This window comes from Panulirus ornatus, chromosome 32, assembly GCF_036320965.1.
Source record: "Panulirus ornatus isolate Po-2019 chromosome 32, ASM3632096v1, whole genome shotgun sequence".
NCBI classification, from domain to species: Eukaryota; Metazoa; Arthropoda; class Malacostraca; order Decapoda; family Palinuridae; genus Panulirus; species Panulirus ornatus.
The window spans coordinates 920911-981858 of NC_092255.1; the positions used below are offsets into that span (position 1 = coordinate 920911).

The window sequence follows — 60948 nt, forward strand, 5'->3', positions numbered from 1 at the left end:
TGAAACGTAATATTTGAATGTTCTCTGTGTTTTCTTCACCCCTTACAATATCCTCCACTACAAACATATAACATTAAGGACAGGTGAAATAGGGACAGTTACGAATATCTTACTTCATGCAGGACTTTGTGACAGAAAACAGATCATCCTATGTTTGTACTCCATTTGTGGCGGAGGTACATTTCCAAAGCGCCAGATCCTTCTGAGTTTGTACTCTATTTATAGTGTAGGAATCCGCTTAAGGATCAGATCCTCTTGAGTTTATACATTATTCACAGTGTAGTAACCCACTTAAAAAGCCAGGAATCCTGAGTTGACACTCCATTTGTGGCAGAGGAAACATGTGTTGAAGCATAGTTATAGTCCATCTGTGGTGCAGGAAGCCGGTCAGATGTTCGCACAGGTTCTTCACTTAAGGAGTGCAACAGTACAGATGACCTAAACCTTCGAGATAAACCAATTTCGTTGATAATTAATGTGACGTGTATTTAACGTGTATGGTAAATATCATGGTGTGATAGCCATCTGCCAGTTGACAGCCATTAGATACAAATTACAAGTGTACTGTGACTTTTGTAACACATTGGTCGTGTGCTACATGTACATTTTGTTTTAGTAGACGTCAAACTTTCCTGGATTCCACATGCAATTGGTTTCCCCGAGCGCAAGAAGTCACATCGGACGTGGCTGTATCATCGCTAAAAGTGTCGGCTATGACCTTACAACCCTAATGGAGCCCACCTCACCCTGCCTTGCGTGGAGGGCAACCTCAGATCTACAGCAGGAGCCTCATAAAAAGAGGATGCTTAACTCACCAATCATTCATCAGTTTTATATCATAAGTACAAAAATCATGATTACACATAAAAAATCATCATCAAGTATAAAGATCATAATGGGATATAAAGTCATAATCAAGTATAAAGTTTGCTCTTCACTGTGGTGTGGCATTGACCTCCTCTGACTACCAGTCATCAATAGACTTAACTTGAATCATTTTCATTTATTCTGATTCACAGAGCGAGTCATGACAGTCATCGACCTAGTCATCGTGAGGAAATGTAACAGAAACATGAGACTGGTACAGATACATTTGTACAGACATTCGTCTAGCGTTCACGTATGTGAGAGTATACACGAACGTACGCAGCGAAGGTCATAGACCAAAGCAAGTTAACAATGGATATTCTCACCCAGCTTTCTCACCACCCCTCACAACTCCTACAATATAATACAGTAATTGTTATTTTCTCAGACTGACCTGAGGTACAAACAACAGTACTTAGCGATCCCTGGTGCTTCACAAAGATCATCAGACAACATTATAGTATCACCACAGATCACTGTCTGGGTCACACAGATCACTGTCTGGGTCACACAGATCACTGTCTGGGTCACACAGATCACTGTCTGGGTCACATGGATCACTGTCTGGGTCACACAGATCACTGTCTGGGTCACATGGATCACTGTCTGGGTCACACAGATCACTGTCTGGGTCACACAGATCACTGTCTGGGTCACAGGATCACTGTCTGGGTCACACGGATCACTGTCTGGGATACATCATCGTAACGGGTCACTGCATCCACAACTAATCCTCCAATTTCACGTAAATGAGCCAATCAACGAGAGTATTGCGGCTGGCCTCAACATTGTCCAGTAATGCTGCACCTGGGACGTAATGTTTGTTTGGTGCGTCTCCCATGTAGATCAAAGCTTGATCTGAAGACTCAAGTTCCGGGGTTTAGAAATGAGTTTGAGGACCTTCTTAACTTTCACCTGAGAGAGAGAGAGAGAGAGAGAGAGAGAGAGAGAGAGAGAGAGAGAGAGAGAGAGAGAGAGAGAGAGAGAGAGATTCCTGTGCTGCCTCGAAGCAACCCTTACTTCATATTCAGCAGTTTCCAACACAATATTGAGAGACTCGCGTGGTCTGCAGTGCGGTAAATGGGTATTCAACAACACATCAACAAGCTGGTTGGTATGGTGATTAAAAAAGCTAATAGCTGCTCTGCTTTCAGGGTGGTGGAGGTGTAAACATGAACGTGCGTGTGCTGTATTGTTTTCCACTTGATCTTACTTTATAATCATTTGTTTACTTGAATATCGTGCTTGGCAAATACAAAGGAATGTAAACAACAACAGACCATAAGGCCTCCTCCATGTACGAGGTTAATTGTGATGGAATCTCTCTCTCTCTCTCTCTCTCTCTCTCTCTCTCTCTCTCTCTCTCTCTCTCTCTCTCTCTCTCTCTCTCTCTCTCTCTCTCTCTCTCTCATCTTGGAGAGCCACTTCAGCCCCAAACGCACCTCGCATTCATGACGTCACGGTTTATTTACCATGTCCATCAAGAGCCAAAGGTCTCTGGGGGCAAACAACCCTGGATTCTAGCTGTTGTCTCAGCGGTCCTGGATCCTGACTGTTGCCCCCAGAGGTCCTGGTTCCTGGCTGTTGCCCTAGCATGAGATACTCTTATGGAGTAGAACAAGAATAAAACTCGTTTTCTTTTCGCACATCCTTAAGGACTGTCAGAGTGAATCATCTGTATATACTGGTGGCTGTGCTCAGTGTTGCCATGAAAACTCTGGTACGAACATCTTAATGTCTTCTACTGAATTCCATTTGTTTTCTCTTGGTTTCATCGGGAACTGCAGTTTTACCCAGAGATACGATGCCTTCTGGACGGTCGTTAGAATAATAATGATGATGATGATTATGTCATACTGATACTACATCATATAGTTTGTCCAAAATAATTTCAGTCATAGACATTTATTATCGTTGTTACGATCATTTTTACAATCATTAGTAGTAATAATAACTGTAGTAGTAGTAGTAGTGGTAGTAGTAGTAGTAGTAGTAGTAGTAGTAGTAGTAGTAGTAGTAGTAGTAGTATTAGTAGTAGTAGTAGTAATAGTAGTAGTAGTAGTAGTAGTAGTAGTAGTAGTAGTAGTAGTAGTAGTAGTAGTAATAGTATGATATTACTATTATGTGTAGTATTTGGTTTATAAATTTCAGATTGAATTATTCATCACAAGGAAGCAGGCACAGACCTATGAGGGTACTAAGTCCCATAAGGTTGTCAGTGCAGCCACCAGGCAATCAGCATAATCAGTATGCAAACTAATGGTTTAATGATGCCTACCGTACCCATCCTTATAGTGTTCATAAGACCACAACAGGATGACCTCTCTCATTTCCCAAGGACCTTGACTCCCTCATAAAGGGATTATTTCACGTCGTCTCTAACAGTTTATAAAAAGAAATATTTACACATCTTTTTCTTACCATATTCCTACACTGTGTCTGTGTGTGTGTGTGTGTGTGTGTGTGTGTGTGTGTGTGTGTGTGTGTGTGTGTGTGTGTGTATGTGATTTCCATCAACAGCAATGCACATCACCTGTTGCCACAAATCTTCACTTATGCAAACACGACAAGCAAAGCGCTTACACCAGGAGTTATCACAGTCTCAAGGCCTGAACAGCTTCCAGACCTTTGTGAGTGTCTGGTTCAGTGTGTCAGGTGAAGTCAGCAATGATGGTTAAGGTACGATGTCTTCATCACAGATCACTCATGACATGATGGATCTGTACTCCAGCCTTCAATCAACTGATTTCCAAGACACAGGCATCAGGTGTCCCTTAAGGAGGCTATGTAAATAGAGGTGACTCAGGGTACGCGGCAGTCTTGTGGAGCTCTCTTCCTCTCCTCAGTCACGCTGGAGGTATTAGAGTGAGAGGCTCTCTCTCTCTCTCTCTCTCTCTCTCTCTCTCTCTCTCTCTCTCTCTCTCTCTCTCTCTCTCTCTCTCTCTCTCTCTCTCTCTCTCTCTCTCTCTCTCTCTCTCTCTCTCTCTCTCTCTCTCTCTCTCTCTCTCTCTCTCTCTCTCTCTCTCTCCGGTATCACTCACGGAGGTTTCCCACCTTGTGTCTCACCGGTAGGGCCACTTCAGCTATGAGAGGAGGACCTACAAATGCGACATGACGGAGCCCTCCGCCCAGGTGTACTTCTACTCTCTACAGTCGCTGGTGCCGTGTGGCCTCATGCTGACCGGCTGCTGCAGCATCATCCTCCAGGTCCGGCGCCACACCAGCAGGCTCCTGGATGCAGGAATGTGAGTTGATAACATATTAGCATATTCTTCTCTCTCCTGTGTGAGGAAGGCACGTGTTGGAGCTCTGACGGGAGTCACATAGAGTCTGTGTAACTCTCTCTAGCTCACGTCACACGTCCGACGTGCTCCTTCCTCACACATCATCTGTAGTTTGGTTTTCTTCTCCCTTCCCCCTCCCTCCCGATAGCTTCATTGTGATAATGATTCCCTTTGTCTTTGAATAAGATCTTGTATCAAGTTATGTATGAGGCCGAGTTATAGAGGCGTCTGGATGTGATCTGTGAACTGTACACCTGGTGGAGGCCACTTGGGTCCCCAGTAGCAGCAGGTTATGTATACAACTTTATATTTACTCGTATCCCACATCTGTCTTGTTACATGGAGTGTTATGTTTACACAAACAAATCTAACAAATGAAGTACTGGTAGGTGTCAGTGTTTGTGTCATCAAGAGAGTTCATCGTCTGCAGATACCATCATCTCATGTTTCTTATCAGTAACTTATCAACTATTGCCCAGTCAATGTTATTCATATGATTATCATGATTTTCTACACAGTTTATGAGCTAATCTACTGGTATTGCCTATACAGCTCAGAGAGCTTAGCTACTTTTAACATGTTGCATGGTTACTGTTAACATATTAGAGCTGCTTGGATAGCAACCTGCAGGGTTTCTTGCATATGTTGCAGTTGACCAAACGTTCCTCCTTGCAGGCCGGAGGGTCTGGTGTCGGTGAGGTGCAGGAGCATGGTAAGGTCCACAGCCCTCCTGTTGGCCCTTCTGTTGCTCTTCCTCGCCTCCGTCATTCCCGTCTGCGTCTATAACATCGAGACTCTCGTCAAAGATGAGGTAGACGTCCCTGTTAACATCGCCATCTACATGATCTACTGGATCCAGTACGGCCTCAATTTCCTCGTTTACGCAGCGATCAACCACAAGTATAGAACGGCATACCACCGGCTCCTTAGTTTCCTGTGGGCCAAGATGTTGGCCTGCTTCAGGAGGAGACGCAGAAATCTTCCCTACAAGCCCCAGATCTGTCACCTGATGCTCACCCTCTCCCACCTTCAGACCGTCACCTCGGTTGCCCTTCCTACTTACAGCACCCCAGGGTATGAGGCCTCCCAGTGTCCCCTCCTCCTGCTCCTCCTGCGAGGTCGTCCCTGCCGTCGTAACCCTCACCATACGATCTCCAAGGGTGGTCAGCGGCCCTGCTACACCTCCACCTGGAGCGAAGCGTCACTATCATCCTGGGATTCAGTGGAGTTAGTAGGGGCAGCGGTCGGCTGCCATCTTGGTACCAGTATGGCCTCTTGAGGCAGACATGGATCGGGAAAGTATAGCCATATCTTAGAGAGAGAGAGAGAGAGAGAGAGAGAGAGAGAGAGAGAGAGAGAGAGAGAGAGAGAGAGAGAGAGAGAGAGAGAGAGAGAGAGAGAGAGAGAGAGAGAGAGAGAGAGAGAGAGAGAAACATACGTATTTCCAGTGAGAAGAAGAGGAAAGATGGACTCAGCGGGGTTGTGCTCTGGATCATAAGTCACGTCAGGTGTCGGGTGAGGCAGGATGGGAAGGGGCCTTTCAGACCCCAGATACTTGAGACTGTTTTAAGAACTTGAAAGTCTATCGTATGGAGAAGATGCGAAGATGTAGGTAAAGGTGTAGGAGGAAGATCTCTCCTTTTTTCTATTACACCTCTCATGAACTCGTGCGAAATATAACTACAGCAGGCACTTACTGTGTCCACTTACACTCTGAACCGTGGAACTGGAGACAGTAACTGCCTCCCTCATTGGCACCACCACAGACATACACCCACTAACTGTCTCCCTCACTGGCACCACCACAAACTGGCACCCACTAACTGTCTCCCTCACTGGCACCACCACAAACTGGCACCCACTAACTGTCTCCCTTAATGACCCTATCACAGACTGTACTCCAAGAGGCTACTGCAGTTCCCTTGGGAGTATATGGTCCTCATACAAGTGAGGAACATTGCACCGCTTCTGACTGCCTCCTGGTAGTTAGAATCAACCAACAACCATGATACTCGAGTGTGGTCTGTGGTTTCTGTATGTTGTATGAGTCGTTGTCTTCCACTGTCACATACGGTAGTTATATATAGTTTGTGTTCTACGAGCTGTTCACTATATGTCGTCTCTGTTTAAAATAAAAGTGTGAACTTTGACCTCGTGTTTATCACTATATTTACCTCCATGACTCAACCTATGTAGTTGTTGCTTTCAACTACCGTGCAGTTTCCCATCAATAAGAGGCAAATATTCTGGTTCAACATCTCTGGTCAATATTAGATAAAAGATAGGAATGAAAAATGCATTGTACTATGACTGATTGATTTGCGCCGGTAACCTCGGCAAATTCATTGTGCACCCCATGCTCATCCTGTGAGCGGTAGAGCAAAACATTACAGGGTTCACCAAGGGTCTTAGTCAGACCCTCGCCAGTGGGTTGATATTACATAAGATGTTACAATTCATAACAAGTATTTCAGTACACACATTACATAATTTCATACGATAAGTTTTACCAACTAGATGCAGAAAGTGAGTACAAACTTAAAATTTCAGTTATCTTGTTATTAACAATAAGGTGTTGTGACATTTCTTGCAGGTTTTGTTTACATCTACCCTTAAAAGGCTCTATTTTTTTCACATTCTAAGACATTATTCTAGTTTGTGTCCAAATCTTTGACCACAAACTTTACAAGTCACATGATTAACATCTCCAGATAGGCCAAAGCGCCAATAGTACCTATAGCGTAGCCTTAGTGTGGCATTTACAACATCATGTAATCTGCCCCGTGGGCCACCATCTGTGGTGGACCCAAACAGACACACAGCCACCGGCGTAATGTGTTGAAGAAGACCACACCGTCATCACTCAACTGGTACCATGTCATGCACAAACAGTCGTTAAACCGTATGACCTTTGACCAGAGCTATATTTCTGTTCACAATGACTCACGTCCAGACGAGTGACTGACAATTCAGATGAGCAATATCCAAGTGTCTGTAAGTTGGATACGTTCGTTTGCTTGTAATAGATGGTTATGTAAACTACCTGATCAGGTCATTTGCTCACGTCTCATGTCAGAGGTTATCACTGGCGTCTGATCAGTAACGCGGGATCACCTGATCCATCCTGCTTGATGCCCAAAGCACCGATCAAGGTCAAGGTCAAAGAGTCAGCGAGTTGCCAGAACTTGTTTAATACGCGAGTGTAATCTATCAAGAGGTAAGGGAGAGTATCATAATATATGTCCTTATCAGCTGTCCTGCGTTGGCGAGGTCAAGAGGTCCAGGAAAAATTTCGTGGAAGGTATTTTTAGGTGGGACGTGCGGGCCGGGAGCCACACACGATATTGAGCCAAGGCAAGAGTTCCCTGCAGTGCGTTTACCCTCGGATCATCACTACCACCTTCATCATGTTCCTCCTTCATACGCAAATTTCCAACAGCTAAATACCATCATCAGTTCTGTTTGTTTCTCCTTTGCCTGTGCTACCATTTCCTAACTATAACTGACTGGTCCTTGATGGTAACTATCTGGTACCTGGTTGTAACAACCTGGTCCCCGGTTGTAGGTACCTCTTCCTGGTTGTAACTGCTTGTCCCTGGTTGTAACTGCCTGCTCCCTGGTTATGATTCCTCGTTAAATCAGTAAAATTTCGAAAATGATTATTCAAACTTCAAAGGGTCTTTGATGCGGCGCTTAATGATAGCCAAAGCTCCCTCTGCTGATGTCAGGGACTAATTGATGTCAAAGGGTTCTGTCGACCAATCTGCTTGACGTCACAGGTCTCTCTCTCTCTCTCTCTCTCTCTCTCTCTCTCTCTCTCTCTCTCTCTCTCTCTCTCTCTCTCTCTCTCTCTCTCTCTCTCTCTCTCTCTCCACTAATCCCCTGGCCACATCAGCGGGGGATGTGAGGACCGTGTGAGTGAGAATCATTACTGCCATTAACACAAGGGACAGACCGACCCCCCTCCTGTATCACACTCGTTTCTTACCCCGCCACAAATGTTGAGAGGAAACACCACTTGAAACACACCAGCTAACTGGAAACACTCGCGACGCCATACACCACTTAAACAGGAAAACAGAACAATTAGTGATACGTGAATACGGGGAGAGACTACAGGCTGGGTGTGAATACACCCCAGTGAGGCAACACTAGTGTATTACACCCGAGTGAAGCAACACTAGTGTATTACTCCCAAGTGAGGCAACACTACTGCATTACCTTCTAATGAGGCAACACTGGTGTATCATATACAAGGAAGCTCAGAGCTCCGTATGTCTTGTGGTTGAGCACTTAGAACATCATGTTGGACTCACAGCTGACCACCGAGAAACGACCCCACCCCTGCCCCATTCCAGCCCCACCCTTGCCCCGCCCCGTCCCCAACTTAGTGTCTGACCTTAACTACTGCACCGTCAGCATGGGGCTGCCTCATGCACCTGGCCACGCAGGCTGAGCGATCAATGTTGAGGACGGCACGTGCCTTACCTTCCCCTGGTCATGTTGAGGAGAAAGAAAATAATCATCATAAAATTCTCTCTCTCTCTCTCTCTCTCTCTCTCTCTCTCTCTCTCTCTCTCTCTCTCTCTCTCTCTCTCTCTCTCTCTCTCTCTCTCTCTCTCTCTCTCTCTCTCTCTCTCTCTCTCTCTCTCTCTCTCGTGCATGTCTACAAAAGTTCATGTATGTGTGTATGTGTATGAGTCCGCCTTTCCATGTGTATGTATGTGTGTGTATATTTACCATACGTGTTACTGAGGGAAAGTTTTACACTGGTGTTGCCCCGTCTCGTAACCTTATATACACAAATATACACACGTACACACCCCAGCTTACGCCGGGTACACAGTCGTAGACCAAAACTATAGGGAAGAATGAAGAGCTGGGTTTGCTGTGGGCCAACTGCCTGCCCTATCGGGAGCTCGACCCTGGGCCTAATCTAACAACATCACACTCCAATCTAATTCACTTTCACCATATTCTTACCTGCTTGTAATGATACAGTCCTCGTAATCATACTTACCTGCTTGTAATGATACAGTCCTCGTAATCATACTTACCTGCTTGTAATGATACAGTCCTCGTAATCATACTTACCTGCTTGTAATGATACAGTCCTCGTAATCATACTTACCTGCTTGTAATGATACAGTCCTCGTAATCATACTTACCTGCTTGTAATGATACAGTCCTCGTAATCATACTTACCTGCTTGTAATGATACAGTCCTCGTAATCATACTTACCTGCTTGTAATGATACAGTCCTCGTAATCATACTTACCTGCTTGTGATAATACAGTCCTCGTAATCATACTTACCTGCTTGTAATGATACAGTCCTCGTAATCATACTTACCTGCTTGTAATGATACAGTCCTCGTAATCATACTTACCTGCTTGTAATGATACAGTCCTCGTAATCATACTTACCTGCTTGTAATGATACAGTCCTCGTAATCATACTTACCTGCTTGTAATGATACAGTCCTCGTAATCATACTTACCTGCTTGTAATGATACAGTCCTCGTAATCATACTTACCTGCTTGTAATGATACAGTCCTCGTAATCATACTTACCTGCTTGTAATGATACAGTCCTCGTAATCATACTTACCTGCTTGTAATGATACAGTCCTCGTAATCATACTTACCTGCTTGTGATAATACACCCTTACGATTATTTTAATGTATCTGTAACTATACAATCCTTTTAATTATAGACACCTGCTTGCAATCATACTTTGTTAACAGTCATTTGTGTTAGGTTGTAAAACATTTACAGCAAGGAGGTGATGTAAGACTTTGATACATTTACAAATAGTAGATAACTGTGTTTGTACATAAACAAGAGAAGGTATCAGAAAGTAAACACTCTGACATACCAGGAACACGAGTGTCACACACTCACTCCAGGCTACCTCAAGGAGAGATAGAGATAGAAATAGCATCTTTCTATCTCGCAATGATCTTCTAACATGACTCTGTATATTTCTTAAGATATCTTTATGTTGGTCGACGGATAAGATAAGAGTCTCTCTTGTGGTTAGATATATGTGCCGTCTCGCGACACATGAGAGAGGCTTATCATCTGTATCATGTGTGACAGACATAAAGGGCACCACGTAACATTTGTACCATGTGTGACAGACGTAAAGGGTACCATGTACCATCTGTACCATGTGTGACTGACGGAAGGGGTACCATGTGCCATCTGCACCGTGTATGAGAGATGGGGTACCATCTGTACTATGTGTGTGAGGTGGGGGTACCATCTATATACAGTAAGATAAATTCATATAGATGGCCAGTCCCCCAGCTGAAGGGTCACCAACATACGTTTGTTTCTTGATCCTCTGCCAGAGTGAAAACCAAATCTATGACGAGTATCTATAACGAGTATCTATGACGAGTATCTATGATGAGTATCTATAACGAGTGTCTACTCGCTATATATGACAACTTCATGGTTCTCCAGCACACCCATACATGGCAGTCACCTTCGAATGACAGAACTGGAATCTGTTAAATGACCTTAAAGCCAATTACTATGTGATGCTATCAAGAAAAGCGATCGTTGGGAGTTGGTTTTACCAGCCTCCTTCCTAGCTCAAGTTGTGGACGTGTGGTATGGTTCGTTCTCCACACTCTGATCCACGAGGTCTGACACCCTGGAGCAAACATTGTGACAGCTGCTGACCAGAGTGGCCCGGGTGGCCAGCCTCCAGCTGTGCAACCCAGTGACGCAGTAACCTTCCTGTGACTGACCTAGTACCAGTGACGCAGTAACCTTCCTGTGACTGACCTAGTACCAGTGACGCAGTAACCTTCCTGTGGCTGACCTAGTACCAGTGATGCAGTAACCTTCCTGTGACTGACTTAGTACCAGTGACGCAGTAACCTTCCTGTGACTGACCTAGTACCAGTGACGCAGTAACCTTCCTGTGGCTGACCTAGTACCAGTAACGCAGTAACCTTCCTGTGGCTGACCTAGTACCAGTAACTCAGTAACCTTCATGTGGCTGACCTAGTACCAGTAACGCAGTAACCTTCCTGTGGCTGACCTAGTACCAGTGACGCAGTAACCTTCCTGTGGCTGACCTAGTACCAGTGACGCAGTAACCTTCCTGTGGCTGACCTAGTACCAGTAACGCAGTAACCTTCATGTGGCTGACCTAGTACCAGTGACGCAGTAACCTTCATGTGACTGACCTAGTACCAGTGACGCAGTAACCTTCCTGTGACTGACCTAGTACCAGTAACGCAGTAACCTTCCTGTGACTGACCTAGTACCAGTGACGCAGTAACCTTCCTGTGACTGACCTAGTACCAGTGACGCAGTAACCTTCATGTGACTGACCTAGTACCAGTGACGCAGTAACCTTCATGTGACTGACCTAGTACCAGTGACGCAGTAACCTTCCTGTGGCTGACCTAGTACCAGTAACGCAGTAACCTTCCTGTGGCTGACCTAGTACCAGTGACGCAGTAACCTTCCTGTGGCTGACCTAGTACCAGTGACGCAGTAACCTTCATGTGGCTGACCTAGTACCAGTGACGCAGTAACCTTCATGTGACTGATCCCCCCTCGCAACACAGTGCAGGAGGACCTCCTGACCCCACTCACGATAGAGTTAATCAGGAGAGTTACCGTCTACATTAATGAGTTACTTTGATTAAAGCGGAATCACTGAGCGTGGCTCTATCCTGTTATGTCTGAGACATTCCCAGAAATATATACTAGAAACACAAGGACTGAGTCTGAGATGGAACTATGGTGAAGCGGACGCTCTGTTTCCTCAGTCTCAAAAATGTTGTTGATAATGACTCTTGAGAAGTTTGTTGCTGAAGGTTGAACTGTGTAGAGTGGGAGCAACAACCGGTGCGATGCCTTTCCTGGTGTTGGTGAGAACGTGATGAGCATTGATCGCATTGATCCTGAGGAGAGTCAATTCATCACTGTTTGATTAAAGATCATCAATACAGTGACCCCACCGAGCTGAAGTTATTGATTGTTTCCGGGCAATGAGGTATCTGTCTCAGGATTTATAAAATCCAAGTTGTAAACGGTTTTCTCAAGACACTTCTACACGAGACCAGGAGTTACTTTACAGAGGGAAGATGCAAGGTTTTATATCCCACCATCAGGGCTGGTCTCCGTAGGGAAATGCAAGACCTACCGCAAGTGCTGGTCTGAGTAGGGAGTTACAAGCCCTTGGAACCTATCATAAAGTCTTTATAAGAGAGTTCGGTCGATGGCGGGAATCAGCCACCTGATAAGAAGAAAAGGGCTATTATCTATGAATCCTTTTACCCCTTTGACCCGTGAGATAATGCGTCCTTCCTGCCAGTTAGGCAGCTCCTGTCTCCTCCCGGAACTCTCTGCCAGTGTGACAAGTCCTGACGAAGGTGACGCACTTCTCTTGTTATAAGGACATCACATTGACGTGTCTCTGTCGTAGGACTCACAACCTTCGCCCCTCCATCAACAACACGAGACGATTTCGTAATGGTAGACCACAGCAGACGCGTAGTGCATCACCACAGCAGACGCGTAGTGCATCACCACAGCAGACGTGTAGTGCATCACCACAGCAGACGCGTAGTGCATCACCACAGCAGACGCGTAGTGCATCACCACAGCAGACGCGTAGTGCATCGCCACAGCAGACGCGTAGTGCATCACCACAGCAGACGCGTAGTGCATCACCACAGCAGACGTGTAGTGCATCACCACAGCAGACGCGTAGTGCATCACCACAGCAGACGCGTAGTGCATCACCACAGCAGACGTGTAGTGCATCACCACAGCAGACGCGTAGTGCATCACCACAGCAGACGCGTAGTGCATCACACAGCAGACGCGTAGTGCATCTCCACAGCAGACGCGTAGTGCATCACCACAGCAGACGCGTAGTGCATCACCACAGCAGACGTGTAGTGCATCACACAGCAGACGCGTAGTGCATCACCACAGCAGACGTGTAGTGCATCACCACAGCAGACGCGTAGTGCATCACCACAGCAGACGTGTAGTGCATCACCACAGCAGACGCGTAGTGCATCGCCACAGCAGGGCGCGTAGTGCATCACCACAGCAGACGCGTAGTGCATCACCACCAGCAGTCTGTAGTGCATCACCACAGCAGACGTGTAGTGCATCACCACAGCAGGACGCGTAGTGCATCACCACAGCAGACGCGTAGTGCATCACCTACAGCAGACGCGTAGTGCATCAAACACAGCAGACGCGTAGTGCATCACCACAGCAGACGCGTAGTGCATCACCACAGCAGACGCCTGTAGTGCATCACCACAGCAGACGCGTAGTGCATCACACAGGACAGCAGACGCGTAGTGCATCACACAGCAGGGGTAGGGCATCACAGCAGACGGTAGTGCATCACACAGCAGCGAGACGCGTAGTGCATCACCCACAGCAGACGCGTAGTGCATCACCACAGCAGGACGCGAAGTGCATCACCTCAGCAGCGCGTAGTGCATCACCACTAGCAGACGTGTAGTGCATCACCACAGCAGAACGCGTAGTGCATCACCACAGCAGACGTGTAGTGCATCACCACAGCAGACGCGTAGTGCATCACCACAGCAGACGTTAGTGCATCACCACAGCAGACGTGTAGTGCATCACCAAGCAGACGTGTAGTGCATCACCACAGCAGACGTGTAGTGCATCACCACAGCAGACGCGTAGTGCATCACCACAGCAGACGTGTAGTGCATCACCACAGCAGACGCGTAGTGCATCACCACAGCAGACGTGTAGTGCATCACCACAGCAGACGTGTAGTGCATCACCACAGCAGACGCGTAGTGCATCACCACAGCAGACGCGTAGTGCATCACCACAGCAGACGGTAGTGCATCACCACAGCAGACGTGTAGTGCATCACCACAGCAGACGTGTAGTGCATCACCACAGCCAGACGTGTAGTGCATCACCACAGCAGACGTGTAGTGCATCACCTCAGCAGACGCGTAGTGCATCACCAAAGCAGACGCGGTAGTGCATCACCACAGCAGACGCGTAGTGCATCACCACAGCAGACGTGTAGTGCATCACCACAGCAGACGTGTAGTGCATCACCACAGCAGACGTGTAGTGCATCACCACAGCAGACGTGTAGTGCATCACCACAGCAGACGCGTAGTGCATCACCACAGCAGACGTGTAGTGCATCACCACAGCAGACGCGTAGTGCATCACCACAGCAGACGTGTAGTGCATCACCACAGCAGACGCGTAGTGCAGTATGGTCTCTGGCATCCGCTTCATTGCCTCAAGTACATTAGTCTGTTGACGTCATTCATTCACGTCATGGTTTCTGTTCTGGAAGGCGGCTGTTGTTATGATAAGTGTTAAGTACACATCCTGTGTCTGCTGCCGCCAGATAACGAGATGCGAAAGATTCATTTTGGTGGATGTAGTGAATCTTTGTTCCCCACCAGTTCATTGACGCCTGATTTCCTGTCGAGAAAAAAGATATGTAACAGAGCAGGTTATTGCTCTCTATACGTCACGCTCGATTCCATGTAACTGTTACTTTTTCAATTTTGATACCCCTAGATACACACACACACACACACACACACACACACACACACACACACACACACACATACAGTCACCAGGGGTTACACAGTGGCCAGGTAAGGCGGCCCACTACACACCCTGACTTACCTGTACAAGGAGTTCTGGCCTGAGCTAGCCAGACTTCCTGTACTTCCTCGTCAGTGCTTCTCTCCGGTATTTTTGACCTGCTCAACCATGACGTCAAGTCATCAAAAAATTCAACGCTGACCTGCAGAACAGTCTCATGCCACGGCCTGCAGACCTTCTTCAGTGGTCATCATGCCACGGCCTGCAGACTTCCTCATTGGTCATCATGCCACGGCCTGCAGACCTCCTCAGTGGTCATCATGCCACGGCCTGCAGACTTCCTCATTGGTCATCATGCCACGGCCTGCAGACCTCCTCAGTGGTCATCATGCCACGGCCTGAAGACTTCCTCATTGGTCATCATGCCACGGCCTGCAGACCTCCTCAGTGGTCATCATGCCACGGCCTGCTGACTTCCTCAGTGGTCATCATGCCACGGCCTGCAGACTTCCTCAGTGGTCATCATGCCACGGCCTGCAGACTTCCTCATTGGTCATCATGCCACGGCCTGCAGACCTCCTCAGTGGTCATCATGCCACGGCCTGCTGACTTCCTCATTGGTCATCATGCCACGGCCTGCAGACTTCCTCATTGGTCATCATGCCACGGCCTGCAGACCTTCCTCAGTGGTCATCATGCCACGGCCTGCAGACTTCCTCAGTGGTCATCATGTCACGGCCTGCAGACCTCCTCAGTGGTGATGAGCTGAAGGATGGGTTAAGGAAGAAGACGAGGTTGGCAGGGAGGGATACTGTGGCGCTGGTGTAGGCAGGTGCAGGAGGCGAAGCTGGCGCTCCGCGGGAGAGTCGTGAGGCTGCCTGCCTGGTCTTGGCGATCTCCTGCAGGAGGAGCAGGCGTTACCGAGGTCATGAGCTAAGCGATGGTTGCTGTAGCTCAGCTGCTCCTCGACACAGGGGTTGATGATGTCCTACGTGAGTTTTGCCGCAGATCAAGTCTACAGACGAGGAGGCACCGAGGAATCCCTGCAGGTGAGTGGCGAGCCAGGAGTCACATGCTGGACGCGACCAGATGCTGGCTGGACACGTGACGCTGTCCAAGAATCAGCTGACTTCTTGATTGCTTGCTTGCAAGACTTGTTTGCTTCCGGGTCTGTATTGGAAAAGATGCTTTAGCCACGCCTGTAGTGTTGATTGGGCGAGTGTGGCTGCCAAGCCTCTTAAGATGAAGGACCAAAGTACCTGCTGCAGGGACTGATGACCATGTGAGGTTACACGAGGTCATCATCGTCAGTTCCTCGCGAGATAATGTCAGTCAGGCAGGCACTGCCGAGCTGGGAGGGGGGCGCTCTTCACTACCTGGGAGTCTGACTTCATAATCTAAAGTTCGAGAATCCTCGTCTTACGACATGCGACACTACATCATTACTACTATGTATTATTATTAGACATTAACATTACCGCTGTTATCATCATTATCATCAGGTAAGTACCCTACACACTAGCCTCCCCCAGGTGGCACCAGACTCATCTTAACATGAAGTGTTGGCCACTGTCTGAGGAGGTTATCTTCGCGTGCTCTCGTCCGCCGACATTATCCCGCCGCCTTTAAAGATATCCGAAGGAAAATGTTTCGTTGAGAAAGATAAAACCTACTGACCTCTGGTAATGTGTAAGTTTTGGATGAGAGGAAGTTACTGTGTTGCTTGTGAGGTGAGGTGGAAGTCGCCATGCCCTCCCACACTGTCATCAAGCTCACACGTCAGACCAAGACTCCAGCAATCAGAGCTTGTATTGTGCCTATCATAGTGCTATACCCTCATCTAACTGTGTTATCATTTATCGTAAATCAAATAAGTTTTCCTGCGGTTGTTGATAACTACAATAGAATATGTAAACCAAACCTAGGTTCATGGTATGAAACCTATGACATGGAGGCCTCGTTTCAATATGTAATTGTATATGTAACTATATGTAGCTGTATATGTAATCATCTGAACCGAAACTTGATGTTTACATATATATTAACATGATATATGGTTGTATATATAAATACATGAACTGATGTATTTGGTATATACATATCTGCTAACATGATGTTTGGCTATATATATAACCATGTGAACTGAAAATTGTTATACATATATCAAAGTGGCGTGAATGGGTTATGTCTTATATTGTTTTCATTTACAAAACTATTGTTCCGACGGAACGAACCTAACGAATCCTGGCTCTGTGTGATGACACACACGACCTCACGTGACTCGTGTCACCCACCACCATCTGAATCACTATGTCAACCAGCAAGATATAATGTGGCATTAAACTGTGGACTACATGTAATCATACGCCTCTGTGGACCATCAGTTAGATCAGTAAGGGTTATGATTTATGAACGGTTCTGATGAGTCATTTCATAATGCCTATAGTTAAACCTGGCCATCATTAGGAACCATTACCTTCATTCTTCACAAGAGACAGTAATTCCCTCATCAACTTTTATAAAAAGAAGTTGTAAAAGACACGCGATTGTTAATTCAATGTTTGACGTTCACTTGATTTCATTAACTAGAAGCCAACAGAAGATGAAGCTAATGAGAACACATCCTTCCCATTACTGCTGCTGCTGCTGCTGCTGCTGCTGCCACACACACCCCCTGGGCTGTGACGGGAGTCCCCATGGAAATCTGGAACTCAACCAACCTGTGAAGCAATCGTTGGCCACATAGGTTAAAGGTCATGCTATTATACCCAAGGGTCGAACCATCATGTTCTGTGGTCATACCATAACGTCGTGTTCAAGGGTCCCACCGTCGTGCTCAAGGGTCGTACCGTCGTGCTCAAGGGTCGTACCGTCGTACTCAAGGGTCGTACCGTCGTGCTCAAGGGTCGTACCGTCGTACTCAAGGGTCGTATCGTCGTGCTCAAGGGTCGTACCGTCGTGCTCAAGGGTCGTACCGTCGTGTTCAAGTGTGGTGTCACCATGTTGAGGGGTCCAGGCTTCAGCAGGATTGCCGTTCATTGAGGAAATGAAGACTGATTCAGGAGTGAAGGTGCGAGGCGAGCAGCAACACTGTGGCGCAGAGGGGAACACAGAGGTAAGAAGAGACACCAAGAGACAGAAAGGGAGGGGAATGAGACAGATGGGGAGAGAGAGAGAGAGAGAGAGAGAGAGAGAGAGTAATATAGATATATAGATGACAGCAAAACACACAAACATGGGTATCTGACCATGATGGAATATGTATAATGATATTTTTTCGACGTCTCACTTCGGCCATACTAAGGTTAAGTTTGGTGCAGCATGTGGGAGGAGGCCTCATACCTTACCTATCCTTCTCTCATCTTCCTTTACCCTGTGCAAAGCCAGCAACTCTCCAACAAACCTCTTCCTCTTAGTCTTAAAATCCCACAATCTCATCCGTCAACACTCCACACAACCCTCCGATAACCCCTCCCAAGGTCTTCACCTCCTACAACCGGTCCCTCCGGTCATCACGACCAAGAATATTATGCAAATCTTTATCTTGAGTCACTTGGATTATGTAATACCAACACGTACACACACGTGTCTGTACATCCGTGTACATACTGGTGCCAGTCTCAGGATATCAGTCATATCTAGTCCTACATTTACTTTCGTTGTCATATGAAAAAAGTTAAACAAAATGGTAAATGATAAAGCAATCAAATAATATGACAGTATAGGTTCAGACACTAACGAATAAAAAAACAAAGAAACACAATTATAGGAATCTTTGAAATATCTTTTTTTTCATTGTAAGTTAATATATGATATTTCTCTTCATCCTCAGCATAAGCTGCTGTATTTCCCTGCAATGTATTGGTTATTTCCTTTGAGTATTCTTAGTTCACTGTTATGTGGTACTTTATATTCAGATCAAACCTTCCGCATGAAAACGTAAATCGTCATATTTCTTTATATCAGCCTTTCATCATCTGTATAGATAACAGGAGCAGCAGCAGCAGATATGCTCCTGTATTCGTCTCTTTCTGAGGTGTCGACCTGTCTCTATCGATTTGTTATGTCTCGTCTCTCTAATAAAAGCGATTACCTTCCATTATAGCCAGTGGCTGGCGCCGGCATGTGAGTATCTGCTACGTGTCTATGTTGCCTGACGAGGCTATGGCGACAACATCCGGCTACGGTAAGAAAGTTTATGTCAACATATACGCCAGACCTACACTACCCAGCGCACGGTACCAGACATCACTAGCCAGACCTACACTACCCAGCGCACGGTACCAGACATCACTAGCCAGACCTACACTACCCAGCGCACGGTACCAGACATCACTAGCCAGACCTACACTACCCAGCGCACGGTACCAGACATCACTAGCCAGACCTACACTACCCAGCGCACGGTACCAGACATCACTAGCCAGACCTACACTACCCAGCGCACGGTACCAGACATCACTAGCCAGACCTACACTACCCAGGGCACGGTACCAGACATCACTAGCCAGACCTACACTACCCAGCGCACGGTACCAGACATCACTAGCCAGACCTACACTACCCAGCGCACGGTACCAGACATCACTAGCCAGACCTACACTACCCAGCGCACAGGACCAGACATCACTAGCCAGACCTACACTACCCAGCGCACGGGACCAGACATCACTAGCCAGACCTACACTACCCAGCGCACGAGACCAGACATCACTAGCCAGACTTACACTACCCAGCGCACGAGACCAGACATCACTAGCCAGACCTACACTACCCACGCACGAGACCAGACATCACTAGCCAAACCTACACTACCCAGCGCACGGTACCAGACATCACAAGCCAGACTTTCATCTCTCGCATGCCTCTTCGGGTCGTCATCTTCATCTTTGCTCCTTTGTATTTGCTTTTTCTTCTCTTGATTAACTTCTTGTTTTTTATAAATTGATTTCTAGTTCTCTTCCATTCTTCCTCTGTTTTTTAACGTTCATAATTTCTCGACTTTTAATTTTCTTTATCCATCTGTTTGCCGTACCTATTCATTCTCTGTTATCTCATTTATCATTCATTTCTCTTCTGGTTCACTATCCACTTTAATTCTATCTCTTATTCAAACTCTCAAGCGTGTTTACCTCCATTCATGGGACGGCAGGCGGCTGGCAATATGTTTCCTCACCTTCCATCAGTACACAGATATTACCAGAGAAATGCGGCATCATGAACCTTCTTATCAAATGTTGTGTGTTCTCAATGTCAACATCCTCTCGTCTTTCCTATTTCATTTCAGTAACATTTTCGACCGAATCTTTCTGTCTCATCATTTACTCTTAATCTGAAAATTTACTCATAATGAGTTGATGGAGAAGCCTAGTGTTTTCACTCACCATCGCTCACAATGTCTTGTTTCGATTTTTTTCTTTTTTCTCGTCTTCCTGTGAAGAAGAATGTTGAATGCAGAGGATAACAGGGAAGATGAGAGATGGTATGGAAGAGAAAAGAAGAAGGATATGGAAGGTAAGGGAAAGATGGGAAAGGCTAGGGAAGGCAAAAGGAAGGAAGGGAAGGGCGAGGGAAGGCAAAAGGAAGGAAGGGAAGGGCGAGGGAAGGCAAAAGGAAGGAAGAGGAAGGTAAAAGAAGACTGGAAAGGCTAGAGAAGGATGGGAATAGCTGGAAAAGACTGGGAAAGGAAGCGAACGGCTGAGGAATCTTGGGAAAGGCATGAGAAGGATGGAAACACCTAAGAAAAGCAGAGTGGGAATCCACCGCAAAATCATCCGACCTGTCGATAAAGAAAAAAGATCAATGACTAAAACTACGAGCAAAGAGGATGCTGAATCAGAAAACGGTCTGTAATTCCTGTGCAGAAAAATAAAAGATTATTAGATCAAAGTGAGCGGCCACATCGCATATCACTGGCGGGGATATGTATAATGAACGGTGGTATAGTGAAGGGAGAGCCACCATCAGACACCAGCGTTAATCTGCTAGTTTGATCGGGATTGGTCAACAGCTTCAGGTGTTGACCAATCGTGACGAAGTCACCAAACTGTGATGTGATCAGCTGTGATGAAGGTAAACATTTTGGCTGGCCACTAGGGATAGTGCTGTAAGAGAGAGAAGAGAGAGAGAGAGAGAGAGAGAGAGAGAGAGAGAGAGAGAGAGAGAGAGAGAGAGAGAGAGAGAGAGAGAGAGAGAGAGAGAGAGAGAGAGAGAGAGAGAGAGAGAGAGAGAGAGAGAGAGAGAGAGAGAGAGTACTTACCTACGTGTTTACAAATATCTGCAACAATATTCTGTCATTAGGCAGGACTAGGGCTATGGCTAGGGATGACACGTACCGTTACCGCGCGAAAATTAAGGTTTGAGAATAGGCAGCGACCTGGGCCAGGGAGGGGAATTTGACACCCACTGCACCCCACCATCACTAATGCTCCCTACGTTCAGGCGGGTAGTACAATCCTGATCGGTGGTTGCCTACCATTTACTGCATAAAGACAGCGAGAGAGAAGAAGAAGAAGAAGAAGAAGAAGAAGAAGAAGAAGAAGAAGAAGAAGAAGAAGAAGAAGAAGAAGAAGAAGAAAGAAGAAGAAGAAGAAGAGGAAGAAGAAGAAGAAGAAGAAGAAGAAGAAAGAAGAAGAAGAAGAAGAAGAAAGAAGAAGAAGAAGAAGAGGAAGAAGAAGAAGAAGAAGAAGAAGAAGAAAGAAGAAGAAGAAGAAGAAGAGGAAGAAGAAGAAGAAGAAAAAGAAGAAGAAGAAGAAGAAGAAGAAGAAGAAGAAGAAGAAGAAGAAGAAGAAGAAGAAGAAGAAGAAGAAGAAGAAGAAGAAGAAGAAGAAGACAGTCACTTCTTCGCTACGCTAATCATGACTCTTCCCTTTATAAATCAGTACCTCTCTCTCCCCGTCTTGAGAGCATTTTGCATGCATACATCTTTTGTTTTATCTACTTCTTATAAATGTGTATGTGAGCCGCTAAACCAGATCCAGCAAACACTTGCCTCACGTGCAGTGTGTGCGTCTCTGAGTGTGTATGTGTGTGTGTCTGTGTGTGTAAAGAGGGACAGACCAGATACCCGAGATGCTGTGTTACGCCGCGTCAGGAACCGGTAGAATATTACAGTTTATAGTCAAGTTATCAATGAAATTCATTGATGTTCTAATCTGTTCATAAAGATTAATACTAAGATGTTTGTCATTAAGGAAAATATGGAAGTAACACAAAGACGCGAGTTCCATGTACGGTCAAGATGTGGTCGGTCACAACAAACACTGATTAGCGTTACGTCAGCGGCGGGGGGGGGGGGGGGGGGGGGGGGGGGGGGTGGGATCCACACGCTAGCCGGGTTGACGTAAGTTGGATCAGGACGTCGCCACAGCGTCGGGCCTCACTACTGTAAGTAAGTAACAATACTGAGAGTTCAGTGAACGTACATCTGCCCCTGTGGCGCTGCTACAGTGACTACCATCTTCCACTCTGTACCCACCCGTCTAGAAGGTCGTTAACAACAACAACAACAACAACAACAACAACAACAACAACATACACCCATAACAGGAAAATAGCTGACGTCTACGTCCCTCTTGCATACGTCCCTCTCATGGACGCCCCTCTAGTAGACGTCCGTCTCGTAGACGTCAGCTCTTGTAGACGTCCATGTCGTGTCTTCCCTGCCGTTATTATCATTATAATCGTTACTGCCTCAAGCAGGACCCAACACAAGGGTTTCCCCAGCAGACACGTCGCTCACGAGAAATACAACGAACTTCAGATATCAGAGGAACACATAGCCAGGGATTCAGCAGTAATGCATGACCAGAGATCCAGTAGTATCACATAGGGAACCGGTATTATTGACTGGTGCAGTTCTCTTGCTGTACACACATGGAATAGCCTGATCCTTGACTACACCATCCACAGTAACTCAAGCACCCTAACCAAACACATGTCCAGCACTCGCAGGGAAAACTACCAAAGCATTCCACATAATGATGTTGTATTCTCAGAGAAGCTACACATTCTGCATCACCTGGCCTACTGCATACTTAGTCTCTCTCTCTCTCTCTCTCTCTCTCTCTCTCTCTCTCTCTCTCTCTCTCTCTCTCTCTCTCTCTCTCTCTCTCTCTCTCTCTCTCTCTCTCTCTCTCTCTCTCTCTCTCTCTCTCTCTCTCTCTCTCTCTCTCTCTCTCTCTCTCTCTCTCTCATACCAGATAAAGACGGCAGCCTTCCGGAGGACAGACCCGACACTTGAAGAGGTTTCACCATGATAACAACTGATACCACTACACAAAGAATTAACTTAACCTTTTACAAGAAAAAACATCATGTTCTTGTATTCTTCTGAGTTATAGAAAGTCGTCCTCACAATCATTAGAGATTCTGATACCGTATTTCATCTTTTTCTTTATCTTAGATTATGAATGATATATAAACTGTGTCAGAATAAGAGAGGAAAGATAAAATTATTGCCTACGCCCTTCCTCTACTCTCTTGTAGGAGAGGGAGGCACAGTCCTCTTAACCTGGAGTTAAAGTCTCGAGATGACCCAGGTTGTCTCTGTTGATACGTCGACCCCAGAGGTAATATCCTGATTTTCATCTCAGTATATAAGCTCGACACTTGCCAGGAAGTTGTTCATTTATCAATTTTGTCACCAAAAGTAGCTTGAACATCATGCTCGTCATGCACAAAAGGATTACAGAGGCAACAAAATATCTTTGTCAGACACCTTGGCAAGATAATGATACATATTTCATCATTAACTTGGATCATTATATAAGGCTAAAATCTTTCCATATGGTTAAGTCACCCACTAGGTTTAATGTTCTCACAGTTTGAGACAGTGTTCAAGCGTGTGTCCATCTATCTGACTGCACACTTTACAGGTCATATGCTTAACATATCCACACAATCTACAGCACCACGGAACCTCTGGCCTGGCAATAATCTAACACTGGTAATTTCTTGCATTCGACTGATCTTGTTTGTCTCCTGCATACACATAGTTTACTTGATAATCTTTCGTCACACGGAATCTGAATAGAATTGTTGATATCATCCAAAAAGTTCTCTGACATAATCAGTAATAATATATTGGATAGTTTGTGTCCTAACCTAAGGACAGAGCAGAGTATATGTGGAATATTCGTTCCATACATTGTGTAGTGTGCATGATAGACAAAAACATTTGCGTTTCCCATGACGTACATCATAGAAAACAAAAACTCGTAAGTCTTAGAGAAACTGTAAGTATTTTTCAGTTTTACTACAGTAACTATTGTATGTTAGTGATCATGCATTAACCGTAGCATTATAAGTTAACATTGTATCAACCATTAAGAATGCAGAAAAAAAATGAAAAAATATTAGATTAGTAAATAGATATTCCTACTACTCTAAATGTTATTGATTAAGCGGAAATGATATAAGGATGTACTGTACACTGACAAAGCACAAACAATCATCTTTCTCAGAAGAATTTCTCTTCAAATTTGATTTATCTCTTTATGCAGCGAAGACTAGGACAACGAAATACAGTGGTGATCATTTGTTTCATAGAATAAGACGTAAGCTGAGCAGAGAATGATAGGAAGTATGTTATGATGGCTGCGTCCCTCTTTCCGCTGAGAACAAGCCAGCAATCAGGCAAGTCAGGAAGCAGTAAGTGTGTTGAAGGTGATCATTGCAGGATCTTATTCGGTAACTTTAAAAGCCCCGAGACCATCTTTAACGCCAATATCATCTGTTTTTATTCTCATCATTCATGGCATCTTGCATGAGGTCATGAAATTCCTCAGTTTTCCATGGATAATCTATTCTGCGAAGGGGACGAAGTCTTATGACAGATCGACGTTATGAAATAAAGAATGTAATGTTCTGTCATGAGCAGGTAGGTCATGTGTGACCTTTCCTCCGTATATGTGTAATGTACCCAAGTTATGGTCCAGAAACAACCATTCTTCCACTCGCTTAGTCTCTCTGCCTGACCCAATCACTCTGCCAGTCATCCAGTCACTGTCTGACCCAACCACTCCGCCAGTCCAGTCATCCAATCACTCTGCCTGACCCAACCACTCCGCCAGTCATCCAGTCACTTTGCCAGTCATCCAGTCACTCTGCCCGACACTGCACCATTTGATCAGTCATCCAGTTTGTCTGCCACACACTCTCTGAGTATTGTGCTAAGCTCCACAATGGAATGCTCCAGGAAGCTGTTCTTTCTCTAGTCCTCATCAATATCTTCCAACTTGATCTTCAGTCACCTCCTCCAGAGAACCATAATCCAGTCACTAGCAATGACATATATCTAACCTGCTCGTATGAGTGGTTAATATGAGTTGTCATCTTGGTTACCGAGTTATTGTAGCTGGAATCCGGTTAGTTTGTCAGTTATTTATCTCATGTACAGTCAAAAGTTCCGTCTACCAACCAGTCGACTCCCTTTACCGACCATATCACGTACCCGGTCGACCAGTTCCTCACATCAACCAATTACTTCATCTGTTATAGCAGTTACTCTCCCAGTTACATCCCTTACGTGTAAGTGGTGTGTGTGTGTGTGTGTGTGTGTGTGTGTGTAGGCGCGCAGGGAAGGCAGACCGGGAGCGTACGCAATGCCCGCCACACACAGGGGTTCCTTGCGCCGGCACTGTTGACTCACCGTTAAGGTAACGGTAAACAGAGACAACTTGTGCCTAATGACGTTTGTTTACCTGGTATGCCACCAGGTGGGAGAGGGCCAGCTGTTGCCTCTCTCACCTCTCCATCTGCCAGCTGGCGCCACACAGGAGTGCCTATCCCTCCTCTTGTTCTCACCTGTGTCAGGAAAATCACTGTCCGTGTTTGCTATCTCTGTCATCGCCTCTCTGTGTTTGTCTTTGTTTCGTTAGTCAATTCTTTTTGTCTGACTCTCTACATATATAGATTTGTATTGCTATTTATATATCTACCTGTCGACCTGTCTATCTAGCTATCTGTCTATGGTTTCGATGCATAATATATGGAGGTTAGAGGCTTAATGAGAACAGATAAAGCCGTTCTTCGTCTGTTTCTGACGCTACTTCGCTGTGTGGAAAATCGCGAACAATTATGGAAAAAGAATGGATGAAGGCAAGTATGTATGAATACGTACGTGTATATATGTACATGTGTATGTATATGTATGTACATTCATAAATACGTACGTGTATATATGTACATGTGTATGGATATGTATGTACATTCATATGTATGCATATGTGCTTGTATGGGCGTTTATGTATATGTGTGTATATGAGTTGATGGGCCATTCTTCGTCTGTTCCCTGACGCTACCTCGCTGAAGCGGGAAACGGCAATCAATTATAATGATAGTAATGATGATAATGATAGTAATATATATATTTTTTTTTTTTTTTTTTTTTTATATTTTGTCGCTGTCTCCCGCGTTTGCGAGGTAGCGCAAGGAAACAGACGAAAGAAATGGCCCAACCCCCCCCCATACACATGTACATACACACGTCCACACACGCAAATATACATACCTACACAGCTTTCCTTGGTTTACCCCGGACGCTTCACATGCCTTGATTCAATCCACTGACAGCACGTCAACCCCTGTATACCACATCGCTCCAATTCACTCTATTCCTTGCCCTCCTTTCACCCTCCTGCATGTTCAGGCCCCGATCACACAAAATCCTTTTCACTCCATCTTTCCACCTCCAATTTGGTCTCCCTCTTCTCCTCGTTCCCTCCACCTCCGACACATATATCCTCTTGGTCAATCTTTCCTCACTCATTCTCTCCATGTGCCCAAACCATTTCAAAACACCCTCTTCTGCTCTCTCAACCACGCTCTTTTTATTTCCACACATCTCTCTTACCCTTACGTTACTTACTCGATCAAACCACCTCACACCACACATTGTCCTCAAACATCTCATTTCCAGCACATCCATCCTCCTGCGCACAACTCTATCCATAGCCCACGCCTCGCAACCATACAACATTGTTGGAACTACTATTCCTTCAAACCCATTTTTGCTTTCCGGGATAATGTTCTCGACTTCCACACATTTTTCAAGGCTCCCAAAATTTTCGCCCCCTCCCCCACCCTATGATCCACTTCCGCTTCCATGGTTCCATCCGCTGACAGATCCACTCCCAGATATCTAAAACACTTCACTTCCTCCAGTTTTTCTCCATTCAAACTCACCTCCCAATTGACTTGACCCTCAACCCTACTGTACCTAATAACCTTGCTCTTATTCACATTTACTCTTAACTTTCTTCTTCCACACACTTTACCAAACTCCGTCACCAGCTTCTGCAGTTTCTCACATGAATCCGCCACCAGCGCTGTATCATCAGTAATATATATATATATATATATATATATATATATATATATATATATATATATATATATATATATATATATATATATATATATTGCAAAGTTTTTACCCTATTTTCAACACGTGGAAGGATAGACGATCGTCATATTAAAAGTTAAACTAAATACAACCATCCAAGCAACCATCAACACAAGTACCACCAAATCGTTCACATAATAACTGTAATTTGCTTCGTGGCTTCACTCGTTTCATTTTTCAGAAGTAATCATTCTCTTGAGGGATGAGGGTTAACACCGACAGCAACACTCCATCAAGCACAATAGCCCTGGCACACAGCTGGCCAAGCACACCATGGAATGGATGTGGTTCTGATTATAATGTGTGGTCGTCTGCATCTTGATTGGCCACTCGTCCCTGAGGAGAACGGTGTTCGATACATTATTGTGTTTTCATAGAAGGAATTTGTTGATCTTATCACCAAAATGACGTGTTCAAAGAATGGATAAAAGAACATGATATAGTATAGTACGTATCTGTTATATCCAGTGTTATATATTTCATGAAGATTTGAATCATGTATGATGTTTCGCTTTGCCTCATAGTATGTCTTGTTATACGTACATTATACTATGTCTTCTCGTACCTCATCCTGTCTCCTGTTATACCACTCACTGTGTCTTGACGACCTCGCCATGTTCAGGTCCTCAGTGGGTTGCTGGCGTAGATGTTGCAGGGAAAGAAACAGACAACTTGATCATGACAAACGCTACAACAGACAATTATGAGGAACAGGTTAAGTAATCAACAAAGGTAATTCATGTCGACGTATGTTCTCTGAAGACACTGGAATGATGGAAGTGCACAGGAGACGATCGTAAACCTAAGATGAACGAGCGAATGACTCCCTATCCGCTTGAAGGTTAACAATAAGCAATAATAAAATAGATTAAAGAACCGGAAGTGAAGTAAGAAAAATGTAGATACAATAATAGAATTATCACGATAATGAAATGTTTATGATACGAACAACACAAATGGTCATAAATTATGACCAAATTGAAGGATAAATTGCTTAAGTGGTTAGCCCTCTACACCCCCCCCCCCCAGCACAACCACCAACCTAACGAGTGACGCACAAATGATACAAGTGTTGTGGTTGGCTCCGTGTTGTGCACTGGGACACCGTGCTGTGTCCTGCGACCCCGTGCTGTGTCAAGTGAGCCCGTGCTATGTCAAGTGACCCGTCCTGTACCCTGCGACCTCGTGCCGTGTCAAGTGACCCCGTGCTGTGTCAAGTGACCCCGTGCTGTATCCTGTGACTGCGTGCTGTGTCAAGCGACCCCGTGCTATGTTAAGTGACTCCGCGCTGTGTCCTGCGACCCCGTGCTGTGTTCAGTGACTCCGTGCTGTGTCTAATGATTCCACGCTGTATCGTGCGACTCCGTGGTGTGTCAAGTGACTCCGTGCTGTACCTTGCGACTCCGTGCTGTGCCAAGTGACCCCGTACTGTGTCAAGTGATCTCGTGCTGTGTTCAGTGGCCGTGCTGTATCCTGAGACCCTGTGCTGTGTCAAGCGACCCCATGCTGTATCCTGCGACCCCGTGTTGTGTCCAGTGACACCGGCAATATCCAGCGACCCCGTGCTGTATCCAGTGGGCTCGTCTACCTGTAATGACCTTAATGACACAATGTTTGCCATCCCCCCCCCCCCCGTCAACAATGACAGACAAACAGATCGTGAAGGGAAATAAGAAAGACACTTGTTTAAGACAGACATACACGAGGTATCGCCCGGTAATTAAAGAGCTGAGAATCAGAAGGGTTTAGTGTGGAGCTGCGAGACGTGAGGAGATTCGCTCTTGGAGCTCTGGTTACAGAGACGATTCTTGGGTCTCTTTGTCTTCTCAGTAAGGCATGTCTGACAATGGCTACCCACTTGCCTGAACTGTGTTTAACATCTCTGAATGTCATAATTATTCGCCAAGAAATGAGTTATTAACTTCCGTAAACGAAATGGAAGCATGTTGGGCCCCTAATCACAGTGTGGTGGGTCCCTCCTAGTATGGTGGGTTCCTGTTTTTATTGTGGTGGGTTCTGGGTTTCTGTTCATAGTGTGGTGGGTTTCTCTTCATATTGTAGTGGGTTCCTCTTCACAGTGTGGTGGTTTCTTTCTCATAGTGTGGTGGGTTTCTCTTTATACTGTGGTGGGTTTCTCTTCATAGTATGGTGGGTTCCCTTCCATGGTGTGGTGGGTTCTTCTTTATAGTTTCTCAATATACTTCAAAGATTGTTTATGCATCTAAGATATGACGTGAACTATCTTTCTATTTCATCTAACATGACGTTGCTTATCCTACCGTACAGTAAGACTGTGGAAGATACGAACCAACTGTTCAAATATTCTGTTGTCGACGGACCGACCAATCATAAGAGAGCGCGATGAACAAATTACTCTGTATTGACACCCGGCCGAGCGAGTGTGCCACCCGCCTCTACCACACGCACTCTGGTCGTGGTCGTCTGTGTGTGTGGTCAGGTCGCACGAGGTCACTAATACAACTGACCTCAGGAGTAGTACCTCGGCTGAATCAGGTCAAACTGAGCCTGCAGAAGGTTGAGCAGTAATACCTTCGAGGCGACGCGTCATTACCGCAAAGAGACAGAGGTGTTGTCATGGGTCAGATGAACCAGGACCAATAGTGGCAAACACCTGCCTGACGAAGATGGTGAAGGCTGGGTCTTATGTTCTGCTGCTGCTGCTGCTCGTGGTGGGGCCCGGGGCTGCCCCTGCTCCCAAGGAAGGTAAGTACGTACGTCTCAAGCTTGACCAGGGCGAGAAGAGCATCATCACCACCCGTCTTGTACACAATCCTCTCCTTCCTGGACGCTTGGTGTGGCGTGGTGTCAGTCATACAGAAGCTCACGCTAGACTACATATTACCCACTGATCATTTAGATGATATTCCTGACTTCACAAACAACTTGGCCGATCTAATGTCTTCATCGGAGGAGAATGTCGATATTGTTTGTAGTGCTCAATTCTGTTTCGATTTTATGCTTGTTTCTTTGCTTTGATATCTTTTGTTATTGTTTTGGTAGTATTCTTTAATGTTGGCTGGGACGGAACGGGCAGCTCAGGCTCTGACCAACCCCTAGGGGTGGATGAACAGCTGGGTTGACTGTGGACCGACTGCCGCAATCAGGACTGAATGCGTGAAGGTCAGGAACGCTGACCGCTACACCACGGGAGTCCATATGTAACATTTGTCGGATAAACTCTCGTAGATTTCCTACAAATTCGTTTCTGTTTTGAGTTTTTCGCTTTAGCTCGGGTAGATAACTTATCATTGCTATATTCTCTGGATTTGTTTAGACACTTTAATAGCCGTTGTTTGTGTCAGAACTTCCTCACGTTAGTTTGATGTTGTTTGTAGTTTGGAAACTTTCTGTAATGACACAGGATGTTACACGTGAGCATATCATGATGTATGTGTTGACTGCCATAACATTTATTCAGTAACATTACTAACGTTATGATCATAGTATTGTAATCACTTTCATCATCATCAATTCTAGTGTTATTTCTTTATATAATCAATGATTATGATCATTAGCACTAAGCCGACCTGCAAATTACTTGAAAACACACACACACACACACACACACACACACACACACACACACAAATTTCTTCCACTAATTTTTAAAGTACATTTTCTTCCATGTTAACATAGTGTTGGCCTCCGTCAGGAGAGCGCGTGCGAGAGCTGGTGTTCCCACTGAGGACAGTGGGCGGAGCTGTGGTCCGTGGGACGCCCCACCTGACGCCCCAGGCGCCCCTCACCCTCTGCTTCTGGCTGAAGGCGGCCCTGCAGACAGCGGCTGCCAGGATCCTCTCCTACTTCCGCAACGAAACTGTCGTCTTCATCACGCGTGAGTGAGGGCCGGGAGGAGGGGGGGGGGGGAGACGGACGGACTGACAGGCAGACGGAAAGACAAGCAGACAGACAGAGACAGAAAGAGAGACATACAGACAAATAGACAGAAATAAACAGAAAGACACATATACAAACAGGCAGACAGACAGAATTATGAAAAGTCAGTATTTGTGTTAGATAAATGACTAAAATGAAACACTAAATGATAAGAATGATATATCTTGATAATGAATAACTTCTCGAGAATGGAAAAATTGACAGGATAAATATACGACAATAAAGACAGGAAAATCACTTAGAATTAGATCAAAAATCCACACAATGCACGATATGTTGGTAGCGAAGATCCCAGTAAGGAGGACGGACCCTCGCCTCCTTGTTTCAATCATATGTTGTTGATCCTTCCAGGACAACGTTAACTTCTTACCCAGAGTATATTGTGCTTCATAGTGTCCTCACCATGGGATGTGTTATGACCACCATAGTGTTCCCTCCTGGGACGTGTTATGACCACCATAGTGTCCCCGTCCTGGGACGTGTTATGACCACCATAGTGTCCCCGTCCTGGGACGTGTTATGACCATGTATTTCCCTCCACAGGTTCAGGATCCATGATCTCGGTGAGGACGGAGTCTCAACTGATCGACGTCCTGGACTTCCACTTGACCCCACGAGAGTGGCACCAGGTCTGCGTCGTCCGTCACCACGAATGCCGAGTCGAACTCCTACTGGACGGCCGTTCCTTCAGCAGTTCGCCGTACACTGCCAACGACAGCCATGCACTGGACCGGACGAAGAGGAACAGACATGCAATCAAGAACATGATATTCACAGCTGAGACCATCGTCGGTCTGAACTTCACTGACGTTCCATTGATCGTTCTGGGAGCTTTAGAGTCCCTGACTAACTCTCCTGTTGGCAGGATCGCAGACCTGATGCTCTTCCAAAGGATTCTAACGAGTGATGAGATGAAAGGCCTGAGGACGTGCAGTGAACAAGCGCCACGTGCCACCGCCTTCGAGGTGGTCTACACCACTGAGGCAGTGATAACGAGGAGGATCAAGCGAGAGTCTCTCTGTAAGGTCAACAAGGCTTACGTGGTGACCTACCCGGCATACACCAGGCAGCCTGAGGCCGAGGCGCTCTGTTCGAAGCTCGGAGGTTCTCTTCCTGCCCCACAGAACTTCGTGGACTTCATCAACATTGCCGACATTGTTCCTGAGTACAGCGGCAGAAGTGAGATGTTCTTCTGGCTCAGCAACTCAACGAACTTTACGGCCATCAGGGTGAGTGAAAACTACTGCTGTGCTCAGGAGCTGCGACATGGCGGGAGTCTACCCATGAGCGCCCCATGCAACTCCTGGGCCAGGGACTTTGTCTGCTACATCACCAAGGACAGGTCGGTGTTCCTCCTACACATGGACGATGAAGTGGAGCTCTTCTACGGCGACGTCCAGGAGAACTACATGCTCATCAGCGACCAGGGTTACTCCCTCACCTTCGAGAAGGACAGGTTCATCATACATAACATGATGGCTGGTGTCCTGGGCTACAGGATCGGGCGGGAGATCTCCGACGTCCTTGGGATCCATGAGTGGAAGGTGAACGCCAGCAAGGAAACCACGATTGTCACGATCAGCGCGTGCCTGCGGAAGGAATTCACCTGCAAGAACGGGGACTGTCTGCCACTGGAGAAAAGGTGCGACAAGTTGCCAGACTGCCAGGACGCATCTGACGAGGACGACTGTCGCTTCCTCTTACCCCCGCCCGTGACTTACCGTCCGCTCTTACCTCCAACGGACAACACCGCCGTTGGACTCAGCGTCAACATCACGGACATCCACGACATCGACGTGAGTACTGGGTAACTTCCTTACAGTGCTACACAACCCAATCAGAGACCATTTTTCGCTGTGTGCTTGGGTAAACACATCGGTGGTGCACAGGGATCTGTTTCTGGAACGAACCGGAAATTCGTTCTTGGACCACTGTTGAGTTCTGTGCCTCATACATGTCAAGCTAGGTAGCAGTAATAAAGCACTGATTTTCTTTCACATCTCCATAAACAACTCAAGAATTATAAACAGGAGTTCCTCTGGCATCTTTTCTTTCTCTCCTAACACAAATCAACTCCATGAATTCATCTGGATAACAAACGAGAGGTCCTTCTGGTCCCAGAAGGAGGAGGCTTAGCGAGCTCACAACTCACATGCCGTAGGCTCCTCAACCATCCCAGGAGTAAAAAAGCGCGATCCCTTTTAGACTCAGATTCTTCAGATCTTCACGGTGAAGGAGAACCAGATTAAAAAGTTTCCACCTGAAGTCAGCTTCCTGAACCACAGAGTGAAAGATCCCTAGAGTGATAAAGGTCTCTCCTGACGAAAGCTCCTTGATCCTTATATGATAAAGATCCCTCCTGACGAAGGTTCTTGATCCCCAGATGATAAAGATCCCTCCTGAAGAAGGCTCTTTGATCCATATTGACGAAGGCTTCCTGATCCCCAGATGAAGGAGAATCAGCTGGAGATCACACTGGAGGTGCAGCTCCTGTGGACGGACGGTCGTCTTACCTTCACCAACATGGCCAACAAGTCGCGGCTGGACGAGGCGCTGGGCAGGATCTGGCACCCCAGCATCCTCTGCGGGGGCGCTAAATACGAAGACAACGTCAACCTGCAGAAAGGCGTCAACGATCTGAGGACTCTGTACGCTGAGCCATCGTCCAGAGGCACTCCCGACGTCGTCAACAGCTCTAGAGGTCAGACGAGGTCATCCCATTGGTAAGGCTTTGATGACCTCTAGATAGAGATGGTACTTAATATACGTAGCCTGGAAATGTTGAGTTTATGTCAGTTTAAGATGATCTTGTGAATACTGGTAATGAACTCGTTGTCATAAGCTCAGTACGGTAAGTCTGTTGTATTCTAGACTTACTGAACTGTATCAATGTTGGTGTACCGCAGCCTCACACAACAGGATATTGCTGTACCTGTACCTGTCCCTGTACTTGCACTTGCCCCTGTACCTGTACCTGTCCCTGTACCTGCACTTGCCCCTGTACCTGTACCTGTCCCTGTACCTGCACTTGCCCCTGTACCTGTACCTGTCCCTGTACCTGCACTTGCCCCTGTACCTGTACCTGTCCCTGTACCTGCACTTGCCCCTGTACCTGTACCTGTCCCATGTACCTGTATCTGGCTGCTACAAGGTTGTTCCAACTTACGTTTTCCTTTGGCAGCCCTGAAGCAAGATGGCCACGACGTGACGCTCCTCCTGCAGATCATCCTGGACCTGACCGTGACCTGCTCTTACGACCTGACTCTCTATCCCTTCGACCTGCAGGCGTGCGGCCTGAACCTGACCCTGGGGCCAGAGTTGGCCGGCAACACCCACTGGGACCCGGGTGACCTGCATATCAACAGGTTCCTCCGTCAGCCAGCTCTCTACGGCGTCTCCAACCTACGCCTGAGGTGCCTCTCTAGTACCAAGGTACACATACGACCACATACGACCGTGTTTGCCATTATGCAGCCCAGCACGTAGCGCTCACCGTTGGGAAAATTCTTAAGAACTAAGTCAGGGGTAGGGAGAGAGAGTATTTGGTAAAAACACACAAGCCATATACAGTACAATATAATTGTTCTTGTTCTAAGACTGCAAGATTATTTTCCCGTGTGTGTCTGTCTGTCGTGCAGGTGGCGGTGGAGATCCTGCTGGAGCGATGGTTCGGGTCGTACATGCTGACGTCGTACCTGCCGTGTCTCATCCTGTTGGTGATAGGAACGTCCACCCTGGCGTACCCCGTGGCAGCCGTGTCCGATCGGGTTATGGTCACCCTCTCCTGCCTCATCGTCCTCTCCTCACTCCTCGCCCAGGTGGCCGCTCGCAGCCTGTGTGTGTGTGTGTGTGTGTGTGTGTGTCTACCCACGAGTGCCTACGTCAAGATCTTGCCTTGTCGCAAGATGGCGCATACCGTTTACCGTGTGAGAGTATGAGAGGTGAACCTTATCTTTGACTGATACAGTCCCTGCTCCTCCATACAGGATACAACCCTCTTTCCTGACCATACAACATACAATATGATATATAACATCGTGCTTTTTACAGGCCAGCGCTACGCTGCCAGAATCAGCCAGTTCGAAGGCGATCGAAGTCTGGTTCTTTTACACCATCGCCAGGATGTTCCTCGTCTCAATGGTGCACACGGCCGTGTACCGCTCCACCCACAAGGTCAGCGCATACTGGGGGTGTAGATGGCTTCTCTGAATAGTCAGTCACAAGAGTGTAGAGAGAGAGAGAGAGAGAGAGAGAGAGAGAGAGAGAGGAGTGTAGTGTTGGTGGGGGTGGGTGTCGCAGATGTACAGGGGGTTCTGGTGGACCTTCTTTAGAGTGTACTACACAAGGGTGATTATCGAGTGTAGTGGACAATTGTGTTTACTGAGAGTGTAGTGTGTGGTAACAGATGTAGTATTAAGGATGTAATGTGGTGTGGTTTAAAATCATATACGATATACATATAAGCAGCTGCCATTATTCATTCTTCTTACCACCAAATATAAAGGAATTAAGAGTCATTTTTACATATCAAAATATAATTTAGTAATGACATTGCCAACTGTCTTTTCAATACAACAATATTCGCCATCTTTCTTTGTGCCAAATCATCGATAAATCCTGAGGTTTTTCAAGATATCAGAATAGCCTGAAATATCTTCTACAGTCACCCGTCGCTGTCATGACCATCTCGGAGGGCAAGGGGAAGCAGAAGGCACCGACGCGGTGTCATGTGAGGTCGCTGCTGGCGGCCTGGACGCCGGCAAGGGACCTCACCCCGAGCGAGAGGATCAACCGCGTCGGGCTGGTCCTCGGCCTCCTCCTCGACCTGGTCTTCTTCGCCGTTTATGTCTCGTACGTCGTCGCCATCAGGAGCGCTGTCTACGCCGCCCACTCGTAGCTGCCATGAAAGGGCATGGAGCAACCTGGTCACCAGGGAAAAGGGACCACCTGGGTAATACGGAAAAGGAACTACGCAGCTACTAGGGTCAAGAATGTTAGTACCACCGGCAAGGAACCAGGAAGCTTCGAGCAGCTCGGAACAACCAGACTATAAAGGGCAAGGTGTCAGGATGGACTCTGAGGGGGCCGGCACAACACCTGGACAATCAGAGGGCTTGAGGAACGAGCTGAGGCTATGGAAGCCCGTCAGAAGTGTACCTACTGACAATACCCACACCCTGTGACTGGTTTCATTAAGTCTGGATCATCGAGTTCTTGGATTTTCCTTGATCTATTTTGCAATCAATTTCTCATCTAGACGTCCCTAGCTGAAGGCGGGAAGGCGTGTCGCTCCACTGGTCTGATAACGATGGTGTCAGAACTACACAAGACGTCATACCTATGGCTTGTGTATAACAACTGCTAACTAAAGATCTTTGTAATGTTTGGATAAAGATATATCTTGTGGACTTCATGGCATATGTGTTAAGGGAATTGTATAAATTTCTCTCTAAACTGAGAGTTATTAGTGTGAGTCGGGGAAAGAATCAAAGATCAGTGAATGTAATATTGAGTCTGTTGCAGGTAGAAAAGATATATAAACATACACTTGAAAGTAATGTCGGTGCTTGATGGCACGACTCGAATACAGAGTTTAAAACAAGTTGTCTCGTTAGACCTTAAGAAGAATTTTATGTGGTGTCCTGTCTCTCTCTCTCTCTCTCTCTCTCTCTCTCTCTCTCTCTCTCTCTCTCTCTCCACCGGTATTACTAGCTTGCTTATCAGGAGAGTTAAGTACGGCAGCGCTGTACTACGGTGGCTGTCAAGTGTCACTCCTTAGACCCAGGTTGCTCTCTTATCTTTTTGCCTGACCCACACGTGTGGGTTGCTGGCTGACTGTCAGCCCCACAGTATACAACCTCTCCATCTCACGTACAACACTTCACAACATGTAACTCACACAATACTCCTTCTTAACACTATATATTTTTGTGCGGTGCGCCCTACTCGCTAATCCTCAATTTCGGCCAAATTTCCTCGTAAGTTGTCGTACGTCGATGGATATTATCGTGCTGCCTCTCTCAGCCCGACAATGCCCAGTGAGTACAACAATGAGCAACGTAGAGGTACGTGCAGGGTGACCAACTCGAGAACCTTGATAGTGGTGTAGGCAGTGGGAGGTGATGGGGCGGGGGTGTGGGTGATGGGGCGGAGCGGGGCGGGGGTTTGCGTGATGGGGCGGAGGGTGTGGGTGATGGGGCGGGGCGGAGCCAGCACATACCTCACAAGGATACCGTTAAAGCGCGCCACAAGGGGTCTGGGAATGACCCCAGGCCATTAGAGGGTCAGTGATCTGTTACTGCCCCCACCACTGCAACCCACCACTGCCCCCAACCACTGCCCCCAACCACTGCCTTACCATTCCCCCACCACTACCCCCACCATTGCCCTACCACTGCCCCCACCACTGACCACCACTATCACCCCACCACTGCTCCCCACCACTATCACCCCACCACTGCTCCCCACCACTGCCCCCACCAGGTCAAGTGGTGTGTCAGGTCAGGTCTTCACCTGTTGAGTTATAAGGGACCTACGCCCATGGGGTGACAACTGGGTTATGACAGTCACGTTATGACAACTGGGTTATGACAGTCACGTTATGACAACTGGGTTATGACGGTCTAGACCATAAGTCACAAAACTTGAATTATATAGAGACACTTCAGTATAAACAAAGATAAGCAGGCAAGATCACGAGACTTTGCTTCTTGTATACAAACTTAAACCTACAATGGACGACACACACACACACACACACACACACACACACACACACACGTCAGCTGCAGCAGCGGGTACTTGCTGTATCAACATTCCTATTGAGGGTTTTCTGTTGTTATCATAAGTCGACCAATACGAGTGATAACATCCCACAGCTCAACACATTAACTCCTTGAGGACGACAGTTCGGCCCTGGAGCTGACTGTATGATAACGCTATGACTCTACGGTATGATAATCTGGCCTCTGACCTGACCTTCAGTGACCTGACCCTGAAGGAGAGGCCAGACCATCATACAAGAGGTCACATCCTCTTGCACGAGGGTCGTACCGTCGCGCTCAGGGGTTCGGAACTATCCTAACGAGGTGAAACTGGTCATTCAGATAAAAGCAATTGTCTGGATATAAGACACTGTATTTGGAAGATCCAATGTATATTGATATGTCCGAATAAATGAAGTCCAGATATTGATATGTCCGGATAAATGAAGTCCAAGCAATAAAAGATAACTGGAAACCGTATAAACAAAGGATAAGGAAAACGTAAAAGTTACACAAGATAAGGACTTGAAGTAGTTAAGTTTGGTCAAACAAGATGGATAAAAGGAATATAGTTTTGATGAACGAAACATCCGAGACGGAGGCACAAAAAACGGTAAATTCTGAAAAAAAAGATGTGATGAGAAGCGTTTTCTCTTGTTACCGTAACAGCCGTGACAGTTACCGTTACGAGTGTCACGTGCTGGTGGGGAAGGTAGCGCCAAGCATGCCATGCTTGCTTGCAAGAGCCGATCCCGCGCCCTGCTTGAAGAGTCCCTTGACTTGTGAAGAGTTTGATAAGTCTCATTAATCCACATTATTACTGAACACCAACATAATGATTCCCTCACCTTCTGATCGCCCATAAAATCGTCAGACAATACCATTGTGAATACATTAGGAAGATGAACATATAAATGCGAGACCAGTGAACAACCTCAGTATGAATAACTTTAATAAGATCATGAAGAAAATTGCGTGAAGGCTCTCGAAGAATTATTTTCTGTGAGGACATCATCATGAAGGCAGACTCGCATGACGTGTTCCCCCGAGTCACACAGACCGTAAGGAGAGAACATCCCTTCAGGTCCGCAGGTTTGATCACCTGCCAAGGAAAAACAAACCAAGTTTTTTCCACAATTTTTATCTCTAATTTGTCATGACCACTTCGTACTTACTGCACACCAAACATCGGTATATTTTGTTTTATTGTCTTACTTGATGTTCAAACGCACACCAGTTTTTTTCTAACTCTGAGATCATCGTTGTGGTGTAGTGGTCATGTTCTCTGTCCACGAGATATGATACCTCACTTTGATGATAAGTTGTTGTTTGTTTGTTGTTAGTGTACATCAGGTGAATCCCGGGTCAGTATAACCTGGCCTGCGTCTGTCTGACCCATTGTGGTGAGAAACAACTCCAGAAATCATATATATATATATATATATATATATATATCCACCTCCACCCAAACACACTAACACACACCCTATCCTCTTCACCCGGTCGTGTGTGAGTGCAAAGGCGGGTCATATGTGGTAGATGTTTAATGCTTACTTACATCCTCACAATTGAGTGTTTGGTCAGTGGACATTGTGGATACGTGCTTTGCACTCTTATTGTTCAGTCGTTGATTCTATTGAGTATTTGACCATCCAAATATGGTAATTCCGTTAAGAGAGTGTTGCATTATAGGAGTCAACTTGTCATCACGAAGCAAAAGTGCTTTGCTGAGTCATTTTTGTTATCATTTTTATTTAATCATATTACGTATGTGATGGGTATTGTGGTGTTCCCACCTGTGTACTAGTGTTGTGTTGTGTATATAAAAATCACTTTGTGTTTTTTTTTTATCCCAGGGGTGAAAGAATACTCCCACGTATCCTCGCGTGTCGTAGAAAGCGACTAGAGGGGACGGAGCGGGGGGCCGGAAATCCTCCCCTCCTTGTATTAACTTCTAAAATGGGAAACAGATATATATATATATATATATATATATATATATATATATATATATATATATATATATTAACCTCGCCGCCCAAACCTTCTTGGAAGCGTAAAAAGATGGCAGCCGACGCACGGCAATTCTGAGACAAGATAACGAATTAACAACTGTCTGCTGCAGGATCGCTTCTGGAACTGATATCTTAAACTGTCATCCTTCTTGGCTATCTTGCACACACCGGTACACGACGGACGTCTCTTGAAGTGGAAAAGAAAATTGGTCGAGTCTTTTACGATATTTACGGTCAGGTGTGGACGTGATGACGTGTGATGATGAAAGACGCAGGTGTTGGTGATGACGTGTGATGATGAAAGACGCAGGTGTTGTCATCATTCCCTCTGAGGCGAAACGATCGTCATGGAGGAGGGCTGCTCGGCCCCATTACCACCTTTACAACTACGGCTCTTCGTCACTGACTCCGCTTTTCATTGCTCCCTATGCTGCTGTTGCCGCGTCCGCCGCTACCTCACAGCACACGACATACTTACACGCACACACACACACGCACACACACACACACACACCGCTATCCTCTTCACTCGGCGTGTGTGAGGCAGAGCGCAGGCGGGTGGCCATATGTGGTAGACGTGTTTACATCGCTTCCTTCACATCCTCCACAACGTTGAGTGTGTTGGTCGTGGACCTTCGTGGCTGACGTGCCTGTGTGCCTCTCTATTGTCATCGTTGATTCTTCTGTAGTATTATACGTCATCCACAAATATGCAGGTAAGTTCCGTTAAGAGATTCGTGTTTGCATATAGGAGTCGAACCGGTGTCATCACGAGAAAAGTGCTTTGCTGAGGTCATTTTTGTATATCTTTTTATCTCTAATCATGATTACCGTTTGTGTAATAGGGTTAATTGTGGTGTAATCCACCTGTGTACTAGTGTCATGTAGTTTACGTATATCAACCACAGAATCACTTTGTGTTTTTCTTTTTCCAAATAACTACACAAGAGATGCATGAGTGAGTAGGTGTTTCCTGTTTACGAGGACAATCATTGTGTTGTGCGCTTCGTCATTTCATGAGACTGTCTCAATACTCGAGTCTGATACACAGGCTGTACATTCAACCCTTTGGATCATATTCTAGATATTGTAACGAAAATAAGAATGGTATTATAGCAGAATTAATCTATTAGATGATACAAAGGTGCTACGATGTCTTTTGACATCGTTCCCAGATATTAAACAAATCGTTGATCATCGGGTCGCCCAGGGTCGAGCGCATAGGTTCGAATCCTGGTTGCGGCATGAATATATGACAAGCGAAGTTTAGGCGAATTGAAATCTGCATATCCTCTACGTGGAGGATTGACAATGAAACAACTAACCAAGAGTGTCGGAATGTGTTATGTAACAGGGAGTTAGGGTTTCCCAGCTTTAACTGGATTAAACCTGGATATAAAGGCTTTTACTGGAGAGGAAAATGATATAGGGTAATCAGAACAATTAAAGACTATCTGAAATGCTTCTTATTCCTCGGGATGGTAGAGAAAAGATCAAGTATGACCTTATCCATCTTGGACGAAGTATGTGGCTGAGGTCGAGCTCCCGTTACTGTGGTGGAGGTGATCAATGGAACAGCCCCTAGCAGCCGCCACTCCACGTACAGTTTGTTCACTTCCCGCCACTTGCACATAGATAACTACCGTGGTAACTTCTTATATTCCTTGCTAAACTTGATTCACCAGTTGGAATTCCATATTGCGGAATGTTTTTGAATTGCTTGTTTTATGAGGATTATCCATACGTATGTCTGCTCTGAATGTAGATGTACTTTTAACATGTATTTTCCCTTAATTCATATCCATAGCGAGGAGTTTGGTTTGTCACGCCCTCTATAATGTACCTGGAAGACATCAAATGCTACTGTGGATGTGATCTCATCCAAAATCAGTTCCTCCGGAATGTAATTTCTTCTTGTCACTTTCTTTACAATTGCTCTTCATTTTGTTATTTCCTTTGAATGTCTTCTCTTCACCCTCGTGACCTCATCAAGATGCATGACGCTGGCGTCACTTTCCACGTCAGTGAGACAGAAAAATCTACCACACGACACCAGGATTTCCGTATAGGTCGCGAACGCACTCCTCCTCACAGCAACTACTGCAGCTGTATATAGGTTACTGTTGAGACTGTACTGAAGATGAAGGTGTAGTGAAGTTGAGCGTGTGTTGAAGACCCCTCTGACCTGGCGGTATGGGCGCATTTAAGATGATACAGTGAAGTTGAAGTTGTAGTGAAATTAGGCTGAGGATGAAGTTGTAGTGAAAATGAGCGTGTAGTGAAGGCAAAGATATAGTGATGAAAAGTGCAATGAAGATGAACTTTTCCCTGTACTGATAGTGAACATGATAGTGTGTGATAGTGGGAAGAGATACCGCTTTTGCATGCGAATGTTGGCGTCTCTTATTGTCATTACGATGAATTCCAACCTTTTGTCTTTCTACCGTGAAGGTGCACATCTTGCGTTGGGTCCTCTTCCTGACGGTGGCAACGACGCTGGTGTCCTGCATCCCGAAGGAGAAGAAGAACGAGGAGCTTCCTAAACCCGAGGGTTGGAGGACCCGACCCCACCAGTTTGGCTCAAGACCCAACATTGGCTTCGGTGGTGGTGGTGGTGGTGGTAGTGGTGGTGGCGGTGGTGGTAGTGGTGGTGATGGCGGAGTCGTCAACCCCTCCTACGACCTAAGTGAAGCATATAACTCTATGGCTGGTAAGTGTGGTAATAATAACAGTAGTTACATTGTATATATGCATATGTGTTTCACCTTCTTGGTCACCTACCCTGTCCAAAGCAAACATAACATGTCTGCAGCCTACGGAAAGCAGAGCACTGAGAACGATCAGCGGCTGCATAGCAAACATAAATATTCAACACCTACAAAAAAAAATGATACTTCTAGTATAATCTTACTTCACCATGCTAGTCACCCAGTTCTTTGCAACAGTCCTAAAACACACCAAAACAAACCAATAACCTCCCAAATAGAAAAAAAAAAAAAACTATCCTTTGTTTTCTACTTTGGCAAGCTTTACTTCACATATCACCCCTTCCCAATAATCACTTCATTGATCAAGCGATACATGTAGTAATGGCTCGAAAATCCCTACAGAGCCGTCTGCCCAACCTAGTATTAGATTCTACCCCACCAGACCTACAAAACTACTCTCCCCAAACATGTACGAGGACCTTCTCAATAAAGACAACATATATGATATGAGATTATAATCACACGTCTTCAGGTAACTAACTTCTCAACAAGCACCACTGGCAGAGAAGACGCACAGTCTCTTCCTAGGGCCAGGCAAGGCAGACATGAACTAGCCTCTCATCATCTAACATTAATGTCACATATTTAACGCCGAAAGTCTCTCGGTCGTTACAATATCACCATCATCACAGTAACAACACTCATCTGCCCAGTTTCATTATGAATGATTTTGCAAACTGTCAATAGTATTGGTGCAGGCGGAACTTACCCATCAATATGTAAACTATCAGCAATATACTTTGTGTGTATATGTTTACAACCCTGTTTACCATCATCACATACTCCAACCACCTGACTTATATTACTGTTCCAATCAAAAATAGTTCTGTAAATCTGAGGAAACACCAAGGTTCAATTTCCTCCTTTATTGCAAAAGGAATCAGTAATAATCCTACAGGTATTCACATATCAGTATGCAAATTATGAATGATAACGTTGACCATCTGTAATCATGTTCAGCATCAACAAGACAGTTTCATGATTATCCATGTAATATCAGTAGAAGAACAACGCAATGAAATTTCAATACAAGAGTGTGTTATTGTTAATTGTTGTACATGTTGTTATCATAAGTGCTAAATGAACACATGATCATCCACCTCCACAACGGCAAATGTATCAATAACTGTCGACTACAAAATACAGTAATACAGCTTTATATATCCTCTTTCCGTCGCAGCCAGTCGCATGGGCGGTGGGTACATCAACACGGGGTCTAGGAGCAGTAGCAGCAACACAGGTTTCGACAAGGCTGGAGCTGGAGGTTACGGTGGCAGCGGACCCAGCAGTAGCGCCAGCAGCTGTGAGTATTGGCCAGACTTGTGCGTGTGCCTGTGTGTGTGTGTGTGTGTGTGTGGTGAAGGTATTAACTAACTGTACGAGGCGTGGTTGCCTCCCACAATGCTTGACTGTGGCTCCTCCATCTAAGATTAACCATCACTTCTTTTCTGTCCAATCAGAGACACCGTCTATCTCGCATTCGTTCAATCAGTTTTCAACATGACGTATAATATGGCAAGTTCTCTTTGTACAGAATTCTCTCTTCCTTAAGTTGCACAGAACAAACTGCTATACATCACAACAAACTCAATGCAGTTTACACAAGTGAATATGTCGCGGTTTATAACTATTTAAAATACACATGTAATCATTGTGTCAGTGAGAGCCCTGCCTGGTAGGATGGTAGGTCTACCAGCCATTCAGAAACTCTCGGAAGTAGGAAGCTTTCTGTGTCCAAGTGTAAAGTTCGTTATCTAACCCAGACCTTTATCTCCACCTTATCCGCTCAGGTGGATAAAGTGAACACATTTCAATAGATCTCTTCCTGCATGGCCCAGTCTGAGGCAGTGGGGACAACGCACGTCCCAGTCTGAGACAGTGAGGACAACACATGTCCCACTCAAGACCATCTCGGGCAAACAGAAAACCAGACACAAGAAAAGAATGAAGAAATCACACAGAGTTCACGAGGTAATCGTGGTCCTGACACTACCAAGAAGAAAGGTTACAGGAAGAAGGAAAACTAAAGAAAGAAGATAATTCTACAACTTTGCTGCTCGTGGGAGGAAGGAGGTACCATAACGGTTAGTCCTCGTATGGCTGGTCATGACACATGGAACGTGGGAAGCAGCAGCACAACCATAATAGTTCTTATTACCCACCTGACACACTAACCTGAGCCTTCGGGTCACACCATCAGAGTCTGTGTTGACAGCGTCATCTTTTCATGCAACACCACTCGTGCAGATCATCAATAACCAGTCCCTTGTACCTCCTCTGCTCGCATCCTCAACGGATTTTCAAACTGTTTCTTACCTCACTTAGTACGTGGTCATACCCGGCCAGCAGAGCAAGTTATCCGAACCAAAATATGTAAATCTTAGAAAGATTTTGAAACATGTGGCTTGATCATTTGCTTTGTAAGCGGCGCAGTAGAGAAGAAATGTTTAATCTTCAATCGCCCTCCAGCCTTAGTACAAGGCAGATCGTTTGGATTCAAAGAGAATATTTACAAGAAAAAATGTAGATTAAGAATATTGTTAATGCTTCATGGCAGGTCTTGGTGTCAGAGATGTTGCAAGGGAAAGTTACATATTTGGAAGGAAAGAAATCAGTGGTCTGTTGCTGTTTACAATCCTTCCTCTGCAGTTCCAGGACGATAAAGTTGTGTTATAACTTCACGGGAGAGATTTGGCCAGATATCTTCAGTGGACCATCACAAGTTTATACCTACGCGTAGTTCGATGGTTTCTGGAGTAGTCACAGCAGTTCATGATCACATATTCATTTAGTATAGTTTATTACTGATTGGCTTCGAGATGTTCATATGAGCTTTCTCGATGCTGGCTGAGATTCTGCAGAAAGAAGTTTCATTTTCATGAAAAGATAACGATTCAGGAATAAAAAATCTTAAGAAAACTCTCCTGTGTCGCCTCATCTTTAGACATCTTGGTTGGCACACCGTGAAACTTGTTGATAACTAAGAGATGTAATCGATCGCGGGAATTACCTCCAGCTAAGGGAAGATTTAACCTGATGTTGTGGCTCAGACTCTACCACAAACATCCCAGCGACGTTTATATTCTTCAGCTACGAGTCTACCTACAGCTCAAGCTAACCACGGACCGACCTACAGCTCTGCAACTCCAGCTATGGTTTTACCTCGCCACTCAGCACACACGTGTTATATCTTCCATTACGTCACAACGCGTACCTGGCGTAACTCTCTCTCTCTCTCTCTCTCTCTCTCTCTCTCTCTCTCTCTCTCTCTCTCTCTCTCTCTCTCTCTCTCTCTCTCTCTCTCTCTCCTTCTTCCATGCGTTTCGCGCTGGCCCTGTTATTACGGCTAAATCGTAGGTGTTCGTAGGTAGGTAGGTAGGTAGGCCTCTGCCATGGCCCCAGCCAGACTAACGGGGTTAACGCCTCTGTATGGCCCAGGGAGAGTGTAACGCCCCCAGCCAACCGTCACAGCAGCACAACCAATGAATCTCTCGACCCTCGGGAACACAACGGGAACATCTGTGCCTCTCTCACGGAGCCCGACATTGCTTCTGTGGTCGCCCCAGGCTCGCCTCAGCCGCTAAGTCAAGGTCCGGAGGGGAGAGTAGGCTGCAGACTCTCGTAACAGCCAAGCCAGAGCAGCGACGAAAAGAGATTGTGTGTTGTAGGAATTCTTTGGAAGATCATTGCAGGTGTGAGTCGATTGAGGAAGCGATTTGGAAGATGCAGGAGGGTTGCTTGAAGGAAAGTATTAACGATGGAGAGGTGTGTGTGTGTGTGTGTGTGTGTGTGTGTGTGTGTGTGTGTGTGTCGGGGGTTTGCTTGAAGAGTTTACTGATGTAGGAGAAGTGTGTGTTGGGGGTTCGCTTAAAAAGTTTACTAATGGAGGAGAAGCATGTGCTAGAGATTTGCTTGAAGAGTTTACTAATGGTGGAGAAGCGTGTGTTGGAGAGGAGCTGAAAAATTTCCAGTAATTTAGTTAATCAAGGATGATAATGAGTAGCGGTGCGTTAGGAGTAGCGGGTTCTAGTAGTGGTGTATAACTGCTGGGGAGGTTGTGGTGGTGTATAACTGCTGGGGAGGTTGTGGTGGTGTGTAACTGGGGAGGTTGTGGTGGTGTATAACTGCTGGGGAGGTTGTGGTGGTGTATAACTGCTGGGGAGGTTGTGGTGGTGTATAACTGCTGGGGAGGTTGTGGTGGTGTATAACTGCTGGGGAGGTTGTGGTGGTGTGTAACTGGGGAGGTTGTGGTGGTGTATAACTGCTGGGGAGGTTGTGGTGGTGTATAACTGCCGGGGAGGTTGTGGTGGTGTATAACTGCTGGGGAGGTTGTGGTGGTGTGTAACTGCTGGGGAGGTTGTGGTGGTGTATAACTGCTGGGGAGGTTGTGGTGGTGTATAACTGCTGGGGAGGTTGTGGTGGTGTATAACTGCTGGGGAGGTTGTGGTGGTGTGTAACTGCTGGGGAGGTTGTGGTGGTGTATAACTGCTGGGGAGGTTGTGGTGGTGTGTAACTGCTGGGGAGGTTGTGGTGCTGTGTAAATTCTAAAGCCATCCAGATTCTCCCTGCCAGTAAGGCCTTCGTTGAGAGGAATTATAATTTATAATCCAGAGTAAGCTGATCAGTCTATCATAGAAAATATTCGCGATTGATAAGAATTTATCAACTTTATTACGTGACTCAACTTAGAATATTACTGTTGAAGTAATAATCAATAGGTATTACACTGAAAGTGATTTCAAGCTATGAAAACATCTGTCATGTTAAGAGCAATGTATATTGATAGAGTGGAAGGTAATATAGCCAGTTGCTCTCCTAACTCTGGCATACAAATCATGAAACTGGTTGCTGAAGTTGTGGTTGACTCAGCAACCACATCAGTAGGGTCATCCACGTATATTGTATGTAAGCATGAATGTATGCATCAACACCAGTAGTGTTGACAATTTAGAATTAAGAAACACAGATTCTTTATTTTTCTTAAACTAGTTTAACTGAATGTTTCCGTAAATTTGAAACTAGAATTGAAATAAGTTAGATTTGGACTATGATAGATGAGGAAAAAGTAGGATACATATCCTTTTAATTTTCTCAAAGAAAACAAGAGATTTCTCAGAATTTTCATGTCTAATAATCGTCATTAATTAGCCTCCCTAATAACCCCGTAATCCTCTCCTCTCTGACGTCACAGACTATGGATCGTATGCGCCGTCTGGTTACGGTGGTTACGCCAGCGAGAGTGGATACGGGTGAGTGTTCATCAGCAGTTGTTATATGGGGTCTCGTTACAACTGAACATATAGGACAAACGTAAATTCAAGATGTGTTGCCTGACTTTTCTTACTTTATATTTCATGATCCAGTATTCGGTGGTTAATAATATCTTGATATTCCGTTGACTGCTGTTCATATGACCATCACAGAATGTAGTAGTGTCCATGATGAATGTTTGTTTCCGATTTGAAAGAGTTTCCCTTATCTATTTTTTCTCATAAGTTAATTCCTGGTTATCACTTTCCATTTACAACCAATTTCTAATTACGAGTTGTTAATTGTGATTTTTTTTTTCTGGGTTCAAGCCTATTGTTAAGCTGAAATCAAGTCAGTAAAATTCAAATTCATTTCAACGCAGATACCAATATTAATGCAAAACTTTCCACGAACTAGAAAATCAGAAAGATATTTCATGGTATGATTGACTGAACAAAACTATAATGAATGAAGAAATGTAATAAAGGGACTGACTTCCCACCACTTAAGCATCCGTTTAGAAAAAAAAAAAAATATATATATATATATATATATATATGTGTGTGTATATATATATATATATATATATATATATATATATATATATATATATATATATATATATATATATATATATATATATATATATATATATATTATATATAATGCTTATAGAGAAGTTTACCATTAATCATTACTACTAATTAGAGTTTTCTATGATTAGAGAAGTATTTAAGAAAACGGTGAAGTAGGGACTTAAATTTTTTCTGAGCAAATATACGAAACACAAGTCTAATCTCTATCTATATATTCTCAAAGTATCTATATAGAGTTATATGATACAGTCTTATAGCATTTATAAATAATAAGCTATCATGCATTCACTCAGAATTCCAAAATGTTGTGAGGTAGCCGTGTCATAAGTTTCCCCAAATATAACATTTAATACACTTGCTTAACATGTTATTTGATGAAATCTAATTTACTACGACATATTTCCAATATTCATAAGAGAGAAAACATTTAAATGAAAGACGTTAAGATATCAAAAACTATAAATTGATCCTCACAAGCGCAAGTCATTGATGGGGCATTTTACGTGCTAGGATAGTGAAGTGTGGTAGAAAACGAGGTTTCTTGAATGAAATTAAATACCTTTTTGAATGATAGTAAACATGACGTGTCAGTGTTTGTAAACATATCCTCCGTCAATGAATTTAAATGTCAGTTTCTGAATTGTAGTAAAGATGACGTAATGATGATAGTAAACATATCCTCCGTCAATGAATTTAAATATCAGTTTCTGAATTGTAGTAAAGATGACGTAATGATGATAGTAAACATATCCTCCGTCAATGGATTTAAATGTCAGTTTCTGAATTGTAGTAAACATGACGTAATGATGATAGTAAACATAACCTTCGTGAATGGAGTTAAATATCAGTTTCTGAATCGTAGTAAACATTACTCTATGAATGGATACCGTTATGTGAGTCGTAGTAAATCAATTTAAATCATAGTAAATATTATGATATGAATGGAATTACACGTGGAGTCTTAATATGTAGACATAATATGATGAATCATAGAAAACGTAAATTTTTCTTAATTGAAATGTGACTGGGAGTAGGAGTGACTTTGAAAAATAGTAAATATAAATATTATTTTTGATGAATTAAAAGTTGATTCTCAGTTTTGTAGTACGCTTTACTTAGAGATTTTATTATATGTTATTGATGTAAATAGGATAATTTTTTGGTTTTATTAAGAGATAATAAATGTTATTATAGAAATTAGAGTGATCATAGTTTTAATAAAGAATAGTTGTTATAATTGTAAGAATGACAGTAAATGTGACTTAAATGATTATATTAAAAGTATTCTTCGTGAGTGATGGTAAATGACACTATTAGTGAGATTAGAATATTAGATATTTTTTTCGGATGATAGTAAATTTGTTTTAGTGAAAGATAATGTTATTGTGCTAATATTACTGATGGTAACAGTATTGTTCTTGTAATGATTGTCGTACGCTTTGATGAATGATAGATACTGGTAGCATTATGGTTACTGTTGCAGTACCCGTATGGATGGAAGTATATATATATATATATATATATATATATATATATATATATATATATATATATATATATATATATATATATATATTAGTATCATTATACTTAATCGCCGTTTCCTGCGTCAGCTAGATAGCGCCAGGAAACAGACGAAGAATGGCCCATCCACTCATATACATATACATTTCAAAATACACATACACAGGCACATACACATGTACATATTCATACTTCCTTGCCTTCATCCATTCCTCTCGCTAACCCACCCCACAGGAAATAGCATCGCTACCCCCCGCTTCAGCGAGGTAGCGCCAGGAAAACAGACAAAGAAGTCCACATTCGTTCACACTGCCTCTAGCTGCCATGTGTAATGCACCGAAACCACCAGCTCCCTATCCACATCCAAGTCCCCACAGACCTTTATGTTGTTTACCCCAGACGCTTCACATGTCCTAGTTCAGTCCATTGGCAGCACGTCGACCCAGGTATACCACATTGTCCCAGTTCACTCTATTCCTTGCACGTCTCATCCTCCTGTATGTTTAGGCCCCAATCACTCAAAATCTTTTTCATTCCATCCTTCCACCTTCAAGTTGGTCTCCCGCTTCTCCTTATTCCCCTCACCCCTGGCACACATATCCTCTCTGTCAATCTCTCTTCACTCATTCTCTCCATATGTTCTAACCATTTCAATACATCCTCTTCTGCTCTCTCAACTACCCTCTTCTCATTTCCACACATCTCCCTTACCCTTTCATTAATTACTCAATCAAACCACCTCACACCACATATTGTCCTCAGACATCTCATTTCCAACACATCCACCTTCCTCCGTGCAACCCTATAGCCCATGCCTCGGAACCATATAACACTGTTGAAACCACTATTCCTTCAAATATACCCATTTTAGCTCTCCGAGATAAGGTTCTTTCCTTCCGCACATTCTTAATGGCTCCCAGAACCTTCACCCCCTCCCCCTCCCTGTGTGTGTGTGTGTGTGTGTGTGTGTGTGTGTGTGTGTGTGGTGTGTGTGTGTGTGTGTGTGTGTGTGTGTGTAATCACCCATCCGTACGGAACGGGGAAGGAGTTCTACGCTCGTCTTTCACTCGTCTGTGTGTCTGTCCGTCTATCTGTGATAGTTTGTCTGACAGTCTGTTTATGTTTTTTGTTAAATCTGGTAGACACATCAGGTAAAATCACGGTAAATCGTACTAGATTCTTTGTGATCGAGACATCTTATTCATCATTCGGGAAGAATGATACGGCCGTCAGATGAACCGTAGTGTGTGGTAGACGGGAGGGCAGGGTATGGGTATAGGAGGGGCTCTGTGGTCTAGCTAACTGTGCCGTTCTGCAGGTTGTCGTGCGCCTCAGGGTACGTCAACGCGTCGGCCGTCGCTCTCCTAGCGTTTCTCTTCCTCCTGAATATCGTGCAGGTGAGGCGACCAGTTGTACCTCCTCCTCTTCCTAGCCTTCTCGGGCTCTGGTCTGCAGGATGAGGACACTGACTATATCATACACGTGAACTTTGGCTTACCTGTCCGTCTGCTGCTAAACTCATGGCTCCTGGGACGTGATACTGATGCTCTCACGTGACTCATGACCAATATGACATGACTGGCCTCTTCCTAAGTCATTCATAGCCTAGATGACATGACCTCGCCTGACTGCAGAAGTCTGGTGAAACAGGGTTGAAATTCTTGTTCCGCGTGTAAATGATGACGTCAGCAAGAGCACAGCAACTGCCAATTGCTGCCTAGAACACAGATGTCACTGACCTATGAGCATTAAGTTTACATGAGGACTGACCAGGTCCTTGCCATTAATTTTCCTTCTTGTTCTTCCTGGTAACATCATGCATGGCTTCCTTGTTCTTCCTGGTAACATCATGCATGGCTTCCTTGTTCTTCCTGGTAACATCATGCATGGCTTCCTTGTTCTTCCTGGTAACATCATGCATGGCTTCCTTGTTCTTCCTGGTAACATCATGCATGGCTTCCTTGTTCTTCCTGGTAATATCATGCATGGCTTCCTTGTTCTTCCTGGTAATATCATGCATGGCTTCCTTGTTCTTCCTGGTAATATCATGCATGGCTTCCTTGTTCTTCCTGGTAACATCATGCATGGCTTCCTTGTTCTTCCTGGTAACATCATGCATGGCTTCCTTGTTCTTCCTGGTAACATCATGCATGGCTTCCTTGTTCTTCCTAGTAATATCATGCATGGCTTCCTTGTTCTTCCTGGTAATATCATGCATGGCTTCCTTGTTCTTCCTGGTAACATCATGCATGGCTTCCTTGTTCTTCTGGTAATATCATGCATGGCTTCCTTGTGGTATTTCCATTCTAAAATATTTCTAAGAGAATATTTCTTTTCTTCCCTCAGTAAGGAAGTTAGTTTTATGTATACTTTCAAGTCATATTTTACTTAATCTTCCCCTTTTAATAGTTTCAAGAAATGTTTTAGGATTATGGATTAGAGGCTCTAACTTTTATAGATGTTGTATTGTAAAGATGATGATATCATTCGTTGCTTAAATCAGATTATTATTTCATAAATCATGTATCGCAGAATATTTTCATCTCCTGTAATGTCAGTACAAGTGTTGTCTTCATTCTGATGTTTTCATCTATTCTTCTCCTCTCTGGCAACGTATTATATTGGCGTCAAGCTTCGGTCCTTATTGTCGTATTCTTCTATCACTTATTTCGTCAAGCTTTCCTTTGTGGTCGTCAACTTCTTTATTGTCTCAGTTCTGGTCCATTTCCTCCAATTCGGTCCTTATGGCGTCAAGTTTCCTATTTCGTCATAGCAGTCGCCTTATTGTCTCAACTTCGTCTTATTGGTCGAGTTCGTCCATTTTTTCGTTCAAGTTTCTTATCCAGCTTCGGTTTTATCGTCGTTGGTTCTTCATTTCGACGTCAGCTTCGGTGCTTTCGTGATCAACTGTCGTATTCTAATTCTTCTACAATAGTTTCCAGTCTGTATTATCTGTGGTTCAATCAATTGTTAGCGTTACTAAGGTCCGTTTTAGACCAAATTGTACTTCCCAGGGCAGTATTATTTCGTTAGTTACAGTCGTTAGTTCGATTCCGTTCTAGATAGTTTATATTTGGTTTGTCAAATCATAAAAAAAACTAGATATTCAAAGTAGCCATCTGATACGATCAACGAATTGGATTACTAGTCGAACTTGATATCACTTTACGTAGTGCAGCTTATGAGTTTTTTTTGATCTTAAGCCACAACCAAATGAGCTAGCTCCCTCTAGTCTTGATGGTTACACTCGTCTAATCAGCTTTCATTCAATGTTACTTTGTGAGGCAAAACCTCAAAAATATTTTCTGGTGGTAAGATCTTGTCAAGCGAAATGAAGGGTAACCGTCTCCAAATCTTGAGGATCAGTAGAGAGAGAGAGAGAGAGAGAGAGAGAGAGAGAGAGAGAGAGAGAGAGAGAGAGAGAGTCCATTTACATACACTTACACCTCCATCACAATGGTGAGAATGATAGAAATGAAAAAAAAAAATCAAAAAAGAAGTTACATGCAGCCATACCAGGTTCAGCACAGAGCAAAATGTTTGTGCAACATCTGACCGACCCTCGAGTAACCCTTTCTCCTTATTTCCCATGTGAGAGCAGTGAACGGAATACACAGAGATAACCACATAAACATGAACAGGGAGGCACCGTCAGAGCAACAGAAAAAACTAATCTCAAAAAAGCCTTATGTACGTCAGTTTGTAGTCTTATTAACTTTGGTTCCCCGTCCGCTACGTGTGCTGGTGTTGCTGTGCAGTTACTCCCTCACCAAGTACGTCGACTGCAGCTCAGCTCTAGCCATCCTCTCCCTAATTCTCTTCATGGACGTCCTCAGGGTAGGTCTAAGTGTGTGGAGGAGGACATGACGGGCATGATGCTGGTGTAATACAGGATCATTTGTTATATGGTTATGTTCTCACTGAAGTATGTGCAGTCCTGCGTAACCATATATATGTTATATATATAGCAGGACCTTGTGTAACTTTTGTCTAAAGTTGTGATTTGCAAGGTATCCACTTGGCAAGATGGATGTGGAGCTATTGCTGTGTATGTGTATGGTTGTGAATGTATGGTTGTGAATGTATGGTTGTGAATGAGATGACGTTTGCTGGACAGTACATGTAGTAGACTTATCTGGGGTGTGTTTGTGCCCATTGGGATAACCTACGTCATCAGGGGTTCATGAGAATTCTTGTCATTACACCAGTTGCACTAGAGTGATGGTTGGCCGACAATATGTGATACAACTTACATCTTGTTTCTCTCGTGTTATTTACCACGCTGGCTGATGTAAACATACAACATGGCGGCGATGCCACTCGGTTGGTGTGTTCCGGTTGTGTTACTTCCTTGGCGGCGGTTCGATTTGGGTCCTTAAAGAAAAGAAAAGAAATGAATAGGTAGATTCATAAATGAATCGTGGACTGAACTTACCATCGGCGTAGCTTGGAACACTTATTCTTGAAAGTATTCATTCTGGTACTTATCAGTTGTTTCCGCTATATACGGAGATACAGAGGAACTGCTGCCTTGAACAAATACGTTGATCAGAAGATTCATCAACTGTATCTTAGAATCTCTGGAAATGATGAAAGATTTAGAGACGTTGGACGCTGGAGCTGAAGACTTTACCTGGGTCACCAGATGCTCTCTCGCGCACTTCCTCTCCCACTGTCACCTTGTTCTCCAAGGTCTTGAGGTCTCCTAGTGACATATGAAAGATATTTTCTCTCGTCGTCTGGGATGTCTTACTCTTCATTACTCTCTTCCCTGGTCGCAAGGTTTTAGGTTTTGGTGTTGGGCTACTAAACTGTGAGGTTCTTTGTGTTTAGAAATTCAAAACTCCTCTTTCTTTGATCTTCGAAGCCAGAGCTTTTAGCTTTCTTCTCAAAGCTCCACTGGCCAGGTCTTGAACTTTCAGTTGTTCATACTCTGGAACAGTAGGATCCTCATCTTCTAAGGAGCGTTGCACACAGCATCTCGCTTCAAAAACCTTTCCAAGACTATATCTTCTACCCTCTTATCGTCTATAGATGTTGTTCCAGGGCTACAAGTCTTTTTTTTTTTGCCAAAACTCTGGATTCCTCCTCAGTGATCATCCCACTTATCATTCCAATCTTCCTGTGTTTAACCTCTTTATTTGCCTCATTCTTACCCACACTGTATACATCACCCTCAGCTTCCCACATTTTTCTCTTAATTACAGTATTTTTGCTTCCTCTTTTTGTTTTCTCTTTCTATAATTCTCTCTACGAATCTCGATTTATCTGTTTCTACTTGTTCTTTCCTTTTCTGTCTTTTTCTAACTCTTCTTCGTTCCCACTTCTTTCTCTTCATCTGTTTGTCTTTTTGTGTTTCTCTTCATTGTTTCCATCACTATATCAGCCTCTGCCCACCTTCTCTGACCCACGTCATCCCCGCCTCACCCAATAGGACGTAGTGCAGCAGATTACAGGACGAAGAAAACGAGAAGCGGAGGAAGAAAGCGACGTGTTCAGCTTCGTGCACAACGGCGGTCTGGGCGCCTTGAAGGAGGGGCTCCCTGAGGTGGTGCTCCCGCTCATGGTACGTGCTCCTGGCTGACTCGGGAGGGAGGGAGGCTTATATCTAGTCATGATTCTGAGCCTTTCATATAAATTGTTAAGGTCGTCATGGCTGTTTATGCTGCTAGCCTGATAACCTGACACGAACATAGTGGAGCTTTAACAATGATATATACACAGGGATCCCCAGATTGTCTGGCAGATATTCCCACGTAACGTAGTTATGAAGACATAAAAGATCTTTGACTTGAGTTGGGTCACTATATGGAATCGTCAGGATAAGTTAGTAATGACTCGCACTAACTCATCCTGGACTTCCCTGATGTGGAAACAAGATGTGTTGAAGCTGATGGTTGCGTCTGTGTTGTGGCCTCAGGTCGAGCTGGTGGATGGGGCGGGGGCTGCCCACTGTCTCCAGAGGCCGCTGTGTGAGGCCAACGCCGAGCTGACTGTGAGGTACGGGGTGGTGGGGCGGGTCGTGGCCTCCCTGCTCTCCAACGTGGTGAGTAAGGCCTTCTCCGGGGACGACCTCCACCACTTCCACCAGGCGCTGGAGGCGTCGTCCGCCGGTCGTGCTGGTCTCCAATGCTCCGACAGGTTCCCCAGGTGTTCTGCAGGTCACCAGGTCCCTCTGGCCAACATCACCAGTCATCAGGACTTGCACCACTGGCTCAGCGATGATCAACTGAACATGCGTGACCCAGGTCCACGTGGCACCAACCATGAGCTGTTCTCTAACGACCTGGACTGATGGATGAAAAGTTCCCCCAATAACAAAATATTTGTAAGGCATTGTTGAGGGCGTGGGCGTGGTGCGACGCCCAAACCCACACTTGCATCACACTTACAGAGCTGGGTCCTACAGCTTTGTGTTTTTTGCTGGCATGATAAAGTCAAAGTATTTTGTCTGAGCAAAATTACTTGTGCTCTGCCGTCAGTTCTACACGTGATCTAACATCAGCTCACAACAGAGAAGGAAGAAGATTGATATGATCTAAGCTCAGACAAAGAGGGACTTACGCTCTGAATTCAAACCACGAGTGAATTATGCTCAAAGTTCAGACCACTAGAGAGTTATGCCCTAAGTTCAGACCACGAGAGAGAGAGAGAGAGTTATGCCCTAAGTTCAGACCACGAGAGAGAGAGAGAGAGTTATACCCTAAGTTCAGACCACTGAATCATCTTTTTAATCCATAACAAAAAAAGTTTTTTCATAACCTTAGGATCTAGTGGAGGTTTTGTTAATGATAGCACAATTTTGCAAAGTTTAGTTGATAGTTGGTGAGTCAGACAAGGAGAATTTCTTTTTCTCTGAAGGAATGACAGATGAGATATTGAAGATATTAACTGAATTTAGATTCTCATCAATTTTCGTATTACAACTTGTAATTGGGATGTTGTTTTAACATACCACTGTGCATGAGATAGTTCCAATGTTTATTTTGTTTGTGCTGAGATATCTTCCCCAACCTGTCATCAGGGAGGTCAGTCAGCTATACATCATTTATGTTCCATAAATATAATTCTGATTTTCAAACATGAGTGTAGTGACAAATGTATCAATTGTGTGTTGGGTTATTCACCAGCTCTGTGTCAAGTACAAGTGTCAACACAATAGACGTAGGTCACATGCTGGTGCAAGTGTAAGCTTGTGTTGGTGCCGCTGAGGCCAAGTTTATCTGACAGGCTCGAGTGTATTAATGTAATAAATAGTTATGTATTTCTAATGTTTCTCTCGATGCTCAAACATCTATGGCAAATAATTCGCTTTCTAAGACAGCTTAGAGAGAGAAAAAAATCTTGCAGCATCGAAAGCTAATGAAATCATCACAAAACTGGTTGCAAATTGAGTCACTTTAGAATGTTGCTCCGCTGCTGCAGACTGTGTTACTGCAAAGACAAGAACCCCATTGTTGTGTCTGGCAATGATGACAAGAAAAAGGGACGTGGAAGTGTGTCTGTTGATGATTTGGCTGACAAATATAAACAGAAACACGTTGTTATGAAGTGAAGATATTACTTATTGTAGATACTATGGGCCAATTACTGTGCTGAAGATGGTAAGTGGAAAGTTGCAAGAATTTCTGGAGAGAGAGAGAGAGAGAGAGAGAGAGAGAGAGAGAGAGAGAGAGAGAGAGAGAGAGAGAGAGAGAGAGAGTTTGTTGCTAAACAATTCTCCACACATTTTCAGTGTTTCAAAGAACCTAAACGAAGGTAATTTTCTTTTGCATAATTCCTAGTAATGTGAAAAATATTTCCTTGTCGTCTGCCTTTAATGTACAATAATAATCTTAAGAAATGAAATGATATTTTCATGAAATATCAACTAATTGACACGTAATTAGAAAAGAATGAGTTTAACGTTTTGTTCATATATTGTCAAAAAACACACAGGAAGGACTCTCATTCCATTTTCTTCTTCCTCTTCTCTCATCCTTCCCTCCTCATTTTACCCCATTTCCTGAACTTTCTCCTATTTATCCCATTTCAACACATTACTTTCTCCCTTTCTGACCCATTTACCTGGGCCCCTCCTCCTCTCCCAAAACCCCTCCCCAACACCTTCCTCATCCACCAACACTCCCTCCTCACCCACCAACACTCCCTCCTCCCCCACCAACACTCCTCCTCCACAGGACGTGGTGGAGCAGCTGACCAACCCCAACAATCGACGTCGCAGGGACTCTCCCGACGGTGACCCCATGAGGCAGGAGGAGGAGCAGCTCCTGCAGTTCATCGCTGACGGAGGCGTCGACGCCCTTGTGGATGACCTGCCGACCGTGGTCGTGCCCCTCCTGGTAAGTCGTGGAGGGTAAGGGAAGGTGGGGAGAAGGTCGTGTCGTGCTCCATCCTGGTAAGTCGTCGAGGGTAAGGGAAGGTAGGGAAAGGGTCGTACGCCATCCTGGTAAGTCATAGTGTATATCCTGCCACCACTAACCCTGCCTCAATACATCTAACCCTGCCACCCACAGAGCCACATGCATGACGAGGTCTCAGCAGACACCCGCAACAAGTCGTGCGTCCAGCGCCCCCTGTGTGAAGCCAATGCCCTCCTGGCAGACCGCTACGGGGGCCTGGGGCGTGTCCTAGGAGCCTTCTTCTCCAGCGTCGTCGCCAAGGCCTTCGTCGGGTCGGAGTCTCCGCTGTACCACTCGGCTCTGGAGGCCTCCAGATGGGGACGTCTGGACACCAACACCACCTGCCGGCTGACCTATCCTTGTGACACGACGACAGGACCGTTCACCAGCTGAGCAGAGGGGGAGAGGACCATACACCAGCTGAGCAGAGGGGGGAGAGGACCACACACCAGCTGAGCAGAGAGGGGAGAGGACCACACGCCAGCTGAGCAGAAGGGGGAGAGGACCATGCACCAGCTGAGCAGAGGGGGAGAGGACCATACACCAGCTGAGCAGAGACGGGAGAGGACCATACACCAGCTGAGCAGAAGGGGGAGAGGAATGCGAGACCACTGGGTACAAGAGCAGAGAAGTAGCAGTAATGATAAGTAGGAGCAGGGGTGTGCGAGCCAGGCGACACAGACATTAGAGGAACAGAAGAAACGTTTGGGTAAACTAGCGGAATATTGAAGAAAATGGAGAAGGAACACAACAGTAAACATGAGACAAAGATAAGTGAAAAGAAAACAAAAGAAATAATGAAGAATTTAGAAACTAACATTTAGGTCTGATGACAGTAATGATATCATTATCTACTGTATATATTTGTTATATTTCATTAATATTTCATTCTCAGGTCTCGTAAACAGACGTGAAACTTATTATGAAACATTTTGTTTCTGTGTTCTTGAATGAGTGAAAATCTTTGTTGTGTCTCTCTCTGTCTGTGTGTCTGTCAAAAAACTGTCCACAATGACAGTATGATATTCGTGTCCCACATAAGGATAGCCAAACCTGTGGTACAAAAGCCACTCTTCCTGTTGTACCACTTCAGTGTGAGGTGCTTGGACGTGAGGTGTGTTGAGGACGGAGCTGTGGTAACGGTGTGAGGTGTATGTATGACTTTGATATATCTTCCTGGTCAGCCATGGCCCTCCACCTGGCCCTGGGTGGCCACGGTGCAAATGGACTACGGATACAAGATGTGAGGGGTTGGTGGGGGGATCTTGGCGGAAGTGGGTCATTAAAGGTAATAATCCTCTGTGAAGTGTGGGTTCTGTACACACGCCCCCTGTGTACCCGGTGTGTGTGTGTGTGTGTGTGTGTGTGTCTGCTTCACTTCCTCTTCTACGTCCACTCGTTTGTTAAACAACCGGAATTCATAGGAAATTCAGGAAGCAATTTTCGTTATACAGCCAAATTGAACTCTCCTCTCGTTAACTAATTAGACAGAACAGAAATCTTTAACACTCCCGTCATTAACCACCATCAAAATCCTCGTTAAACTCACTCAGCATAGTGTTGACAATCCTTGGTTACTTCACTGTTATGATTGCCTTAATAGTTCCTTAGTTTAAACCAAAACAGGCATTACTAGGCTTACAAACCTTCTATTGCATTATTAGAATTAGTAACTTTCTAATACATTAATAGATGTAGAAATCTTCTAATGCATTACTAGATTTAGAAACCTTCCAACTTGTCATAAAAGAAAAGAAAGATAGACATCAGAGTCACACAAACACTACAATAACACACACACACACACACACACACACACACACACACACATGCAAACACATGCAAACACTTTTAGAAACTTGTATTCTATAAAGATATACACATCAAAAAACGTACATGCAGTCAAGATCTTTGAAGGTACATATCAATACTTTTTTGTAACCTGCGCAAGATACAATTTTATTTACGTTAACACTTCTCTGTGTACTGTATATGCTAGATATATAGACCAAGATATTATCATTCTCAGTACAATATTTATTTGATAATATTTTCAACAAGTTTAGAACGTGTATCTCCGTAGGATTGTTCGTTATGAACTTTGGCCGTTTCTTCTGTTTACCTATCATTATTATCATTCTACAAATAAAGATTATCTTTACTTGCTTATTTTGTTATCCTTCTTCACCTACATGTGGTGTTATCTCTGGCCAGGAGAGACTGTAACCTCGCTAACAACATCATCATCATCACAACACGTGTGGTAATGTAACATCATCATCATCATCACAACACGTGTGGTAATGTAACATCATCATCATCACAACACGTGTGGTAATGTAAGCTCAGAGAACAACATCATAATATAATTATCCAATACACGACGTTGCCTCAGCCCGTGGAGTGTACGTGCGTGCGTCCGTACGTACGTCAACAGATAAGTGAGCCAAGTGTCAAGTGTTATCACGAGAAGTTACGTTCATCTTCTAACAATTACTTGGATGAATAGAGTTATAAATTCTCTCTCCACCAGCAGGT

General features: G+C 44.9%; 3 protein-coding genes across 11 annotated transcripts in view; all 3 read left to right on the plus strand.

The window, feature by feature from the left end:
• Positions 1–5562, plus strand: part of LOC139758955 (protein trapped in endoderm-1-like) — a 13863-nt gene extending 8301 nt beyond the window's left edge. For 5 of the 7 annotated variants that reach the window (XM_071680778.1, XM_071680779.1, XM_071680781.1 and 2 more), the window contains exon 4: positions 1–22. This exon is cut by the window's left edge and continues 711 nt beyond it. Coding sequence is in view for 2 of the 7 variants with exons in the window: in XM_071680776.1 (XP_071536877.1) it covers positions 3940–4112; positions 4827–5430 (777 nt within the window). In the remaining 5 variants the exon portion in view is untranslated. Of the gene's footprint in view, positions 23–3939; positions 4113–4826 lie in introns of those variants that run through there. The other 2 variants (XM_071680776.1, XM_071680777.1) reach the window with 1 other exon arrangement.
• A 24256-nt stretch (positions 5563–29818) lies between these two features.
• On the plus strand, positions 29819–37201 carry LOC139758938 (uncharacterized). Its single transcript, XM_071680753.1, has 8 exons — positions 29819–29897; positions 30847–31029; positions 31635–32887; positions 33540–33792; positions 34273–34523; positions 34730–34909; positions 35142–35264; positions 35755–37201. The coding sequence occupies exons 1-8, from the start codon at positions 29819–29821 to the stop codon at positions 35986–35988; spliced, it is 2556 nt and encodes an 851-aa protein (XP_071536854.1). The 3' UTR covers positions 35989–37201.
• A 2713-nt stretch (positions 37202–39914) lies between these two features.
• On the plus strand, positions 39915–60571 carry LOC139758956 (uncharacterized). Of its 3 annotated transcripts, XM_071680785.1 has the most exons (8): positions 39928–40145; positions 40181–40586; positions 42322–42580; positions 43819–43941; positions 47830–47887; positions 51327–51405; positions 55443–55574; positions 55929–57274. In XM_071680785.1, the coding sequence occupies exons 2-8, from the start codon at positions 40581–40583 to the stop codon at positions 56301–56303; spliced, it is 1032 nt and encodes a 343-aa protein (XP_071536886.1). In that variant the 5' UTR covers positions 39928–40145; positions 40181–40580; the 3' UTR covers positions 56304–57274. The 3 variants fall into 3 exon arrangements, with proteins under 3 accessions (XP_071536887.1, XP_071536886.1, XP_071536885.1); XM_071680786.1 differs by lacking the exons at positions 51327–51405; positions 55443–55574; positions 55929–57274 and adding exons at positions 53767–53845; positions 58189–58350; positions 58525–60571 and having other exon boundaries at positions 39915–40586; XM_071680784.1 differs by having other exon boundaries at positions 39928–40586.
• The last annotated feature ends 377 nt before the right edge of the window (positions 60572–60948 follow it).

Coding starts and splice junctions, on each gene's coding strand:
- LOC139758956 (XM_071680784.1), top strand. Junction 42,581..43,818: donor AGCATATAACTCTATGGCTG/GTAAGTGTGGTA, acceptor TTTCCGTCGCAG/CCAGTCGCATGGGCGGTGGG. Junction 55,575..55,928: donor AGGTGGTGCTCCCGCTCATG/GTACGTGCTCCT, acceptor TTGTGGCCTCAG/GTCGAGCTGGTGGATGGGGC.
- LOC139758938 (XM_071680753.1), top strand. CDS start 29,819: ATGGTGAAGGCTGGGTCTTATGTTCTGCTGCTGCTGCTGCTCGTGGTG. Junction 29,898..30,846: donor TGCCCCTGCTCCCAAGGAAG/GTAAGTACGTAC, acceptor GGCCTCCGTCAG/GAGAGCGCGTGCGAGAGCTG. Junction 33,793..34,272: donor CGTCGTCAACAGCTCTAGAG/GTCAGACGAGGT, acceptor TTCCTTTGGCAG/CCCTGAAGCAAGATGGCCAC.